Below are 71,765 nucleotides of genomic sequence, written 5' to 3' on the forward strand. Positions count from 1 at the left end.
TTGTCTGGAGATAAGCCAGACAAAATAATTAAAATAATAATCTGCATCCCTTATGTGTGCATGATGCCTCAAAGTCTTATTATCACATGTTAATATTACTCCAAATGGGTCAGTTATGGTTGAAGGTAGTGTTATGAAATTCATTACATCAGTCTGAAGATCATGGCTGCACACAACCCAGCAAGAAACTCAGATGAATGTTCACACAATTATTTTTCTCCAAATGCTTCTTTCAATATTGCCATCTCCATGGAGACAAAAACATCAACAAAATGGATTCTCTAAAAGTAATCCTCTCAAACTACAATAAAATGTTTTCCGATCACCACACCACTATTAATATTGCCGACTCTTTCTGAAAACGTAATCAGCGTGAAAATATATTACAGCTCCAAATATGCAAATGACCAACACAGCATTTCATAAACAACTAATTATTCAAAACTCCTCTTTCTTAGAAAAATAAAACTAAACAATAATAAGTTTAAACCTAAACTACTTAGAAATAGTTCAGGAGAAATATATATCTAAAAACTTTTCTAATATTCAAGTATTAAAGTTTTATTTCAAGCAACGTATCCAAGGAGACCAAATGTGTTTTTGAGGCCTTTTCTGAAACCTGGTCCAGGCACTGACTTCTTATTCCAAAGATCTGAATAAATCAAAACCGATCTTCTAAAACCAGAAGTAACTTTTTAAACCAGATTTGCAGTGTTAAACCCCTACATTCTCACCAAAAATGTTAAGTAACGAATTAATCACAACCGGATTCACTGAAACCGAGATCAATGTTTTTCTAATGAATTTTAACATTCACTGTTAACATTCAACTAACTTCTGAAAATGATACGTCACTAAAATGCAATGGAGCAAAACACTGGTTTTCCTGGTCTTAAGTAATTACAATAAACTAAATAATTTAGTTACTTTGTGAAATCAACAGGCACACATTGATTGTTCTTTAAAGACTTTTTCTAAGAATAAAGTTGTGTGTTATTGTTTAATCAATGTATCCGTGGAGACGACAAACATTTTTCAAAAAGCTGGTTCCAAACCTTCTTTCAAACCAAAACAACTCCAGTCAGCATTACTGACATTTTCCAGAATTTCAAATAACCAGCATATAAATCACAAAACAAATTCAATTAACTCACAAATACGTTGCGCCCCAAAAATGCTAATTATATTTTCCTAGACAGAGTTGTAGTTTCCAAAAATGAACATCAAAGCTGACTTTAACCAACTCAAATAATGTTTCTTTGTCTTTTAAAATCAGTTCACCATGTTATAAAACTAAACGCATATATTAAAGTCTATCATTAGATAGTAGGAGGCACAAGTTTGAAAAGTGTTTCTTAATTTTTTATTGAAGCCATTTTAAATAATGTCACCAATGTATCCATGGAAACTAAATATGTTTTTCTGGGCTTTTTTTAAAAAACTGAAAAAGAACCATCCAGTTTACCAAAAATTGGACACCAAAGTCATCAAAACTGATTTTTTACAAAGAAATCATTATTTTCTTTGTTAAAATCAAACACACACACACTTATAATGCTTATTACTGGGGCGACAGTGGTAGGAGTTTGCCCTGCAATGGTCCGCCTCTGTCGTTGTGTCCTTGAGCAAGACACTTCTCCCACCTTTAGCTGGAGTTTATTGTTGGCATGACATAACATCTGTGGGTACAATCCTTTAGCTTATTATCTTCAGTGTGTGAACGTGTGCATGAATGGAAATTTTATGCAAAGCGTCTTCGAGTGTCCTAATAAACCCTTTTCACATGACGTCACACAACTTCCGTTTTGGCTCGAAGCTGTGTATCCTTAGTTCCGGTGTACATAGTAAGTAATGATAAAGTTGTCTATTTCATATATATATATATATATATATATATATATATATATATATATATATATATATATAGAGAGAGAGAGAGAGAGAGAGAGAGATGTATAAATCTGACAGCATATGTTGATCAGACAGATCACCGGAGCATGGAGTTTACACAGTCTCTAAAACATTTGCCTAAAATAAGATTTGAAGATATATCACGATTTGCAAACCAGTTCTCTCTGACAAAAAAATCTAAATTAGACAAAGGCTACAAATTCTTCACCGAACAATACCTGTTTGACTATGAAGGTAGGTATTTTTGTTTTGCGTAACCGTTAGCTTAGCATTAGTGAATTTTGTTAGCTAGCTAACTACGTGACATAACTGTTCCTTAACCAGACCTTTTTACTGTTTTTGAACTATAACGTTTTAGGCTCTAATCTTGATCAGATTATTAAATTATAGACTGGAGTTGCCACTCATCCCATAAAATAGGGATTTGTTTGTTATAAGCAGAGATGTCCGGTGCCGCCGCTGCTTTGTAATGTCTTTAATCGGACCACTTTTTCGGTAACGAATAATCTAACGAGTTCGTATTTCAAATCCAGTAATCAGATTAAAGTTATTTATCCAAATCATTGCACATTAATATTTTCTTGTGTATTTATTTTTATTCCTTCTTTGCGTCTTTGGGAGAGACTCTGTGACAGTTAGCAGTGACAGAAACATGAACAGTGCATGGAGATGCGCATTTTGTTGCTGGAAAAACAGAAATATCGTCAAGCCCAACTGTTATTTGTGGCTTTTGTCTTGTTTTTATTTTCCATTAATACAGAAAACGAACCTCTAAACGTTACATCACTGACAGGCGGCGGTGTATATGTTTCCTAACTGTGGCTAAAGCTGCTGCTAGCTGGTTTACTCATGATCGGAAGCTGGTTCCTTTGAATACAGTTGGAGAATGGTAAATTGACAATGACTGATAACGGTTATCTAACACGTAAACACCGTTTTATAAAACACAGAAAGTGAACCTCTAAACGTTACAGCGCTGACAGAGAGTATATTTTTCCTAAATGTGGCTAAAGCTGCTGCTAGGTGGTTTACTCTCCGATCGGAGGCTGTTTATTTTATACACAGATAGAGAATGGTGAATTTACAATGATTAGTAACAGCTATCTAACACTTAAATGCTGTTATTATTAAACTTACCTTTTATTATATCCTTAAGATTATGAGAATGCGGGAAGTTTTCAGCTTGGTTCCCAAGGCAAAATCACACCGGAAGTAAAGATACCCAGTTTTGAGTTATGGCGGCCATTGTCTGACGTCACTGTGAAAAGGGTCTATAAGCCGCTAGTCTGATGTGATTACCATAGAAACCACGTGTGTTTGTCCGGGCATTTTTCAAAAAATTGGACAGAAATCTTACCATTTGTTGTTTTTTTTTCCCAAACAAGCATAACAGTTTTCTCAAACACCAGTGTTAATATCCCAGACATTTATCCACAAATGTCAATAAGCTATAATAATGCTTTTTCAAAAATAATATTAAATACTTAACATATTTCATTTATCGTATCCATGGAAACGGAGTGTTTATCATGGAATTTTTCAAAAAATAACGGTCAAAAACCAAGATCATTTTTCAGACATTTGACGTTAATTTAACTAATTTGACTATAATTAAGTAAAATACATATATTTATTGACTCACTACACCACAGTTTAACATTCCTGACATTTCCAGCGAAATTCAGTTCAGAAAAAGGCTCATTAGTTAAGAACGATCTATGCTAGCAAAGAATGCTACTTGTCTTTTTTTCTACAGCAGTCAGTTTTTCTTTAAAACACACACAAACACAAAATAAACTAAACAAGTCACTGATATCTTAGTAACAATTTGATTTAGTTTATTAAAAATAATAGATGAATAATTTTAACCTTCCAGCTGGTCACCCTGTTGGTCCTCCTCCTCCTTCTTCTTCTTCTGGTCAGGAACCGTCTGTCGCAGGTTTGTTATCCACGGGTTTCTTCAGCAAGTGCGTATTTCAGCAAGTGCTTCTTTAGCAAGTTTTGCACAGCAGACTTTTCAACAAGCTCAAACCTTCCGAGGCTGTAAAGGCTCCTTCAGGCGTCTCTCTCAAAAGTCCCGTCGCAAAGGGGAAAGAACTCAGAAGGTCAGCGTCATTTATAGGCTTGAGGACGCTAACGTCGTTTCCATGACATTCATTGACGAAGGCACGCACTGGCGCGTGAGAGAACTTGGACCACAAATAACGTAGATAATACAAGTATCGCGTTATCTTGTTTATCACTCCGTATGCTGCCACCTACTGGCCAACTAGTGTAATGTAGTGATGGGATTTTCGGCTCCTTTTCGAGATGCGGCTCTAATGGCTCTTCTTACTGTGGAGAGCCGGCTCTTTCGGCTCCCAAACGGCTACCCATACATATTTTTGACATTATTAATTAATTAATAGCTTAAACCTAATTTTATAATATTTTGTTTCATTATTGACATTGTTAAGCACTTAAGATGAGTAAAAATGCCGCATAACAATGCTATAGCAATACCGATGCGTGTGATGTCCGCATGTGCCTGTGCAGGTTGTTTGTCGAGCCAGCACGATAGGAAATGCTGACTTTGCACAGTCTGCACTCTGCCCTGGAGCTTGATGTAGCACTAAAATGAGTCCAAATCTTGCTCCGTTTTCTGTCACTAATTTATTTTCACCTATTCAGTTCTCACACTGACTCCCCTTCTTTCTGTGCTTCTTGACCGCTGAGTGAGTGTCTGTACATAAACACCTGCCGACGAACGCTATACAGCTTGGCCAATTGCCTGCCGTTTCCACAAAAAAAGTGGAGATAAACTTTTTTTTCAGTGTTTTCCCGCCACATTATTAATTGAAACTATGTGTGATTGGTCAGATGTGTGGGGCACACGCTTGACATGAGGGCAGTGGACCTGAGTGAAGTTGGCCCCCCCACCTTCTTCAAATTAGACAAAATTGGTGTCAATCAACTCGGCTACGTTTGTGCTGGTTTGTGCAGCAAAGATTTTTGTTTGTGCTGCTTCGGTTTTGAAGATATTAAGGAAAGGGTAAAGGTCAAAAGGTCAACCAGCCCCCCCACCTTCTTCAAATCAGACGAAATGGGTGTCAATCAACTCGGCTACATTTGTGCTGGTTTGTGCAGCAAAGATTTTCATTTGTGCAGCTATCATTTTAAAGATATTAAGAGGGCTGGTTGACCTTTGATGACCTCTAAAACATTTCTTAATATCTTTAAAATGATAGCAGCACAAATGAAAATCTTTGCTGCACAAACCAGCACAAATGTAGCCGAGTTGATTGACACCCATTTCGTCTGATTTGAAGAAGGTGGGGGGCTGGTTGACCTTTGATGACCTCTAAAAACATTTCTTTATATCTTTAAAATGATAGTGGCACAAATGAAAATTTTTGCTGCACAAACCAGCACAAACGTAGCCGAGTTGATTGACACCAATTTTGTCTAATTTGAAGAAGGTGGGGGGGCCAACTTGCAGTGGACCGACCGAGGGAAAAAAACTCTCCGCTCTAGCACTGGCAGAAGAGCAAAACGCGCAAGGAGAGGGAGAAGGGGGAGGAGAGACAGCGAGGCACCGCAGGACAAAAAAAAATGATGTGGGGGAAAACTATCGGCTCTGGCACTTGCAGAGCACAAGCACAACGACAGGGAGGTGGAGAGACAGCGATATACGGTAGAAATAAACCCGGCTCCCAAATAGGATCCTAAAACGGCTCCCATTGTGGAGCCGGTTCCAATCGTTCACTTCAAAGAGCCGGCTCTTAGAGCCGGATCGTTCACGACCGACACATCACTAGTGTAATGACTTTTTAAAAAAAAAAGATTTTATTGGCTCGGGGGCTTCCGGTTGGACCCAAGATGGAGTAGACGCTTTTTCCGAAGCTCCCACCTCGAACATTACTATATTAATTTTCACTTCGTGTCTGTTAATCCAATAGTAACTATAAGGTTACACTGGAACCCCGACCAGTTAGTCAAACGATGACCAGCAGAACAAAAAAAGAAGAGCAGAAAAAAGACGAGGGAAACATAATGGCGGTGCTAACGGCTACGCTAGCCGAGCACAAGAAATCCGTCTCAGCGGAGTTCAATGCGGCGTTTACTAAACTCGAAACAAAACTGGAGCGCTTTGAATCTACCATTGCCACCCACCACCAGCGTGTTTCATCACTGGAGAATGTGGCCACTACCATGAGCGATGACATACAGGCAATTCAAGCTGAACTAGCTACTGTGACCGGAGAGAACAACAGGCTGAAAGCTAAGCTAATTGACTTGGAAAGTAGGAGCCGCCGCAACAACGCCAGGTTGGTGGGACTCCCTGAAGGCATAGAAGGATCGCATTCGAAAACTTTTTTTCCCCCAACTACTTCTGGAGGTCTTCGGGGAAGATGTGTTGGAAAAAGGCTCCAGAGCTGGATCGAACACACCGGATGCTAACGGCGAAACCGGGCCCCAGTGAGAAACCCAGAGCCGTAATCGTGTGTTTCCACAACTATCTAATCAGGGAGCTCGTTACACGCAAAGCCAGAGAGTTACGAGGCAAGTTGAAATACAAAGGTACCCCGTTTCACATTTTTGAAGATTACTGCCCAGAGGTCTTACAGCAGCACTCAGCTTACTGCGGGATCATGAAAGAACTGTATGATCCAGGGCTCAAGCCTGCTTTGCGCTACCCAGCCAAACTATTCATCGTGACCGAGAATGGGAGTCGAAGGTTCCTGGCTTCACCTGAGGACGCCAAGCGCTATATTGGCTCTACTCATCCACGCAACTCTAGCCCGCCAGGGGAATAATTGTTAGCTGGATCCGAGCGTGTTTTTTTTTTTCTTTTTTTTCTCTGTGGTATTAATCTAGCCACTTGCAGAACTCAGACGATTCTTCATAGCTTGTTTGATGCAAAGCTGTCTCTAAAAATTCTATACTTTATTATTATTACTATTCCGAACAACCTATACAATTAAAACTAACCCTGGACCTGATTACTTTTATATACACTGGGCTGTAATGCCAGTCTGGCAGATGGAAGACTCCAGCTCTGAGACGGTACATTTGCCATGTTGGTTACCAAAGGTGCAGCAAGAGCAGGAAACTATCTCAGTGTATCAATAGCAAATACTTGAAAACATCTGCGGTGTTCCTTAGGTCAAAAGACAGGAAGATATACTGTGTTCCTTATGGGACAATTCAATTAGTTTTTCTCTTGTTGAGTGATTCCCTTATGTATGATCCCCAACTGGGCCCATGGAAAGTTTGACTTATTGGCATATACTCCTAATTAGTCACACACTCAAGAGATATTTTTACTTTTCTATAAAAGCAGGAGGACTGTGGTGATGTAGGGTATAATTTACACATATCATGCATGTTCATCATTAGTTTAGTATCATACCAAGTTCAAATGATTCTCATTTTCCAACAAAGACTCTTAGAGCCTGTTGGACACACACCTAGTGAATCTGAACCCGCTGTGTTAGTATGACTCTTTCTATATTTTCTGGGCCTTTTCATGATCAACCTTCGTATCCTGTTTTCCTTTGCTGCAGTATAACTTCTGTGCCTACTTCAGGGCATAAACATAGACATAGTTTAAGCAGGGCCGTGCAGAGACCTTTTGAGGGGCAGGGGCTCAAAGTTAAAAAAAGGGCACATTGAACAAGATCTTAAAACACTGTACAACAACATAGCAACAACCCATATTAATCAAGAATTTAATTTGAAATTATTTTTTCCATCATCCATTTATTATCTCAGGTGTGCACAAAGTCTTTTTATACTGTGGGAGGAAGCCGGAGCACCCGGAGAGAACCCATTAATGCACATGGAGAACATGCAAACCCCATGCATAAAGAACCAGGCCGGGATTCAAACCCAAGACTTTATTTGCTGCAAGGCAACAGTGCAATCACATTCATCTCTTGAGCACCAGAGAACAAAGGAGATGTTTGCTGATTTCAGGAGGAACAAGATTAAATCAAACCCAATTTCCATCAAATCTCCCAAGGTCCAAAGACCCATCTTGGTAAAGTCTGTTGTCCAGATGAACACTGAGGTGTTCATATTGTTCAACAACCATCTCTTCTTCTCCCATCTAAAAACTCAACCTCTGCTGAAGTTTGCTTCTTTTCATTGCAAACTTCCCCAGCCGGTGAAATTTCTTCTTTGGGATCAGAGAAATCGATCCCTGGGACAGATTTGTCTTCATGGGTCCAGTCCTCTAAAGCTGCTTTTGTTAAAGCAGAGGTTGAGTTTTTAGATGGGAGAAGAAGTGATGGTTGTTGAACAATATGAACACCTCAGTGTTCATCTGGACAACAGACTGGACCAAGACAAAATCAGGAGGAGCGTGCCAAATGTTACATGGTGTCGGTCAAAGTATGGTGCAACAAAACTTTTCTTTGCGACGTCTGCTCGAACGTTGTCGCATTTCTGCGAGACGTCTTTGCTCCTCGTTGCAAATGTTGCAACCGGATAGGATAGGTCTTTGCACCTTCTTAGATTTAAGGTAATTTTCTCTTAAAATATGGGTCATGTCTTTAAGTGGTGACTTCGTTGGATCAGAGGTTGAGTCCAAAGACTCAACCTCTGAGGTCTTTTTACCACTAACTTCCCCGGCCGGGGAAGTTTGTTCAAGAGTGTCCTCTTCTGAAAACTCAGTTTGATCTGAGTTTTCTTCATCCTGTGGATTTTGCTTTCCAGCCGGAGAAGCATTAAAAAGGTAAGCATCATACTCCATGTTCTCGTCTTCAGAGTTGCCCGTCTCAAATGTGACACCAGGAAAAAGTGTGGTGACCACTTTCCTCACTCCAGTTGTAATCAAGTATCCGGCTCCAAAAGACAGAGGAAAAAACACGGTGGCCATTAATAGCTTTTCCATGTTAAAAATTGCTGAAGAAGGCAGTGCTACGGTGAAAGTGCTGATAGTCCAGGAGATGCTTGTAGAATAGCTGATGCTTTGAGATGGAAGCATTCATAACCCCAGATGTTCTTTGACCTATGACATAGATTTATGTCATAGAAGTCGTCATAGCTACAATGAGCTCACTGTAGTTCTGGGGGAATGTCTTGCTTCTGATCGTTGCTATGGAAACGGTCAGGTCAGTTCTGCATGACTCAAACTATTAACCCTTTGCAACTGCGTCACTTAATCATTTGAGGCAAATCATTAATCATGACGGACGTCGGAAGTGTATATTTCAGGAGGCTGGGGATTAAAACATTGATTTTAATAGTTAAATATTACGTTTAGATTGACAATAGTATATTAAAACCATTAAGTAGTTTTTTTATCATTCTATCAAGTTTAAAATTTTGAATCATACTTGACTTAAAAATATCTTAGAAGTAAAATTAAATGTAACTTGCAGACATTTGCTGCTGCTGTTGTTGTAAAAAGTGACAAGAAATTTTGCCTGCTTGGAGAAGAGCTACAAAGAAATAATTTTGGTTTAATCATTTTACACGTTAGCATAAATATAGAATAAAGAATGATCCCAAAGAAATGATGCTGCCGCTCCATATTTGATGGGTTGTAAACAACCCACTCCAACACATTTGTTCTGTATGATGTGGAAATGTAAGTAATAGACAGAATGTAATGTCTTCCAGCTTTTTCTGTGTAATTGAGAGCTTGACACCAACAGCAGCCCACACTGCTGATAGCAGGGAAGGAGATAAATGAGTCCATTTCTACGCTCTCCTGTAAACTGGTTATGAGTCTGGTGGTTTTTCACTTTTCTTGTATTTTAACTATTAAACAAACTGGTAAACAAATGTTTATATCTGTTTTTAAAAGAATAGCAGCTTCTCTCTTATGTCTCCGTCAGATGACCAGCATTAGCAGCTTTTGGTGACATTATTATTAATAATAATTAGATTGTTTTTGAATACGATGCAGGATTTAAAATGAACTGATGAAGATGGTCTATGTGTCTAGTCTGGCCTGGGAGGGATGTCTGTGGTTCATTTCTGGCCCTGTTACCCCATCAACTCGATGTGGAAGACTAGCTGGGCAAATGCCTTTCCATGCAATTCAGCTTGATTCTCATCTCCCTTCAGTACACTGTCTAAGATTTCTCCCATTGACCTTGGTTTCTCCAGTAGGATTTCAACCAGGCCAATCGGCGAACAGAAGGTGAAGTTGTGAACGATGATATCAATTTTCTGGGCTCCTTTAGTGTTATAATCTGCCTGTAGCTTTGTTCGCTGACTCCGCAGTGAACAAGTCTTTCAGTCTGTGTTGGCCATTTCTCCTAGCATTGAGAAATTGAAGTCAGACCAAGAAAAATGTTCAAGACATTTTACTCCTGGCAAAGATGCCATTTGGCTTGGCATTTCTATTTTGGATGGTTTGCATTTTCCGGTAGGCTTCATGATTGAGCTGGCACATTTTATACGTCACGGCCAAACACTAGCAATCGGGTATCGTAATCTAATTCTTTGAAACTTGAATTTCGCACCTCCATTAGACAATAATTTCTCAGTAGCCGAGGGTCTAGACCCCGTGTATGAAGCAAAGCATAAATCAAGGAGCTGGTTTCTTTCAGGCTAGTGGGACACAACAGATAGAAATTGATCTTGTGCAAAAATGCGTGTCTTTGTCAGTGACCCTCGGGACAACCTGTGAACAACAAAAACCTTCAGCAGCCATGGTAACTGTGGCCATCAGACAGCAGAACCTAAAGCCAGAGAACGCTGGTGTGGTTTCTTTTGAGTTTTAGCTGAAATTGTGATTTGTGGAATTTCTAACCGTATCAGAAAAACATTTGTTCTTCTTCTGGTGCAACGTATAAAAGAAAAAAAGACAAGCAGCACAAAGCTTACTTCACGATATTTATTGTTGTATCACTGTCATCACTGACTTGCATCAAATGAAAATTAATAGAGAGATCAGCTCAAAGCTGAAAGGGGAACAGTATACAACACGTCCAACAGGTCCAGTACATAAACAAGGTAGCAGAAGTTTTCCTGACTACATGACTAAGAAAATTTAAAATTTTCTCACACATATATATATCTATATACTGTATGTTTATATATATATATTCATGCATTTGGTCTCATTAATCACAACTTCATGGAAAACACCAGTTATTAGCTAAAACTTGAATCTTGTAGCCCAATATCAGTTTTTGATGAAAAAAAAAAAAACAGTCAATAAATGATCAGCGTTTTGGAGATTTTGCATTTCAGTGGATTGTTGTGGTCCAATAATGAGCTCCTGAGATGTTTTAGTACACAGTAAAAAAATGCTGGTTATTTTCATAACCCAATTTCTGGGTGGAAGCTGTCGGGTCATAGGTTGGGTTAGTTTGACCAAATATTGGGTCAAAATTCATAACTCAAGAGTTGGGTCAGAAATGTACTGGAACTCTACAGCTTGAATACTTGTGTTGGGTCAGGGGTTGGGTAGATTTACCCAGTGGTTGGGTTAAAGACAAAACTTGGAAGAAGCCACGCCCCTCTTCACAAGCCTCCATTTGCAACAAGACTGTGAACGTTGCTTATCGGACTTCTCCTCTACTTTGAAATAAGACATGGTAAGTAAAAAGAAGATAAGGTTTCAATGTGAATATGATTTTATTAATAAATATAATTTATTTAGAACATGATTGATATTTATTTTTATGGTTACTTAAAATGTTTGAGGTTGCTCTGACAAAGTGCTTTGGTGTTGCTTGCTACAACACGGCTGTTGAAATTTTTTTTAAAAAGACAAAGGGGAAGGAGTAGAGCACAATTTGTTGGTTCTGTCTAAGGCCCCATATAACCTTGGGCCGGCTCTGCATGAACAGCCGCTGCAATTCGCATCTCTGGAATCTACCTGGAATCTACCTGGAATCTACCTGGAATCCACTGGTGGCCCCTGTCAGTCCGCCGATGCTTTGGGACATTTTGATTCATTTAATTGTGGCATGTTTGGCTTTATGCTGCGGTCCTAATTATTGCTACAGTTTTTTCTCTGATGTTTATTTTCTGAACTCTAAATGGGCCGAATCTTCCTTTAACACTTGAGGTTCTGCAATAACTTCTATCTATAGCCGCTCACCTCCAGCCCAGATCCAGTCAGCAGCGACTTTAACCCGCCTGGTAGAAACGTTAAGGAGAAGCAGAGCGAACAGTCAGCGGGTGGTACCGGGGCTTTGAGGTGCGTTGCGACTCGTGGTGACAGTGGCAGTACCGTGTCTTATATCAGGATGTCTGATATAAAGACAGACATTCTTTATATCTGTCAGACAGCCTGTAGCGAACCGGGCTTTTAGCAGAATGATGAAGTTACAGTCAGAAGTTTCTCTGCAGCTGAAGCATTTCTGAGCAGGTCTTTTGACATAGATTAAAAAAAAAAAATCAAAAAGGGCACTGAGGGCATCAAGGATAAAAGGGGCAGGGGCTCAAGCCCCCTTTGTACCCCCCCTCTGCACGTGCCTGAATTTAAGGAAGTCAGAACAAATCTTTAAAAATTCTCATTGAAAGATTAACTTAGTCAACGGCAATAAACGATGTATGTTATCAGCACATTGTCATCGATTGCGAATGTGTAAAGCATCTTATAAGTCAGTTGCAATTACAACAACCTATTTGAACTTTTACTGTTGATGGTGATGTTCAACCCAAACTCAAGCAAAACATTCAGAGCCTAGTGTCTCTTTGTAGTCTCCAAGATACCTCAAAAATACTCTTTGTTACACATTTGTTTCAGCAACTCCGGCAGAATCAAAAAGCTTCAACTGTCACACTCATTTCATCCCGCTAGATGTCACTGTTCTATTTGTCAGCATGATTGAATTGAGCAGATGCAGATGTCTGTAATTTAAACCCTGTCATTGTGTCTTGTGGAGTTATTTAACTTCGTTTAACCATTTAAGACCTGCCATAGAACGAATGTGCCAAAACTTGTGTTTAGATTTTTATATGCTGCATTTTCCTTTTTGGACAATTCAATTAGCTATACATCAATTCAACCTTCATTACCTTCATTTTATTAATATGCATGTTGTGAGTGGCTCCACAATAACTAAGTAATAAACAACTGACAAGTACAATACAATACAAAATAATTTAATAACAGTTTTTTTCCTTCATGATTGTACACAACAAAAAATACCAGATATATTATGTGAAATTTACAAAAGACAAAATATATTTCAAAATAAAGTTTCAAAGGGGACTTGTACAGAAATAAAAAAGAGTCATGCATTGTTTTTAAGTAGCGTCATGGAGCTGTGACAGTTCTTGTTGGCTCCCCGTGTGTGTTTTTTGGCCAAATGCTCCCTCAACAATGGCAGCAGAGATTTGATGACAGCACTTTGGGACTGATTGTGAGGACAACCCACCGTGTTCCTGGAAACCCTGGTATGTCATCAACTGCCACACAGCTCCTTCTTGAGTAACTACCTTTTTCATACAGCATGGACCATAAATTGATGCACGACAGTCATGTATTAGTTCCTGCTACTTGTCTTTAAAGAACAACAACCGATCATTGGGTCTGAGAGGTCACCTGACTGCCCCCTATGGAGATTGTTATTTGCCAGGATGTTACCATTTTTAGGATGTCAATTCTTGTGTCCAAAAATGCCTCACATGCTCCAAATCCCAGGTCCTTAAGCTGGTATACTAATCTCAACACTCAGCATCACAATAAAACTGGGGAAAAGCTAAGCTTGGGCTGTGTAGCTTCAGTCTAATCATTGTTAGTCAGTGTGGTATTTATGAAAAAAGACATTGACTTGATTGTCAAACGGCATAGAGCTGTTTGTAGAGGAACCTTTAGATTATTAAGTTTTTTACTAGGTTTAGCTATATAAAATCAAAGCTATTGTTCTGTCACTACAACTGGGGTCTTGCTCATTACAATGGCTTGGCTTCACTGCCCCTATCAGTCCTTAAGGACTTCAGCTCCCGCTGGGAGGTGCTTTGGGTTCCCGATGAGGACTCTGTGTTCTGGCCCTCATTCTTTCTACAGGGTACGAGTCCCAAGAGCGCCTTCCTAAACATAGAGCTGGAGAAGATATAGACGACAGGGTCCAGAGCCGAGTTCAGGAAGTTTAGGCCCAACGACACAATGGTGAGCTGAGTAAAGGTGTAGAAAGCGGCGCAGTCCCATGGCCGGTAGGAGCGGATGACCCACACACCGATCGTGGTCACCGTGGTGGGAAGGAAGCACACGATGAACACAGCCACGATGGCGGCACACATTCTCATGGCCTTGCGCACCTTGTCAGGTTTTCCCATCTGCCTCTGCTTCAGGAAGCTGGAGATTCGGACGGAACAGAACAGCAGCATGGCCATGGGGATGACGAACTCCACCACCGTCAAAATACGGTGCATGCTAACCAGGATGATGATGCCGCGGGATGCCTCTTTGTAGGATGTAAAGAAGAAGCACTGGGTCTTCTCGCCTTTACCCTTGATGTGGTTGTAGGCCAGCATGGGAACCCGAGGACTGATCACCAACAGCCAGACGAATGCTGAGACAAATGCAGCCTGCCGCTTGGTCATGCGGTTGAAGCGATGATGAGGGTGGACCACCTGGAACAAGAATCCAGAAATTAAGCGCTTTACTTTCAATGATTTGGTGTAGTTCTCTTTTTAGCTAATTTCATATCATTGTTTTGTTCAGCCTGGCAGCAGATGTGACGCTGCAGAGTGTTCAAAGTCATAAGAAAGAGTTTTTGAACGTGAGCTTTTGTACAGAAAACTAAATCTAACTCAACATAATACAGCTTTATCTGATGTAAAGGTGTGTAAGTGCCTCCAGTAGTCAAATTTGCTTTGTATATTTGAAGGAAGGTAGAAATTCAATAAAGGGGTCAGTGTTATGTGTTTTATGTGCCATTTTAAAGCACAATCAAGCAACTATGTTAGCTTCAGTTGTCATAAAAATGCTATATATACCTAAAATAACTTAAAAGAAATTTGACTTTGTAATTTAATGCCTTGAAATTGGGCCTCTGGCTCTTTAAGAGCAGTTTCGCCAGGTGTTTGCTAATTACTGCTGGATAGTCTGGCAAAAGAAAAAGGTAGAAAATAGTAGGTGGTGTTGGGGATAGAAGAAGGAGTCATTCTTGACAGAGACCCCAATTGGTAGACCCATACAGAAATAAACTTTGACCTCTCAAAATAAATCCATGGTTTTCCTCACCTTGAAGTATCGGTAAATTGCCACCACGGTCATGAGTGCGATGCTGGCCGACCGGTTGGAGAACATCAGGAAGAGGTTTATCCGGCACATGCCATCTCCAAACACCCAGTGGCCCCTGAGCAAGGCATCAATCCTCAGGGGCAGACTCACCAGGGCAAAAAAGTCAGCGATGACCAGGTTGAAGAGGAACAGGGTGTTGGGGTTCCAGGCCTTCAACTTAAACCAGAAGATCCATAGCGCCACCAAGTTTCCTATGAGCCCCAGTATGACGTCGATGATGAGGACCGGAGGCATGATGAGGCCCTCCAGCTGGATGCCGACAGGCGGGCATCCACCACCCCCAGGGACAGGAGTTGTGAGGTTTGAAACTGTGGTGAAGTTTGGTTGTGGGGCCATTTTTCAAAATAATACTAGACTGTAGAGAAGAGAATAAGAAGGGCGGGGGGGGAAATGATGACGCGTTACTGAAAAACACGCATGCGGCTTTAGTGATTACGTAATAACCCGAATGAACAAACAATAGAAAGTTTTGAAACTTGGAGTTTTCAACTTCCTCTGGTAAATTCCTTCCTTTTTTCTCTGACATTAAAAACCATACAGAAGGAACTTTGAGACATGACGAACATTTACTTGTATTACAGACTAAATCATTAATCATCGCTGGAGCATTTAACGGAAAAAAACTGTTTTAAATGTCTAAAGTGGAAATGTGATTCTCTTAATTATAATGTTATACAGCAATGATTGTAATATTACTTTATACATTAAAGGATTACGTAAAAAATCTTCAACCAAAAAACACATAACAGTCATAATAATAATAACAATAGCAAATGAGTGAAATATATACATTATATATGTATTAAGGAAATATATAACATTTGTATATTTGTTTTAAATAAATAAATATTATTTTTCTTATAAATCACTTTGAGCGCATGTTGCTTTCTACCTCATTTATGGTAAAAACACAAGTCGGCCCTCACACCCTGGCCAAATTAAACTGTGTGTGTTTCCACTCTGAATGCAGAGAATTAGAGGAGATTAGATTAATCCACTACTCACCAGTAGAACCGTTTCATTCATAAAGAGCTGCAGGAAGATATGGATGGATGAATGACCTTCACTGGTGTATTTATAGCTTCTACTGGGAGGGGTTGGGGGGGAGATGTTCCTGTTTGGCTGCCCGGTTACGTTTTGAGAAGTAAAAAGTGACAGACGCAGCCTGGGGGGGAAAATAAAACATTTTGTAATATATTTCACAAAAGAGTTTTTAAAAAAAAGAAAAGAAGAAAAAAACTCTTTTCTGGCACAGATTCCTGTTAGACATTACAACTTTTAAGCTGATCCTTCCGTACGATCGAAGACTTTTTGAGCTGATAAAATCTGTGGTTTCGACAAAAATAATTGATCAGCTATTTTTAAAAACGCAACAGTTTGATTTTGTGATTATTTTATTTCCGATTTGAATTTATACGGCAAAATTCTGTGGTTGTCAGAATTACTGTAGATTAGAGACATTTTTCTTCTTTTTTTTTCTCCACACTACTCCACAACTGCAGTTATATTTAATAAATTTGAATATTTTTATGAAATTGTTCTATTTCATTAGCTAGATTCAGCGAATGACAACCGCTGTAATCACACACAGACAGTTGTTGCCACGCCTTTGCTTTTGTTCGCCACAACAGATTTCCACTTCACATTAATGGAAACAAGACATTTAAGATGAAATGTTTCAAATGTTTTTAATTCACAAATGTGGGCTTAATGAAAAATATGTTTAATAGTTGCTTAAACATTACTTTTAATCTGACCAGCCTCATCAAAACACATGTTCTTCTGGCCATTGTTCTCTTTTTACTTGTTTTGTGGTAATCTGTGTCTATCAAAGTACCTAAAATAATAATGCCAATAATAACAACAGTAACCAAATCTGGAGGGGTTTTTTTTCCAGCTCACGTGTTTTTTGAATCACAGTTCCTGTCTTATTCCAAGTTGCTGAAATCTCTACGGTGTCATTGCTGACCTGTCAAACTTTGACACAGGATTAGGAAATCAGTTGAACTCTTGCTTGCGATTATGTCCTAAGATTTGAGGAAGTTTGACAACACAAAAATTGCCAATGTGTGAGTTGAGTCAGCTGGCAGGCGGATTTAAAAGAATCGACATATTCTGTTGGTGATTTAAAGCTGATTCTCAAATATTTAACCTAATAAAACCTGCTAAACGTGTAATATTGATGGTAATAATGCAGGCGACCTTCCGCCTGTCTGAGCAGCCATTAGTTCAGAAAGACTTGATGCAACCAGAGGGTTCATTTTTGCTCTGAAGCGTTTGAACACCAGCTATGAGGGAGTGGAGTTGCAACTATAACCTGCAGGACAGTACCTAAGTAGTTGGGGGTTTACCTGGAGACCCCCAAGTATAATAAATGGAGCCTTGGGGAGCACCACCAGCAACTTGGGAATTTTGCAATTTTTAACTGTGATTACAATCTGACTGCTGCTGAATGACCAGACTGGAAGAAATCAACCAGCAATTTCTTTTTTTTTTTGTAATTTTCTTTGCACCAGGTTCTATTTGTAACACCATGAATACACCTAGCAAGTATCGTATGATGCTATGGGAATCCTGGTTTACATTGTTTTGTTTAAACACTGTAAACTATGATATATCATGCCCATGATACATCTGCAAACTTTGAACTTCATTTTATTATTTTAAAATAAAGTGTTATTTGGAACACTTGTCAAATAAACCTAAATGTAGCTGAGCCCCTTTTGTTGTTTGTTTTGTTCGTACAACAAATCGGTTTTGTAACTACACAAAAAGAAAGAAAGAAAAAAGTACTTCCTTGTTAATGCATCTTATAGGCATGCCCTTTAATGGATTCAAATCCTATTGGAAATCCTCTTCGTTTCAGTCCAGCAACACCGAGTTCATGTACAGGAAGTCGCCGGTTTGCTCTGGATGTTTTTAAAAGCAGCCATAATCCAACAGTTAGACGACTCCTGACATTACGAGCCTAATTTCAGCTTCATCTTCTCCTCGTTAATCCCATCAGTGATGGTCAGCGGGGCTCACAGTCTGTATGTGTGGGAGACAAAAGAAACCCCGGGTTTTCCGACGAGGCCACACTTTATTATTTTTAAAAAAAAAACACACACATTTAAGCTCCTCGCGCTCCTGTTTTTTTTGTTGTTTTTTTTTCTGCTTTAAACTGAGTCCGCCGCACGCTATATACGCGCGTGCGCGGCCGTAAATGTGACGGACGGGTATCAGGGTGGATTAGAGGGAAAAGGTAAGCGCGTCTCTCGCTGTCGGGGCGGATTTCCATCCTTGCGCGCTCCGCTCAGCTCCTCTCGGCGCACCGACCCGGTTTGAACCACCGCCGCTGTCTCCTCTCATTCGTCTCCTCCTCTCAGCCTCCCGGCAGCCTCACGTGTGTGTGTCTGTGTGTGAAGCAGAGCGTGTGTGTTTGTGTGTGTGTGGTTTTTTTTTTTTTTTTTTATGTGCGCGGACATATTTTCGGTCTCTCACACTCCGGGGTGCGATGCCATTCCTCCCGCAGGAACCTGAGCGCCTCGATGGGTTGTCTCTACTTTACTGGTGAGTTTCTTCCTTCGTCATTTGCTTTCGTCTGTTCCTCTCCTCCTTCCTTCTCACCTTTATTTATTTTATTTTATTTTTATTTTTTTGACTGAAAGCAGAAATCGTGGGGGGTTGTCTGCTAGGTCTTGTTTTGTTCGCTCCTGCTCCATGTGGGTCACTCTGCGCAGAGGTGGGATCGAGTCGCAAGCTGTTTTGGCGACAGATGCCTCGCAGTTTTAAGTCCACATGCTTGAGCGCAGTTCTGGGTCACGCACGTTTTAAAGGACGGCCGCGTGTTACGACCTCCGTCGTCTCTTTCTGCAAGAGATTTTAGAGGAATACCAATTTCGTCTTTAGGGTGTTTATTATTTGTTGTTGTTGTTGTTGTTGTTTCTTAGTAAAAAGAAAAGAGAAAAACATGTAAACGCTGAAAAACAGCGACCGGACATAAAACACATCAGCTTTAATTTGCTGCTTCTTGAGATTAATACTGGCCTGCCTCTGTTATGCTATGCAGATGTGTGTGAGAACATTGCAGTGCAAACATATGAATATTTAAATGATGGTGTCTCAGGTAAGCACAAGTGAGGGAAGCAATAGAGCTTTTTCAATTTGGGTTTTGTTTTTGTTGACGTTGTGAGCTGCTGTCATTTTGGCCAAGGGGTTCTTGTACAGGGCCATCCTGGTTAATTAGCATACAAATTAAATAATAATGATACAAATAATATTGATAATTAAAAAAAACAAACAAAGGAACGTTTTATAACACAATGTATACAAGTCAAAACTAAGCAGGCTGTTAAACGGTATATTTTCCTCATTCTTACAAATTTCCTATTCAATTCGAGACTTGGTTGGAGGTCTGACCTCACTTTAACTGTTTGTCGTTTGACTTAATGACCCATTCAATAAGTTTCTTTCATATTCTTCAAATGTATGACTTATTATTTAACTGTTTTTTCACTTTTACTAATAAAAGTGCTAATGGCAGCTTTATATTATTTTGAAAATTGCCGAAATATAACGTGCGCCCTACTAAAAATATATATAGGCACTTTTGCTCTAAAAGGAATACTAGAAAGTAAATCAAAAAAACGTTTAATGTTGAATTTCTGAATGAATCAAAATGAATGAAGCTTACATCTGTTTTCATATTGTACGTTCCTGCGCTACATATTGCACTGACTAAATTTCAGAGGGTTTTTCCTAACCCTCACGCACTCTGAGATGGACAAATTTTAATAATAAAGCATTTTCTCACCTCTGTCATTAGTCCTCGAGAGTCACTGTTCTGCAGTTTTTAGATACCTTCCTGTTGCACCTGCTGCTGTGTCCAGGCTTATCGTCTCACTTCTGTTTATTTGATCCATTTCAATTATGTGAGCTACAAAAGCGTTAAAACCAAAAGAGCTTCTCAGAAAACCACTGCTCAGATATTCCACAGAGCATAAAACATGCAGGGATGCAATAGTTGTTTGGTGTTTTTTTTTTTCACTATAAACTATTAAAAAGATGTCAGAGAAAATTCACTGCACAAAGCTAAAACCAAATTAGCCAAAATTACTATTTAATTTGGCCACTGCTGAGTTTGTGTAGCGGTGACTGGAGAACGGCACAGGCCTTCTGCAATCACAACAGCTGGAAAGGTACGATTTGCTGTTTTTCCGTGTAACAAAAGCACAAAGTTGAACAAAATATCATCTATGCTTGATGCAAGAAGGAACTCATGAACAGAAATCTTTGTCCATTCATAAACAGGCGCTCTTTAGCTGGAGTAGAACATAGATCTAAAGTGTTCATATCTGTAGTTGCATATATAATAATAAAAATTTGACTTTAGAAACAACAAATGTTCAAGTTGTCATCACATAAAATATCGCATATTAGAAAACTATGAAACCACTTTTTTGACAATACAATGAACCCACCACTCTCCTGGAACGTTATCTTGATCACTAAGCTCTATATCAGATGTGATCAATCTATGACATGTAGTCAGTTAAGATATTTGTTAACAGTTTGTGTCCACAAGCATTTAGTTTACTACCAAACATTGCATCCAAGCAGTCCTGTGCTGATATATTGGATATCTAAATCTGTCCCAAGCTTCAGTCCGTTGAGATCCTATTTAAATGAGTTGGAGAATCTTTCCAGATTTGTTTAGTTGACAAATGTTCAAAATATGAACATGGGTTCCAAAAGAAATGCTCAACCAGGAATCTAAATTTCCTGGTTTTTCAAAACATTATAACCAAACATGTTCTGTTGGTCATTAATTGTAACTGAAAGCAGTGGGAAAAAAAACCCCCAGAAAGACTCAGGACTTTCTCAGGAGGACAGAGTTAATGCAACGTGGTGGAGGAATGGTCTGAGGTAATGCAAGGAGCAGAGATTAGCTCCCAGCTTCCTGTGTGACCTCTGATGGCCCCTCTGGGTCAGTCTGCAGACAGACTCATCTGTTTTTATTCTCCTCGCCTCCTGTTTTTATTCAACACTTCAACATACGGCAGAAGCAGACAGGAGGAGATTAAATATGCAAACAGCAAAGAGTAATCCTCAGACGGTGCATCTCTGTACAAAACAAAAAAAACAAAAAACAAAACAGCAGACAGTGCCGGATATGAACTGGATGTTTTTAGTTGGTCTTTATTCTTTAGGTAGGAACCAAAAAAAAAAAAAGAAATATATATTTTTGAAGTTTTGGGTAAATTTTATCAGGGTATCTTGTGGTGTCAGACACAGAGTCTAGTGTCCTTATATTTGACTTATAATTCACAACATTTGGCATTTGGTGGAGGGCCAGTTAAGTATAAAGCTAAAGTCCACAATTCAAAAACATTAGAAAGTTTTGTCATAATTGTCCTCTGAGTTATGAGGATGCTGCTCCGGTTTGCGGTTTGTTTGTGCAAACGTTGACCGCTCATATTCTCAGGTTTTCTTCTGGAAAGTTGTGAAATTCTCCGCCTGGTTTGGCGAAAGCAGTTCCATTAGGTCAGATGGGGTGAGGCTCTGGGTTTACCGCTCCATCTACATTTGTGCATGTGAGTGTGTGCATGAAGGGGTGAGTGATTGGATGCAGTGTGAAGCACTATATACAAGTACAGACAGTTTTGTTTTGTCTTGTATCACATTTGAAAGAAGGAGATCCTGAATATTAGGACATCAGAGATAAACAGAAAATCCAAGGTCAAAATTACTATCGAGCAAAAAAGGAAAAAATGTAGCAAACCGCCCCCAAAAAAACTCTTATATCCACAAGACCTTTCAAAAATACTTTGTCCATTGATGAGACAAACATGGAATATTTTCATAAAACTAACAGTATTTCAAAGACAAGTAGTTGCACCTACAGTAAAGTATAATGGTGCTGTTACGATGGTTTGTGGCTGATTCGGGACTCGGATGACCTGCTATAACTGATGGAACCATCAATTCTGCTCTAAGAAAATCCTGAAGTTCCTGCTGTCAATTTATGGCCTTAAACTAAAGCTCAGTTGAGTTATGTGTCAATAAAATAATCCAATGAGTCAACAAATAAAATCAGTACTATTGTTTAGTGCAGAACAAGAGGATAAATGTTAAATTGCAAAGTCAGTTTGTTTAGGTTGTTTAAATATGTTCTAATGTCTTTGTCTATAAACGCATTTCAAAAATTATATTGCTATGTGACGTCAAATGCTCATATGTTTTTAATCTAAACTCCAGTGTAATCTGTGCCTGTCTTCCGTTCACCCTGTGTGACTCTGCTGCCGTGCTGCAAAGTGTCGCCCTGGCAGCCAGCCGGCGTGTGACGGTAATGATGCTCGACAGGTAATGCAGATCATCAGGTATTAAGTGATCAGTTTAATTGCTGTTTTGTGTCCTAGCGGCTGGCTTCGCTGCGCGTCGGAAACTGTCGTAGATTGGTTTCGATCCACAGGGAACTGCTGTTGCCTGGGACTTTTTCCGCGCTGGAAGACTTGTTTAATTTACGTGCTGGCAGAAACCCATATCGGTGTCACGATCCATGTGGAGGTGGAGGGAGAAGAAAATGAAATGACAGATTTTTATTCATTGTTTCATGGGGATCAAAAGAATCTGTCAGGCACAGGTTCACAAAATCCAAGACTGGGTCTTATCCTTTTAATCAAGTCTGGTAGCCGGTGGCGCTAATGAGCCTCTAAACTATTTAAATCCAGGTCTTCTGTCTTCTGATTGTCTTTATTCGTGCAGTTAATTGACTTATGGCCTTTCAGGAGGAAAAAAAAAACAGGTGACATTGTTCTCTAATTTGTCTGACCAACATAGGGAGAAGTTTAAGAAGTCACACACACTAATTGAAAAAGGTGAGGAATTGCATACAAACTTATTTACTACATTAATTGTATAAACAAAATTCTGTGTAAATATTTTCATCATTGATACGTGATAGAGATGGGTTCAGTGTGCAATCATAAAGCAGTAGATAGTGCTCTGGTGTTTTGTAAAAGTATTCCTACATCTTTTTTTTTTTTTTTTCCACATTTTTGCCATATTCCAACCCCTCATTTTTTAAACTAATATAAATGAAACGTTTGGATATGGAAGTTAAAGACCGATGGAAATGAACACAACATAACAACAGGATGAGGGGAACTCTGTCACTAATGATGAAACGATGATAACTTACTAGTAAAAAAAATACGAAAACAAGACATGATTTGCAAGTTTAAAGGAGCAAAAGTGTGGTTTAATGGATGGACAGAACTGAACACTTTTCGTTTTGTATGAACATCTCCAGCCTTCGTCCTGACGTTAGCATTTGTTTCTTCAGACGCGTGCAGAACTGCAGCCTCAGTTGTGACTCATATTGTTGACACTCTGATCTGCAGCAACATTACTGAAGAAGCTCAAGCAGATTAGTTTGTTATTATCAGTCTGTTAGAACGGCTGCAGGCTCTCCGCGCTCAAATTTCCAGACTGTTTTGCTCTGTGCATTCAAGCAAGTCTGTCCAAGGATACCGACGTAGTAATAGTTGATGTTGCGGGACTATTTTGCGTGGGACCCACTGTACTGGTGGGTTCGGAAGTTGGGTGCAGCAAACTCAAAGTAGAGCTTTTTGATTATCAGTTGTGACAGAAAGATTGATGAGACGTTTCTCAGCGGTGAAAACCAATCTTTATGCTCTGAGTGTAAGAATATTCCTGCAGTAAATATGGCTGCCGGCTGCTCGTTGAGATGGATCATGTTATTATTCCTAATTAAGCCTCTTCAAACAGATCAAAGTGACCCTGACTTCAGTTCCCATAATCCCTTTCATAACATTCAGTACATGCACGCCGGTCCTGATAGCTGCGCTGCTTCCCTTTCAAAGCAGCAAATAAAGCAAGTATTGACAGCGAGTCGGAGCAGAGGAACTCTAAGGAGCCCCCTCGGCTCCGTGTTGACAGTATTTAAGGAGAGGGATCATCCCAAACATTCTTTCAAAACATTGTCCCGCTCAGGGAAAAACAAAAACTCAGTTAAAAACCTTACAGCAGGAGAAATAGTCGTGTAACTAGCCTCAGGTAAACGCGAAAGTTATGTAGAACCGCAATGAAGTGGTTGATGGTTTTATGACTCAGAGAGTGAATGAACTTAAGTCACGACTGTTTTTGTGCAGCTTGAATTTTTTTTAACAGTAAAAATGTATATTGTACTTGCTTCTTCTGCCCATGTGTTCACTGTTATTATCTTGGAGTCCAAATCATCTGCAGGATGAATTGCGTTTATAGCAATCAATCTGATCTTAAAAATAGCTCAAAGAATGCTAGCAGAATGCTAGAATGCTAGATTTTTCTGTTACTTGGTTTGTTTTTTCTCTAAAAGCAAAACTTGGGGTCTTTTGTGGCGTATGCATTCATAAGAAGTCCGGTTGCTACTGGATTAACATGATAAATCATGTATTTTGTGTGGTGAAACTGTCTTCCTGCATTGTGATACCAACAAAAACTCTATATAAAACTAGGGGTGGGCATTTATTGTATCGTTTTATCATTTATTGTGATAAATTTATCATGACACAAATATTGATATATTGTTGTCATGATAAATTCCAATTAATGACCTTTAAACCTCCCCATAGCTGTCCTTGTTGTCAGTGTTGAAAGTGTTTCCCCCACTGTTTGTTTAACAGAAGCATCACTGAACACCGATAAAGCGATAAATACAGATACCATGTGCAGTTTAGTGATACACTTCTTAATGAAATTGTTGTTCTAAAGAAGATCAGATAAGGATAAGAAAAAGAGATCATTTCTGGGTTTTTTTCAGTCTACATAGTAACCTAAAAAAGATGTAATAAATAGTTCTTATTGTCGTTATGACGACAGTACCGCAAAATGTCATAATAAAACTTAAAGTCTACATCGACTACTCCTATATAAAACAGGGCCAAACATTTTCTGTATTTAAAGTGACATAATGCCAGCTTTGACGTAGCTTTCAAGTTGTAGAAAACCAAATGTGTTCTTTTATTGTACCAGACAGGATCTGAATAGTAAAAACCATGGTCAACCACTAGAGACACTTTGGTGAAAAAGTCCTCACTGTGAGAAGTTTCTTTTACCGTTATAGTTAGGAAGTTGTAACTAAGAGCTGGGTTTGACGTCAGACCCAGGCGTTCCAGTTGAGAATGTCAGCATGGCGGCGCCCTTGGACATTGTTTGCATTCCTCTTACAAACATCATTTTAAGCTTTAATTTTCAAAAGCAAACTCCATTTTTAGTTTGTTCAATGTAGAGTTGCAGGCACTATATAACGTCGACTTTAAACATGCTTTTACATGTGTATCCTGTAAAGTAAGCATGTTTCCACTATGTCTTACTACCGTTGATACGAGTTACAAGTTGTAACTGGGGGTAGTCAAAGCGGCTCCCCCTTTTCCACTGGGAAATCCGACTTCAGAGGTTGTTCCAGTTGATTTCCCAGTTGGAATTTCCCAGTTCCGACTACAACTGGAACACATTTTTCTCGCCTCAGCGCCCCCTACTTGCGTCTCTTTTGTGTTGCATTAATAATGAACAGGTGAGCCACTTCAGGACAAGATCAACCTGACGTAGCCCCTGCTCTCACAGGCTCATGCGGAACATCCCTGAATCAGAGCTGTAACTGAGCTTAAAGCCTCAAAAAGTCTGATGAATCCCCGCTTGGTGCATTAGCTTTGGTTTCTGCAGGCGTCACAGAACCAGCTGAAAACCTCTGAATGACGCTCGGGCTGACACCGTACTGCGGCGCTGAGCTTGAGCCTGAGCAAGGAGGACAGAACCAACAGACAGCTGCACCACGAGGAGCCTCTGCTGCCTAAGCCTTAAACCTCCTCACCCTCGGATGTCTTCGTGAAGACCGTCTGGGATCTAACAATTGATATCTCATGTTCCTCCGATTATCCCGAGCCATTGTTGTCGACCGCTGGAGCCTTTGAACATCCAGGTCACTTGTGGTTCAGCTGCTGTGTCGTTTGGGAGGAGACAGATATTATTGGTTGCGCATGGCGGGCAGGAAGAGGGAGGTGGGGAGGGAGGTAAGAGGAGAGCGAGGGAGACAATAACAAAATCCTGTGATGATTTGATTATTTTGTGCAGCAGGGCTCTGAGGACACGCAGAGGCTTTGCCCGAGGCACCATGTTGAGATGTTTTTGAGCCCATCAGCTTTCTGTTTGCCTCCAGGACGATCATGGGCCCCCATGGCATCAACCGAGCTGTCCAGAGGCTGGAGTTCTCCGACTGCAAGAAAGGACTCGGTGAGCACCCGCACCCCTGCTTTCTCCGCCTCCCACTGACCAGCCGATGACCAGTGTGTGACATTCGTGCAGTTTTGCTTCTGCTGAGCTTTTCCTTTTGCTCCTTCACAGGGGTGAAAATAATCGGAGGCTACAGGGAGCTGACAGGTGAAGACTTCGGGATCTACATCAAGCGTGTGATCGCTGGCGGCCTGGCTGCTCTGGACGGTAACGTCCTCTCTGAGTGTTTATCTCATTTCAGAAAAGTTATCATTACCCCCCTCCCTTCCTTGCGCCCCTCCACACACACACTCACCTGTCTCTCTGTGTGCTCTAGGTCGGCTTAAGTCAGGTGACCTGATTCTTGATGTCAATAACATCAGCCTGATTGGAGTGACCAATGAGAGGTGAGATTGGCTGAGTGTGCAAATTCTGTGTGTGTGACTGAAGCATAAAACCACTTTGCTTTGTTGAATCAGGTCACTTTGACTGATTCACAGCAACACCGTTAATCCAATCTGGATGATTTCACCTTCTCACCCCTTTCGTGGCGTTTCTGACAGTGAAGCAATGGCGCAAAGTGGGAACGGTGCACCCAACAGTTTAAACAGAAGCTGTCTGAATAACACCTCAGGCAATCAAGGGCCGACTAAGCCGTTGCAGATGCTGATCATTGATCCGAAGTTTAAAAAAACTGCTCCCCGAGTTTGAGTGGCGCGAGCCGATTGCCGCGGTTCAAACCGGGATAGTCGTCTTTAAGTGATTTTTAGCTCAGAGTAAGCAACGGCATTTCTGGATTATTTCATGCTTCTACTTTATCGTAGACGCACTGAGTGTTCCTGAGCCGATGCCAGTGATTTAAATTCCAGAGTTGTGTCTGGATTTAATTTACTGCTGCCCGAGCAGCTTAGCATTACCAAGCCTTCTAGACAGGGAGGTTTGGTCTTCTTTTCAAAGGAACCTCTGTCTTGAATCCCTCATTGGTCCGTGGCTGTTGCTGTCTGACTCTCCTCTTGATTTGCCTGACGGTTCCGCCACACGACGGTTCTTGACTGAGCTTGAATTCTATATGTTTCTAGGAAGCTGTGCTTCTGGAAGTTGTGCAAAATTCGATCTAACCTACACTAAACACTGGATGACAAAAAGGCTTCTGTCTGGTGCATTGGTCTCAACAAGCCTCATTTTGGAAGGGCAGTTTTGTTCACAGAGACTTCAGTATCCACTTTATTTGTTGTTCCCAATGTTTTGTTTATTAAAATGACTTAGAAATTACAATTTAGTTTTTGTTGAGAGGGTGTACTTGCAGTATTATGCCATTACCATGAGAGTACTTCAAAATGGAAAATGAAGATTCAGAGCTGCAGTAAAATTTCAAAGATTTAGTACGTGAGTTTGAATTTAATCCATGAAAGGTCAAAATTAATCATACATGGTTAAACGCATGGTGTGGTTAAATGTCTCTTATATCCATCCAGAAGGCATGATTCTAGATATTTGATCACTCTCCCTGTCACAGTTCGTACAGGTCATTTAAATTAGTTTGTTGCACCCATACCTCCCCCTTTCTCCAATACAATTCACAAATCTTGAATATATTTGAGATTAGAGCTTTAGTTAGGCCATTCCAGAAGCTGTTTGTTGATTTTTAGGGAAGTGGAAGAACTTGGAGATAGTCGTCAGAGTGCATAGATAGCACTTCAGCATTCCATCTACTGTTTGAACTGTCAGTCCCACAGCATGAGGCAGCCACTGCCATGTTTGACGGTTGGTACCGTGTTCTGAGGTTTACAAACCTCAACTTTTGTCTGTATTTGTCTCATAAAGCCATCAAAATTTTTCCAAAGCCAGAGATTTCAGCTGTCGATTTGGAGCTGATCTTTTTTTTTTTTTTTTTGGCCCAGGACGCTCCCAGTCTAGTATTGTGTTAAACCAGATTCGGTATGGAGAGTAACACAGATGTTCAGATGCCTTCCAGGCAGTGCCAGGCTTGAGTCTTGGTGTTTCCTGGTTGCTACTGAGCATCCAAAACAACTTAATGTCACCTGTGGAGCACAGCCTGGCCAAGAGGGTTGAAACGTGGTATTTTAATGGGACAATGATCCCAAACTGGTTTTGGATTATAGAAAGCAGGCTAACATTAAGCCCTGACCTAAATCCCATTGAAAATTTATGGACTACCCTTAAAATGGACTCCATTTCTACTTCTATTTCTGACCAGTAGAGTGATGCAGAGTTATGCAAGAACGTTGTTAATGGCTTCAAAAACTAGGAGGTTTATCTATAAACTGCTAAAAGACATTTAAATAAATATTTAGTAAATTGTCTCAGTTCCAGGTTGCTCTTTAAGCTTTATATAAGCACTGGAGGAAAGGAATGGTTGAAACAAATTATAAGAAGCTCAAAATATTATGGTATTCATGCAGATTTAAAGTTCTGGATGAAGCAGTCGACAGAGTTTGATGGTAGTATTGTCCAAGTTTCTGCTGATCTCTTTATGCAAACTGATTAGAGTCGTCATTCATTCTCTTTTGACCACTTGGGCCTCCAAATGAGAAAATAGATCACCAAATTCAAGACTCAAGTGTTAAAACGTCTTAAAGTTCTACACTGTCTGATATTTGAGCGTGTCGCAGCTGGACGTTTACACCTCATGCTGTTTGTGTGTCAGGGCGGTGGAGATTCTGAGGAGCGCCTCGCTCTCCAATCACATGTCGCTGCTTGTCGCTAGAGATGACGAATCCAGGTAAGCAATCGGATCCTCTAGAAAACAGTGATTGCCCATTATTTTACTTAAAAGATGTTTTCAGTCACTTAACCAGTATATAAATGAATAAATATAGTTTTTTTTCTTAAAGAACATGTGCAGTTTGTATTATGGTTCATGTTAGTATTAATCTAAACTAATAGCGTTATTGAAATGTATTGCAGTTTGTTTATATTGACTCTAGTTTTTTTTTGTTTTACAAGTTTTTCTAGTTTTTTATTTATTCACTTTTGATTATTTTTTAGTTTGGAGGAGTTCCTTTTGCTGTGCATGTTCATCCTGTTTAATGAATTGTCAATAAAACAGTTTGACTGTATCTTAAGATTAGGGTTAGGGTCGGAGTTTTCTGGCCGATTCCGATTTTGGCCGATGCCATTTTTTTTTTTTTGTCTGAAATGTCGCTAAATATAGCAAGAAAGTTGTTGAGTTGGTAACAGTGAGGTGACAATTGTTAACTACAAACGTGCAGACATGACTTGGTGGACCGGTCTATCAGTCAAACATCTGTCACTGGAGAGCAGAAGAGAATAGTGGTCGATCTTCAGACCTTTGCTGAGGTAGATAAGATCGGTGGACAAGATTGGCTTCACATGTTTAAGCATCTCGTTAAAGTTTGAACAATAACTATTTGTAGGTGTGTATTAAAGATCAGATAAATTAGCGTCATTGTTGAACATTCATCTCTTTGACGTGGCTACGACAGCAGGTGTTTTAGATGGAAACCAAAGCAGCCCCAGAACGAGTGAGTAAGGGGCACCAGTCATGTCAGATGATTGCACAACACAAACCCTCAGGTTAAACCTCGCCTTAGTTTATGACGTCTTTTTCAAAGTCGGCTGAACTTCACTCAATGTTCTGATCTATTGTTAGACACTTAAGCAACTTCTTGACATCGCCATCGCTCTACTTCTGATACCTGAATTAATGTCCCCTGGTGGCCCTTCCTGACATGTCAGCTCGTTGAAAATCAGTTAATCACTGCTTTCTTTGCATGTGGAACAAGCTAAAGGCACATTGAGTATAAAACAAAAATGAAAAGATTGTGCTGGAATGTTGGCAGGTTTGGTTTCAGCTTCTTTATTAGATGTTTGTTAATTTGAAAATTCTAAAAAAATAAAAATTAAAAAAAAGAGCTAATTATTCTCCTTCATCCAGTCTGGAGAAAAAAAAAAAGAGTTAATTTCCTTCCCGGTGGGATGTTTACTCGACACCAGCTGATGTTTCGCGGCACGGACAGCTCCTATTTCCTCCAGCTCCGTCTACTCATGAATAAAAATGCGTGGTGTTCTCTCCGATCTGACCCCCTGATGGCACAAGTGCTTTTCCACGTCAGCCCTCAGCCTCAAATCAAACTCAGCCTGACACAATAAGGACACCCTGCTGTCTGACCACGGGGTTCCTGCACAGCTACTCGCTGCTATCAGCAAAAAAAAGAAAAGAAAAAAAAATGGTACAGGCACTAGTCATGCAGTTTGCACTCCAGACTGCTGGAGGTTCTCCTTTAATTGACTGAAATCTGCAGCATCTGGACAGAAACATCTTAATACAAAGCTAAAAATCTTGTTTTTCTCCCCTCTGCTGTTTGGGAGTTTTTTGATGTGAGTAAAGTCTCAGCGCTGCACTCAGCTGTAAAACACGGAGAGATAATCCTTTTATTGATCCCAAACAACAGCAGCATTCCCAAATTAAGCAGAAACAGTCTGTGTCCTTAGTGAGGGTCATGCTCTGCAGGCGAACAGATGGAGCTGGGGAAAAAAAAAAGAGTTTAGTAGCTTAGAGCGTGTTGTGAGTGCACAGAGAAGGTCGTCTCACCTCTATTTGTTCGCTCCCATCCTCTCCGTTACGAAAGCGGCAGAGTGTTGCTGCGGAAGCAGCTTTGCGACGACGCGTCACGCAGTCGCCCCACGGCCCGACCTCCATTGTTACAGCGATTTGTTTCACACTTTAAAAAACCAAATTATGATGATTATCTGCAGGCTGCCGTGAGGACGCCCCGAGGCAATCACACGCTGTGAGGATTAGACTGCGTGTCCTCACCGCACCGAGGGGAAAACGATGCTTAAGACCGTCAGGTCGACAAAAGATCTCAGAGCGGATAAAATGGAAATATTGCCAACATTTCAGAGAGAAATTGACAATCTTTTGGGAAATTGCTCACTATAGTTACTGTAATTTATTTTTGCATTTAAGTAATTTTATCCACTATGATGAGCCTCTCCACATTATTTTATGAAAATGCATTAGAGGAAAGGTGGCGACATCCAGGAGCTGGAGATATACCGTATTATAACTCATCTTCAGAAACGGGAAAACACTACAGAACTTAAGCAGACGAGGTAATCTCAGTTTTGTGTGTTGCCCTCTTTCCTTTTCTTCAGGGAGAGTTGCGGAAACGCAGATTAGCCGCAACTTGGAACGTTTTGGAAAATGTCTGCAACAATGGCTGAACCCGAACCAACCAAACCAAACCAAATGTCAGCAGCTTTCAGAAGAAAACAAAATGTTCAGACAAGAACCAAAACTAAAGCATACAGGAAATTGAGAATTCAACAAAATGTACTAGAGTTTTCACCCACTATAGAGTTTTTTAAACATTTTTTTTAATCTATCTAAGCATCTCAGGTTAAGTTTGAGGAATGACGCTTACTGAAACTAAAGATAAGGAAGTGTTTGGAACAAAGGAAAACTGGCAGGAATTCAGAGGTTTGAAGGGATCAGCGTGTAATTCCTGATCTCTGAGTGTTTTTTATCTGCAGCCATGCAGATCCACTTTAAAAGGCATTAACAGCCAATCGGATCAGACGGTGATGGCTGGTGCTGTGAGACCGGCTGACCTCCATGTGAGGGAGACAAACACTCACAGATCAGATAGGCAATAAAACCTTAGAAATAGAGACATTTCTGCAGCTGAAGCTTTATACACTCATGCTTTCAGACGAATCCAAAAAAACATTTTTGAAAGCAATAGAGAGAGAAAGAGACATAAATGTTGTTTGTTTCAACCGATTTTGAAATCTCCTGCTGCATTTCCGGAAAGATTTTATCTGGAGTTGCTTAAATTTATCTGTAACTTAGTAAAAATCCTAAGCAAACTTTAGAAAGTGCAAAGTATCAGAAGCGCATGTTTGTAAAAAAGCGGATTGCGCGTCCTGCTTATCCACATCATTCTCTGCTGAAATCCCATCAGCTTGATGCATCTGTGTGTCCTTCAGGAGGGAGTTTGCTGAGCTGATGGAGAAGTACGGCTCCAATAACGTCACGGCGTCGGGAAGAATCTCTCCAACGCAGCTGTCCACGGGTAAAACGCATCAAACAGCTTCGCTTCTCTGACGATCGCTCACTGACTCGCCTTGCGGTCAATGTTCAAATTGTTCCTTGAAGAACCGACGGCTGGAGGAAACATCCTGAGGAAACGTTTAAAAAATATTTTCCTCTCCCAAAAAGAATGTCCCACGTCTCAGAGAATCTGCACTGAAGACAGATCTCCTCTTTCGCCAAATGTTTCCCAATTTTTTAGAAATGCAAAAGTATTCCTTTTCAACTTCTTTCTCTGTCAGAGCATTTTCACCCTCCAAATCTTTCCAACGTTACCAGTGTTTCTACAGTCTGATGGAAATCAGTTCTTTGGAAAAGTTTCCCACGCCACTGGAAAAATCTTATTTAGTATTTTTGGTTTAGTTTCTAGTGCAAATAGTCTTCGTATGCTTGAAATAAGACAAAACTAATTCACAAGTAACTTTTCAGCAAGAGATAGGAGCTTGTTTTAAGTAAATAATACCCTAATATTGATTAATATTGATTATGTCTTGCTATAAGTGAAATAATTTACAAATGGAACTAGTACTTTTTCATCAGCAATAAACTTACAAGTTTTTTCCTTTTTCAAAATTATTTTCACAAAAATATTTCCTCATTTGTGTCCTGGGAGCTTTTAAAGCCCACATTGATTTTTTAGAAACTTTTCATTCATCCTACATGTTTCTTTTACGAAACATTTTTTTCTAATAACTCTTTAAAAATGCTTTTAGAGGTCTTTCTCCTATTTTGCAAGTTTTTTTTTTATCCTAACAAAGAGTTTGATTCTTAAAATATTGTTTTGCTCCTGTGTTCATGCCAGCTTCTTCTGTGTCCGTTCAGGGAAGCTGACGGACACGGCGTCCTCCTCCTCTTCCTCCCGGTCGGAGAGCCCACAGCTGCTCAGTCCTAAAGAAGGAATCACCGCCTACAGCCACGCTCCGCAGTACACCACCACCCCGGCCTACACCGTGCACACTGCGGCACACGCCTTCAGGTAGGACGCAGCAGATTCAGGGCGTCTGGGCGTTCTTACAATTCATGTGTCTAAAATTAAGATCTTAAAACGTCTTGTGTTCACTCAGGAAATAAGTTGGCCGTGAACACGTTCATGACACGTCTTAAATTTTTGTTGCGGTAGGACTACAACTACGCGTTTTCTGTTTTCTCGCGGGACTTTACTGTTTCGCGAACGTTTGCGTCACACGCAGACATAATCGCTGCATTCTGTGACTGGAGGCGTTTGCAGCTACTGGTAGCTGGCTGCTAATATTCCCATTGCTAGCTAGTTCTTTATTTTATTTTATTTTTTACGTCCATCATGGCTTTGTAATATAAATCCGTTATCTGGACGATAGTTGTCTTCGCCATTGGCTCATTTCTGTTGCCAGCCCATACAGTTTATTATTTTTTTTCCTTTTTCTGTACATTTATGTCGTGTTATAGGTCTTAAAAAGTTTGTAACCTGAATTGGTGAAACCTGCAGACTGAGACTTCAGAAATAACTCAGAAATGACAGATGCAGATGTGTTCTTTCAACCCTCTACCTTAATCTATCAGTACTGTAATGCTGTCTGATGATGCATTCCTTGTGTTTGCTAACCTTAACTCATTGTTCTGACCTGTTGGATGCTTCAGGAACTGCCTGATAAACCATTATGCCACCACTTCCGCCCTCTGGTGGCGGATGTGGATGTAATTTATTTCCATCCCCATTATGTCCAGGTTGCACTATATGTGGTAGCTGAAAATTGAGAAAAACGACAGAGACTGAGCAGAAATGTTAGTTTGTTCCTTAATTTACAGAAATTTTAAGATGAATGCTGATATTTAGAAGCAAATTCAGTCTTCATTAATATGCGTGTCAGTTCTGAGCATCATATTTTCTCAAGAGAAATGTTTCAGCTGGGCTGTAAACCTTTGAAAAACGTTGAGTTTCTTCCATAAGGGAAGCAGATGAACAAATCCCTGGAGTTCTTAGTTTATTCATTCTGCTGTCTGTTCAGTGACATTCACGTTCATTCAGCACTTCCAGAAAGTTTGTCTCCGGTTACATAAACTGTCCAACTGTGACTGAGCTGCACGGAAACACCAGCAGAAACTAAAAATAGCGAAGAGCATCTTCAGCAGTTCTCAAGCGGAGGATGGATGAAGATTAGGCGGCGCTCCGGCTGACTCCGAGCTCCGAGTTTAATCTCTGTCATCCCGTCGTCTCTTCTCTTTCCCGCAGTGACAGCGTCATTCAGTTGATATGTGTCGCCAAGGGAACAGGCCTGGGACTCGTCGTCAAGGGAGGGGCCAACCGAGCTGAGGGACCAATGGTGTTCATTCAAGACATAGTGCCTGGAGGAGACTGCCAGAAGGTCAGAGTCCCTGTCACTTTGTTATAATCAAAGCAAAATCGCCAGAGATGGAAACATAGATTGGGAGGAAGAGACTCTGTTCGACTAAAGCTGGCACATAAATATTGATACAGTGACTTGCAAAGGTTTCCAGACCTATTAACCTTCTTTACACGTGGTGCATAATTATGAAATGAAAGGGGATGATACCTTGTTTTTGAACAATTTGCTAGACGATAAATTGCCCCAGAACTTATTGCGATAAATGATAATATCGTTGTAATATAATAGGAAGAATGGAAGAATAATATAAGAACACATTCCTGAAGATCGATAAACATGAAGTTCTGATGAACACTTAAACATTGAAACTGGAAGACATTTTCAGTATCCAAAATAAATAAACAAAACTACAGAAGCAACAAATAAAATTAATTTTGAAGTCTCTGTAGACAAAATTGTCTTTCAGAAAAGGGATAGTTCAGACCAAAGCACCAGACTGAAGACCAGTTTTGGTAGAGACAGACAAAAGAACAACATTTCTGTGGTTATTATACCAACTGGACAGCCGGTTGCTCTACAGACTCGCGCTTGTAAAGTGTTACATACATGTTGTTGTTGCAGGTGTAAGATTGATTTAATTATTGAACTAGTTAAAATAAAGTAGCACATCCAGTTATTTAAAAAAAATCAGCACGATCTAATTTTGGACAGTTTTGCACAGAGTATGAGTTGATAATTCCTGTGGTTCTGCTGCAGGACGGCCGGTTGCAGGTGGGAGACCAGCTGGTGTCCATCAACAAGGAGTCTCTGATCGGAGTGACGAACGAGGAAGCCCGCAGCATCCTGACGCGCACCAAACTCAGGTCCAGCACGAGCGAAACCAGACAGACCGAAGGCAGATTAAAGCAGAACAACAGAAAACTTTTGAGCATCTCTATGACTATGAGGCTTAACGGGGGGCAAAGAACAGTGTTTGAACACATCATTATGTTTGCGTTGCAGACCGGACCCCACGGTAGAGATTGCTTTCATCAGGCGGAGGTCGTCGTCCAGCTCCAGCAGCGGCTCCCACAGCCCCGTCTGTCTGCAGGGGTGTGGCGTCGGAGCCGGACCCCAGACGAAGGCCCTCGGGTCGGGCTCCACGGCCCCGCAGCAAACCATGGTGACCAAGATCACTTCCAGCAGGAACCCTGCCTGTGAGACGCTGCCGCCGGTCAACGTCACGCAGGTCTGAGCTTCATGAGACGGATGGGCCACAGCGTCTGTATTATCTAACTTGCTGTGTCTGATTAGATGTTTCTGTCTGATACGAGGAAGAACTGTTCGACCTTTGACCTGTTTTTTTTTTTTAGGTGCAAGTCTCTCCAGGCAGAACGGAGCAGACGGGAATCTCCTCAGCGCCGCGGAGTGACAGCAGCAACCACACAAACCCTGGTGAGTTTCCGTCTAGCTCTGATGAAGATTCGAACCAGTTAAATGAGGAGAGGTTTGGAGAATACTATCTTCTATAATCTTCTATATAGTATTCAATTTTCTAGACTACAATACTAGAAGATTTCAACAGCCTACGAGTCTGATAAAAAATCTCAAAGAACTCTGCGTCTGATGTAATTTAGAAATTAGCTGCCAACATGATCAGGTCTTTTTGTCTAACCAAATTCAACCCTGTAAGAAGACTGTAGGGTTTTACATGAAATCTACAAAGACCATAAAATAAAATCACAGGATCTACTGCATTCCCTTGCTACTGTGGAATTGAAAGTGCATTTTGTTTGTTTATGATTGTTTTATGTGGTAAAGATTTTTATTCCCGTTTTTGTTCAGTGAAATTAAATAATTGTATTGAAAAAACTATGATTAGGCATAAATATATGACGTTCCCTTTGAAAGATCAAGTCAAGACATCTTTAATTATCAAAATGTTCCAATTATTTTCTTACACACCTTCCTGTGTAAGTCTGGAAGCCTGTCTGAATAGATTGAAATTATTTTGAATGTTGGAAAAGAGCTCATTATTTTTGAATACTTTCTAAATCATAAAACATTAAGAATAAAAAAGGGTGTGCTTTTTTTTCCCACCATGACTGTAGCTAAAGCATCATTCCAGTTGAACCTTCATTTATTTATTTTTTGTTTTGTTGGCCTCCTGTCTGATCAACAAACCACCTGCCCACGAACTAACACCCTGTGGACGTAAACAGACATGAAGACATCGCAGTTCCAGACCCAACCGGCTCGTACATCCTTCCATCCTTCCTTTCATCTGAACGCTGAGCTGCTTGTGAGGTGACGGCGTGTCGCCTCATCAAAACCTCCTGACTGTAAACGCAGACAGATTGGGAACAGCTGCGCGCCTCCAAACTGTGGCCTTACAGTCGCAGCGAAGCAGATGGTTCGAGGAGGAAGGAGGAAGTGATGCGAGCAGGAGGTCTGGGCTGCGATTGGCTTCAGAGGTGTGAAGTTCCACCACATCTCTGTGTGCGAGGAATCCTGAGGTCTCCCTCCATATGTTAATTCATCCCGATTTTCGTCTTTGACGTCATGATGTGAATTCACTCGAGTAAAACAAACTCACGGTTTTACACGCAGAAAATGTCATAATTAAGTTTTAGTTCATTTTTCTTTTTCTTTTCTTTTATAATTTTCTGGCTCTTTTTCCCTTCCTCCAGGTCAGTCTACTACAGTTCATTTAGTATACAGGATGAAAATCAATATTTTGTTTGCAAAAGTAGCCCATTTATATCAAGATTTTATTAAATGTAGTTTTTGTGAAAAATGTAAGACAACAATTAACAAAAACTTGATTTCTGAGGGATATTTTGAGGTTTGTCTAAAATTTGAACTCTCTGTAAAAGTGTGAAACACTGATTTAACTTTAACAGTGACAGGAACCCTTGTGAAAAATAAATATACTAAGTACATGACAATATGCTTATGAAAATTAGCACAATAAAAAAGCAGCTACACTTTAAAGGAAATGCGAATACTATATCTCATTATAATGAGATAAATCAAGTCGGCTCCCTGGCGTTCTAAACATCATTAGTCATCATTACATTTAGTACATTACATTTAAAAAAAAAAAAAGAGTATTAGAAGCATGTGTTTAAAAATTTTCTTACTTTTTTTTAATATAATCTTAACCAGTATATCCACTTGACAACATACTAAAAAAATGTAATGCAGCATATTTAAAATATACTTAAATATATTATTTTTTCCACCAGGGAACATAAATCTGTGTTTCTGTGTTTCAGATTCTGGGAGCAGTCAGCCACCTCAGAGGAAATGTTCGCTCAGTTCCAGCTGTCGATTCAAACTGGAACGACTGGAGCAGGTCGGTCTCTCGCCTGATTCAAATGTAAACAAAGAAAAGTTTTATGATTTTTTTTTTCACCGCATAATTATCAGCAGGACATCCCAATCCTGTGATCACAGTAGAACCTATAAAAACATGTGAAGAGAACGAGAGTGAAGCACATCAGTGTAGCTCCCGATCGATGTTTCCACCACCTCCAGCTGTGTGTATTGATCCGTGTGTGTGTGTGTGTGTGTGTTTCAGGCGCTGGATCTAATTGGTCTGAAGCCCACAGATGCTCAGCGGCAGGTTCTTAGGTCCAGACTACGAGCCGATCCGACTGGAACAGTGGCCTTCACAGGTACGACAACAACTCCCATCATCCTTCACTTCACACTCACATGGCGGAGATTCAAATAACAACAAGTTTTTGTTTGTTAGCCCTTGTTTTACTAGCAGGTTTTTTTTCTCTACCCTGATTCAGTTATCTGATTTAATTTAATTCTGATTTAATGTTTCACGTAAAGAATCTCACGGCAGCAACAGGAAAAAAAAATGCATCAGACCGATATTTTTTAACAGGTTATCTTTAATAGCATTATGGTTTGTTCCATACTGAATAATAGCTCCAAACATTTGTTGTAGCATGTTGAAGCAGGCACTCGCGTTGTGTTAGAAGTTAATCTGTACTTTTTCGCAATTTATATATTTTTTTAAATTTGTAACTGACTATTTAATGCTGCATTTAGTGACAGTGGGAATTCTTAAAAATCAAATCCAACTCCAGTACAATGTTTGTTTTACTACGAAGGATTAGAGGTGAAACGTGTGACCTCTGAAGTGAAGTTACTGCAGCTGAAGTTCAGAGGACAAGCACTCTGGTAAAGAGTGCTGATAAATGCTTGTTTGTTTTTAACACAGAAGGTAGAAAAATGTACGTTAAATGTAATGTAATGTTAAAGTAACAGATAGTCAACCACAATTTTACAGTGACCTAAGGAAACCAAAGACACTGCGACATATGGAGAAAATTAACGAGAATATTTAGGGGGAAAAAAAATCTTAATTAAGGTATGTGAAATATCTTAATGAGCCTTACCAGTCCCTTTTGGCAGAAAATATGTGTGAAATATATTTCAACAGAACTGATCCTCATGTACCTAAAACACAGACAGATGGAGAAAACTATGTCCATGGAAAAGTTCTACATCTAATATGGTAACCTTGTGACTGTCCTGCGTTTATGAGCGCAGATAGTATTCTCCAAACCTCTCCACATTTCTGGAAAAAAAAAAAAAAGAGCTTGCATGTTTACAATAGCTCCCCCTGCTGGACTGAACGGTTTTTATTTTTGTTGATCATTCACTGCGGAGGGATATTGTTGCTCAGAGGAACAGATTTCTTAGGAACTAGTTAAGGCAGATGTGTCAAAGAAAACCTGTTCTGTAGGATTGGGCCCAGAAAAATGCACAAAAAAAAAAAACAACCCTGGTTTTATTTGAGACCTACTCTTAAATGAGCTTCATGCTACTATTTAAACCTATTCAACTGGCACCATAAAAACTTATTAAAAACAGATTAATGCAGTCATTAGGAAACCAGGTGAGATTTTCCACAGGACACGTTCTGTTGAACTCTTCCTTCCTATTTGCGCTTGCAGACTTCGAGGGCCTGATTCGGGAACTGTTCAAGCCTCAGCTGGAGGAACTGTTCGGCACCCAGTCCAGCTCCAGGTTCACGTCAGACGACTTCTCCAGCCTGCTGGAGTCTCCCACCAACCCACCGGTAACAGCTCAGGCTGTGAAACGCCTGGGGAATCTGGGATCTGCGGGCTAAAATTCACACATAAAACATCTGCAAGTTTTATTTTACGTTTAAAATACTAAACCTATTTTAAATAAAACATCCACTGACATCTTCAAAACAAAAGAGACATCTTCCAAAGTAAAATTATCTATGTTTTTGTCACTTTAAAAAGTAAAATGAAATCTACTTTTTTCACTATTTAAGTTAATAATGAGACTGCTAATAACTTCTGGGATTTATCTAAAACGTCACACACTGGCCTTTTAACAGAAACATCTAGTGGCTTGTGTTAATCTTCAGAGAAAATAGTTACTTTAACGAATTCATCCTGAAGTTGAAATTGAGATTTTAAATTGGAAAAGACAAAAATCATGAATATGTGCCAGAACTTTAACCCATCTGACAGTGGGTATCCCATAATAACCACATGTATATTTTTACACCAGACATTCCTGGTTTCCTCTGTTTCTTCCTGCAGCCGTCGCTGTCAGACTCGGACGACCTGGAGGAGATGGAGAAGTTGAGGAAGGAGCACATTGAGGCGCTGAAGGAGATCAAGACACTGCAGGTGACCTGACTAAAGTCTGATGAAATGTTAGAGGATTATGGTGAAACCTTCCAGGTTTGATTCTGGAGCGGGGGGAAAAAAAAAACACATTCTGTTTAATTCCAATAGGAGCAGCTTGTCGAGTCTCAGAGAGTTCACCATGAGCTGGAGGACGAGCTCAACAAGGCCAAGCAGGTCAGTCTAATATTTAATTTCCCCCTCATCTGTTGGACTTTAAAGAAATATTTGCTTTTAAATAGAATCACCTAGTTTTTAGTTTTCCTAAGCTAAAACTACCTTAGTTTAGTGGGGACACAAATCATCTCGTTTTACATTTGAGGATGTAGAAGTGAGATTTCTGCATTCTGTTGTTTTTTTCCCCCCTTCTGGCAAAACAAACTCAGTATGAAACGAAATCACATCATTTTTGTGTTTTGAAGGCGGTACAGGAGAGCTGTCTGACAAATTTAGATTTTTCATGACTCTGAGTGTTTCTGTAAAAATAGATCAGCAGGTGGAGCCTTCCACACACACACACACACACACACGCACACACACACGCACGCACCCGAACATGAGTGTGGGAGGTTGAGTTGAACCCACTCAGCGGCTGGAGGAGGGCGAGGCCTCCATTCGCTCGTCTTTCGGGCTCTAAAATAGTTCCTCCTCCCGTTTGTTTGTTCTGATTCACAGCTGAAGGGTCTCGCCCTCGTTCGCTCCCACTTCGCCGCCTCTCGGCTCCTGTATCGTTGCGTAAATGGATCGATATCTAGATTTAGATGCAGCTGACAGATGTAGTGAGCCAGCGAAGGTTCTGGCGGGATGTTTCCGATCTGTAGGTTGGACAGTCGCAGGAAAGACGAGGAGATTTAAACTCTGAGTGCATCATTGTAATGTTTTCCCAACATTACTCTCATTATAATTGCATGTTATTTTATTTTTTGTTTTATTATTGATTTTTTTTTAAATAAATATTTTTTAAATTATTTTTAAATAAATATATTCTGAATGGATGCTCTGCACAACAAACCCAGCTGAAAGAGTCTAATTTTAACAACAGAGTCGGTGTGTTCCAGCAGACGGCTTATTTTGAAACCGAATATTTAGCACAAACGAGCTGAAGCAAATTCATAGAAAGACCACAGAGTTTGTCATTTATTTTCAAAGAGATCAAGGGCAAATTGATGAGAAAATAAATAAATAATGAAAGTTAATATCTCGTGAGAATGGGAGAGTTTAACAGAATTGATGGCTCCAGATTTTTGAAAGAACAATCTCCGTATGGTCGGCCTTGAAGTGATTGTTGAATTAAACCGTCATTGAAACTTTCCTCTCTGACTCAGCTGTGATTTTTAGAAAACCTTGCTGACTCATAGTAAAAGCCCCTGTGTTCTGCGGTTAAAAAGTCTAAATATCTTCCATGCAGTCATTTTTTCGCTAAGAAATATGACGTCTTGTTTCATACTGTTGTACAGAGGAATCAGTAAACAGCATTCTGGCAAACATGGTTGCGGTATTATGCCTTAGCGGTCTAAAGGACATTTTCTTGAACCGCTCGAAAGCAACATTAAATCATTTATCATGCAAGTTAATGGACACAATGCTCCACAGCGACATCTGGTGGGAGCAGCTCCTAATTGGATCTAAATTCAAAACATGCGTTGGATAACACCAAGCAGTCATCACACTGTTTTTTTCTTATCTTAGTCTCCCTGAGAATCGTTTTCAGGCCTGAGTCGTGGTCCAGATTAAAATTCTTTAAAAATCTTTTGGGACTCAGAAACTCCCCAGACCCGAGATGTCCTCACAGGGACAGATGGGTGCTACACGGAGCGTCTTTTTTTTTTTTTTTTTTGAACAGCAATTTGTAGAGGTTTAGAAACATAAGCAGCCATGCTGAGAGCGATAACAGTAACAGATGGCCTTCCTGTTCCCATGTGTTTCCATGTCTTATTATTAAGAAAATCACTTTTTTTTGTTTTTTTACCTTCTTGTGTCCTGCTAGTCTTACGTGTGTACGACATCTCTGCAGGAGGGCTTAAGTCGCCAAATTCATGTGCTGTGTGTTGTTTCCTTTCAGTCATAAAAAGGAAGTCACACACAGCACACAAACTAAGCTTTACACATTTTCCAAATGAGTTACACACCTCCAGATAGCTTTGGTTCATTGGACAGTGCTTACTGAAATAGAAAAACTTAAAAAAAAAAAAAAATCTATATTGTGATATGGATTTATCTCCGTATGAAGGTATGTAACGTTTTCTTTGATTTAGAAGGATAAACATCATTAATATGTCAATGGTGGACAGCAAAAAAGTACATTTACTTGTGTACTGTACTTAAAAAGTGTCCCTTTTTATTTCCTTTTCTTGGTGTTGAGACATTTTAAATAAAAAAATAACAATAGTGAACATAGCTGTCATTTATTTTCTTTACAGCTTGATTGGATCAACACACACCAGGTACTGACACCAGTTTTAGCAACAATTTGACTAGGCCGTTACAAAGCCTTCATTCTTTTCTTTTTCAGCCATTCTTTTGTAGGTTTGCGTCTGCGTTCAGGTGTATAGACATGTTAAAGGTTCAGTTTTTCAGAGTCCCACATTTCATTCTAGAATAGTTTGCCACACAGAGGAGTTCATGAACTCTTTAGCAAAAACAAACCCCTCACACTTTCTGTGCTTATTCTTAAACCACAAATCAAGCCAGCTGTTTTTCTGCATACACAAGTTTTCAAAAACTCGGGTCGGCGTTGTAAGGTCAAAGAAACTTCCCATAGCTCCTGATTCACTACAGTGTAAGTGTGCAAGCAGTCTCGATCTGGCAATCCAGCTCAGTCAGTCAGCTGATGCAGGGCTTTGATTTCCTCGCCGGGCAACTTGGAGGCACAACAACACAAGGTTGTCATAAAATTTGTCTGCATCATAGCTTTAATTATTTGTTAAAGAAGCTGGTGACTACAAGATGCTCAAATGTTGCTAGCCTGACCAACATTTGAAATTTAGGCAGATTTATGAGCTGAGGTGGACCTGCGAACCCTGATGAGCTTTCACTGGGTAATCTGTTTGCCGAAAGACTTGATGTTCCACCTTCGTCACGTACGCTCTCCAGGAAGCGAAAGTCGGAGCAGAGGAGAGTCGGACTCTGAGGACCCGGATCCAGCTGGTCGAGGAGGCCCAGAAGCAGGCCAGAGGGATGGAGATGGACTATGAGGAGGTCATCCACCTGCTGGAGGCTGAAATCGCCGAGCTGAAGACTCAAAGGGTGGAGCATCCAGCAATGACCAAGAAGGTAGCCAATCACAGAGTCATCATGTTGCTAAAAAAAATATTCTTTGTGTTAAAATGGATCTACTGGAGAAAATATCAACCTACTAACAAATTACATAGTGCTCTGTGCAATATTGACAATTAATTTAGTTTTGTTGAGAGAAGTGAATTTTTACTTTCTAACCTAGGAGGAAGTAGACGAACTGAAGAAGAAGGTGGCTATTCTGGAGTGTCAACTAAGGAAGAGTGAAACGGCCAAAAAGGGTTTTGAGATGTCAACGGGAAAGCTACTAAGTTTTGTGGAGGTGAGAGGGTAAACCAAAAACCTGAATCCAAACTTTGATCATCTCCGTGAAGTTTACGTTTGTTTTTCTTTTTGCCTTTCACTGCAGAGCGTTCAGGACTTTTTGCTGGAAAGTCACGGACCCACAAAGAGCTACAGGTACACGCTTCAAAGCTGTCTGGGTGTGTGTGTGTGTCTCAGAGTGACAAAAGGTTGATTGGCTGCCTGCTATTCGTTAGAGTCTGCACTAACGAGTCCGGTTCCTTGGGGGAAATGGTTGCCATAGCAACCAGGAGCCTTCATCTCTACATGTTAGTTTTGCTTGTCCTTTGTGTGCGTGTGTGTATCTTTACCACAGTGTTCTGCTGTGTTGCTGCTGATATACACATGTAGTGTGTGTTAAGAACTACAAGAAATATAAATAAAACTCATGTACAGATGGGGAAATATGTAAAGAAATGTTTGAACAGGAAAAAATCCCATCAATTTGTTTAGTGTTTTTTTTTTACACTTGTTGCTTTTGTTTTTTTTATTTATTCGATTCTAATTTTGTTTTTCTCCATAATATAAAAAATAAAGTATTTAAATATATTTATTTTCTAAGCAGCAACACGTGTAAACATGTAAAAACTGTAACTAAATACTTTTATCCTCATCTAGTCACTCGAAGCTAATTTATTTAGTTTTGTTTAAAGTGTCAATATTACCATTTTTTCATTTAAATTTGGATATTTGAATTTTTCAAAACAAATAGAAATCAAAGGAAATTATCATGAAATTAATAAATGTGTTCTTGTTTTTCAAATTCTTAAAAAGGTAAAGAAACAAAGTTTTTCTTATGTCTTCATATTTCGTTCTCTGTGTTTGTCATTACTTCAAAGTTTTGCTTTGCTTTTCTAATAACGGACGCTAGGTGGGTAAATTGTTTCCTGTACATCAACGCAGGGTGTCAGTTTCTCTGTGCATCCATGAAATAACAAATTAACAACTCTATTCAACATCTTTGTGACTTTCGACAAGTCTAAACGAGGTTCAGGAAAGTTCCCTTTGCACGTTCGGTACACAGGAAATAAGTTAGAAGTGAAGGCAACTGAGACGTGTGTTACTCAGTCATGTAATGATGTCTCCAGCAGAGAGCCCACTAGTCCGGGCTTCGCACACACTCAGTGGTCCGGCTTGGCCCACTTCAGCTCAGGCAGAGCGCCGGTTGGCTCCCGGTAATGGGCTCCCGCTGCGAGCGGCGGCATTACGAAATGTCTCCACCGAGTAAGAGGTCACCAATTACTCTTTCCTATCCAGTTGTTGATCTTGATTTATTAACCACCAACACTGATCACCATGAGGAGTGTTTACACAAAGCATGCTAACGGGTTCACTTCATAATCCGAAACTGCAGACCATTTCTTAAGTCAGGGATGGATGGATGGATGGATGGATGGGTGGATGGATGGATGGATGGATGGATGGTCTGCTGTAGGCCAATGTCTGATTATCTTTTTGTTCTGCGTCTGAAGTCGTCCTCTGTGGATGAATGAGTAACCTTATTGCCATCAAATGGTTTGCGTACATCTAGATTAGTTTTTCCACTCATAACATCTCTGATTAATTCCTTTGTCTCTTACAACCTTTTAAGATTATAAATGATCTTTCATCTCATTTACTTCTCTCCTTTCACTTCCTCCTTCCATCATTCTCTCCCACAGATGTTTCATTGTAGATCTGTTTGTGCAAGTTTCTTATCCTGCTATTTATCTTTTCTATTTACGTTTCTGATGCTGGTGTCCCTTTCGATCTGCGTGAATTTTCCTTTTCTTATGTATACTGTATATATTTTTTTTCATCTATGCTCTTATTCACCCGTTTTCCATCTGCTTAGTTTCATAATCTCTTCTGTTATTCCTCCCTTTTCTCTTCTTATTTCATCTGTTTATCTTTCATGTTTCCCTCCATCTGCCTTTATCCTTTTGTTCCTCCGCCGTGTCTTGATCCCAGTTTATCAGCTCTCCCTGGGAGCTTGTGTAAGGTGGACTCGGTAAATCCGGTCACTTGGTCATGCTATTAAGTTATCTACCTATGAATCCTCCTGCCAGCTTCTTTTATTTCATTGCAGGTCAGTGGGACACCTGAGGTTTCATAACTGCTGGACACTCTACCCCCCATAGCAGACCCCCGGTCCTATTTCTGTTATTTTTACTCTCTCGTTTGTTCATTTCTAGGCCACTTGTTGTCTGATCCATAGATTCAATAAAGGAAGCATTGTTGATTTTTTTCCCTTCCTTTTTTCTAGCTTCCTCAATGTTTTTTTTTTTGTATTCTGACACAGATTACAGCCATCATTTCCTCAGAGCTCAGCTCAGAAGCAAAATTAGTTTATAGAAAGAAAGAAAGAATTCAACCTCAGAGAATTTATCTGTATTGTATTAACTTGTGCCTGACTTCATCAGGTTAGATGTTTGCTGCACAGATGCAACAAACGACAACAAACTCAAAGGCGTCATTGACAGGCAGCTGAAGGTTCTGATTTCAATGCAGGATGGACACAAGAACAAGACGTATGCTTGGAAGAGCAAAGATGAGGCTTTTAGACTGAAAAGCGTCTTAAGTGTCCTTTTTAATCAAGAAAGGAGGTGTGAGCGACATGTTTTACTACACTGTAAAAAAACCCCAAACAAACAAACAAAAAAAACACCTGTAGAATTTACCCCCAAAAGCTGAAGGAACAATTTGCACTCAATCTGGTTGGGTGCATTCAAACTGATACTTTTAATAAAGCATAAGAACTCTGAAACACCAAAAGTAGATGAAATCTACCTCGCCTTTTTTGGTTACATTTTCATTCCCAATTACCTTAAAAATTGGAGTAAAACTAAATTAAATTTTTGCTCCTCGTGTTATACTATCCTGTGTTACATTATGAAGCCCACCCAGCGTGTGCATTCAGTGTGCTGCCTTTGTTTACAGTCCGATTTACTTTTGCCACCCTACCTTTTTTTATTTCCTCAACAGGTTAACTATTTATGCCTCTATTTGCACTATGACACCAGGATCCAACCATCAAGCACATCATTCTGGCCCGATCCGGCTAGAATTTTGGGTCTTGTTTTGGTCGGGATCCGGCCATAAATCTAAATAATCCAGAGTACCCACAGAAAATCCAGGCTTGCTCTGCAAGAACATGCCAACTCCACACAGGAAAACTTAACCCAGCCCCCGCTGTTACCAAAAACAAAAACCCTTATTAGTTTAAGGCCTCAGCTCTGTGCCTCACAATGATTAATGCTGCCTGCCGTCTGTTTTTAAAAGGGATAATCTTAATCGACCTGGGGAGAAAAAGAGAAGCCAATGGCGTCCTATGTAAAGGAATCCTTTGCTACAACCATCAGTCACTGTCATCACTTTTTACTGTTTTGTGGTCAGTTTAACAGAATCCTCTGGGAGTATTTCCGGGGTTCTCCTTGTGTTGCACTTTTTCCCTCCGCTGACCCCACCTCGCCTGTGTTCGCAGCTCCGGGGACGTCAAAGCCGGCTCGTCGTCCCACGGCGTCCCCCCTCGCTACAGGAAAAGCCCGTGGACCGCCGCCACGCTCGCCCAGGAGGCGAAAGAGCTCACGCGGTCCGTCAGAGCCGTCCTGGAGGTGGACTGTAAGTGAGAGGTCTTCCTCTCCACCTTTTCCTCCTCCTCCCCCTCCCCGACTTCCGTGCCGCCCCGCATGCCGCTCCCACCGGACGAAGCTGAAGGCTGCCGCCGTGAGTGACTGTCCCCCCCCCCCCCCCTTCCCCACCCCATTTCAGTGCTGACCTTCTAGAGGAGCACCTCCTGCAGGACACCAGACGTCGGGAGCCTCGTTCTCTCCTCGCTGCCACTCCTCACCTCCTCACCTTCTGCTACTGGAATTCCATGCAGCAAACCTGCATGGCACATGCTAGTCTGCAGCTGCGTTTCTGCATATCAACATTTTAACCAACAAACAAAACAGAACAGAACAAAAAAAGCTGCGCAAGAACATTCTTGCAGAAACCCCCCCCCCCAAAAAACCTGATGGACAACATGAATGTTTCAAAGTTTGACCCGCTGATCTGATTTCGCAGCGATCAGTCGGTGGAACTCCCGCGACGTTGGTGTGGTTTTCTAACTCTGTCCCATCTTCTCTTATCGGTAAGCACCTTCACCAACCCGTAGAGATCAGAAACCTCATCATCACAGTTAAAAACAAAAAAAACAAAAAAAAAACATTTGCCATACTCCATCCAGAACCCACGCGTAGAATCCGAGTCTCTGTAACTCTCTGTCACTGTTAATCTGCTCAGTTGTTTAGCTTTGTATCATAGAGGCTGAACGCTCGTGTTAGTGCAGTAGACTAGCCGAAGAAGACGAAGCAATACAGTGAAGCGGCACATGAGGAGAAACCCCAGCTCGCCTGATATACCCACGGACGCCAGGGAGGGAGGGAAGCCGTGACGGCGCGAACGCTTCCATCCCGTCTGGAGTTATCAGCTGTTTGTTCCTTTTCGGAGTAAACCTTCAGATACAAGGTCAATGGACCATGAGTTGCTCTTTGTAACCAGGATCAGCTTTGTGAAGCTGCTTGCTCTGTTTGACCAGCTGGGCTGTGATTGATACAATCAGATGAAATAAATATTTTGATTTGAAAACAAACCAACTTTTCCTGGTTCTTCAAGTCATTAATAAACCGTATATCTGGGCTTCTTCTGAGTCGAAACGGTCAAAAGTGTAGAAAGATGAGTTGAAATTAGAATGTTTGCCACAGAGGTCTGTGGATACATTGAATCAGAACGAGTGTGGATCTTTTTACTTACTTTTCTAAGACTATTATCAGCTATTCCTTTTTTCTTTTTTTTCTCCCAACTGACGCACTTTCAGTTCTGGTTGTTTAGAAGCAACGTTCTCCAAAGACCTGTGTCTCCAAATCAGCTCTAAATGTTAACTTGTTTAGAGTTATTGTGACCAATCAACTCAGATAGCCATTACTTGTCAATGTGACATACTGATGGTGATCATACTTGATTAAAACACATCCTGAACCCAGCAGGAAATTGTGGTACTTCTCAAAATGTTAATGTCTTGTCAATTCTGACTCTACAAAATAGATAATGTCCAACATTTTCACTGCCTCAGTTTTTCAGAACTCATAGAAGTACATTAAAATAACTCCAAAATTGTTCAACATCTTCATCAAATGTCACTAAAATTTAACTCAGCACTTCTTGATCAACACCTCTGACTTCGTGTCAACGTCGTGACTTGACGTTTTCAGCTGGTACCTATCGGTTGTTTATTTTATCTCTCTGGCTCATCTAGATTCTCTCATCTCAAACACAAAGAAGAGGGAATAAATTAGGCCGGGCATCTTATGTTGAGCACAATATGAGTTTTCTACAAACGCGATCTCAAAGTTTGTTGAAATGGTGAAGGAGACGCAGCGTGCCCGAGCATCGGCGGCCTTCGAGCCTCATTTGAACCAGAGCTGCAGGTTGTTGCTGTCCATGGTGCTGATCCTGCTGTAGAACGGTCGCGTGCGCTTCTACAATGAAATGTTGCCGACAACTGTTTATATTTATGGAGATGCGAGTGTTTAGAAGTGAGCTTAAGAAGATGCACTGCCTTGCATGAGCTGAAAAGAAAAAGCATACTTGTCAGGAACAGAGCTTGGACTAATAAGTTTCCTCGGCAGATGCTTCGCCGGTGCACTGATGGAAAGAGATGGATGACAACAGCTAGCATGTTAGCCTTGGCGTCACAGAGAGAGAGTCACTTCCTGGTCGAGTAAGTCCGACCAATTAAAAGACCATGATCCCCTTTTGTCCTGTGGTGTAATGTTCTGTTCTTTACAATTAGAAATAACGCCCTTTTATATGCGAAGGCAAAGTTGAGATTAACTTCAAATCAACCAAATTGAACAAAATTTTGCACTGGAAGGAAACCAAACAGCTTGAGTCGTTTCAGAAATCGGATCCCCATTCTAAACTCGATCCAACGGGATAATCAGACCTATCAGACAGATCTGAAGCTTATGACATGGGAAAGCTTACAGGTAACTAGTTGGTCTGAGTTGGGTAATATTGGAAAGAGTGTTATTTAAGCTACTGAGCAGAAGCTGGGATGTTGTTTTTTTTCTTTTTAACTATCTGCATTAAGAAGTCTCGAGTGAACGAGTTTGCCGCACCTGAAATGTGTTCCGAGGACAGAGCTGCAGATGGACGACAGGTTGTCATGGCAATATTTTCCCCGTCTCGTTCGTCTGTGGAAGCTGCTGAATATTTTACTTCCTGCTAATTGCCAGTTGTGAAAATGTGACTTCCTGCTGCGACCAAGAAAACTAACAAGTTGATGATCTGAATTGGGCAATGGCCACAGTGGGGAAAAAGCACGGTTAGCGGTTAGTGCCTCTTTCTCACAATCCCAGCTGGAGAACTCAGTCTTCATTTAGAACAAAAATAAAAAGGTGGAAATTGTGTTAATTGGAGACTAAACTACCTTTTAGTCGCTGAACAGTGTGTAAATCACTGCTAGAAGCAGGCATAAGTGAAAACACCTCAATAGCTCTACAACAATTAAACTGTTAGAAACTGCTGAAGGATAAAGAAGTCCTGCCAGCAGCCTTAGGATTCTAAAGCCCAACCTGTTTCCAGGCAACGAGGGGAATTTAATCTGCAGCACAGACCATGCTGAGTATTGTAGCACAGATACTTTCCACTATGGGGGAAAATTCACAATGACTGACTGCTTATTTCTCTTTATCATCAATGAAACAAACAAAAGTAGCCACTCTTTTCTCTTAGGTTCTCCTTATGATGTCAGGATCAGTTGCAGTGTATCTCTCTTAATGCTCATCTCCTCAGTCTGATGGCTTTGTTGTGGTTTTACTTGCCTATTTTTCTATGTTTTTAAAGTCATAAACAGATTTCAAAGTCGTCATGTAACGACCGATGGGAGGCTTAGGCTTGACTTCCCACCTGTTGCTGAAGCGTCCTGCTTTCCGAATGTGCACCTCCGTCTAAAACCATCGTAGACGAAATGTGTCGGTGTCTGAATGTGCGCTGCAGAGGCTGACCTACTTCCTGCGCGAGTCGTGCTCGGTCTCACAGTTCTTCCTCCCGATTTATCAGTGAACGCTGAAGGACGTCTGTGGGACTGAGACAACGGCAGGACGCCCACGTCTTCCCCGGCGACGCTCAAAAATAAAGTTTAGGTGAAGGCCGACCGATCCGGGCGAAATCCACGAGATGGAATCTATGTATAGCTTTAAAAAAAAAACAAAAAAACATCAGCATTCTGCTCCAGACAAAATATCGGGCATCATTTTAAGCACATCTGGAATAATTTAACGACTCCCAGCTGCTTTTGCTCATTTATTTTAAACTTACAATTAGCTTTTAAAGCAGAGAATAGCTCTTGTCTGCATTTAGAGCTTCACTAAAAAGGGGTGAGGGAGTGAAATTGGTCAGTATTTCAAAGCAGGAAAAAAAATGGAGTAAAAACTGAAAAGAAGACAGAGCTGGAGCAGGAGTGTGGTCACTGACAGCTTTTAAAATCAGCAGACTTGCCTGATACTCAATAGAAGGTGTAACACATGAAGTCACTGTATGCAAACTAGACGAACCTGCTGAACTCTTCTGCCTGCCGCATTAATAATAAATGATCATCTCTAAGTGAAGTCATTCCTGCGGAAACGGGTAAAGGAGTGTTGTTCCCTAAAATGTTCGGAGCAGAAATCCACATTTAAACCTGCAGTGAAACCATTATTCAGTCACCAAAAAAAAATGAATCAAAATAAATAAGTCCTTCACTGCACATCCCTCCCAACCCCTTTAGTTTTTTTTTTTTACAACTGTTCTGAGCAACACCATAAATCCAGAGATTTTTTCTGCATCGTTTATTATTGGCTTTTCATTATTTCTGAAGGGATTCTCGAGTCTTTTTTTTAGACACCGGCCCTCTTTTCACTCAGTTTCAGTCAACCTGACATATGAAACTGAATGACTAAGAAAAGCAGCTTAAGGGAGGAACCGGCGCTGGGTCAACAAACGCAGCAAGCCTCAGACAAAACGTCTGGAGTTATTTTTCTTACATCGCTGCTTTTCTTGCAATCAAAAACAAACACGTGTGAAAGCAACAATTTTAGAGCTGAACATTCTGCTTCATTAAACACATCTCATTGTTGTATTAATCCCACGTCTTTGTTTTCAGACCAAATACAGCATCAAGTGTCAAACCAAAGCGATTTCTCTGGCTCTCCAAACTCTGAGGGGCCACAGAACGAGACCTTCAAGAGATGTTTGCTTAAATATTGTTCCACAGTCAAATTAGTATTTATTTGTATACTGCCAAACTACATCGATGTAAAAAGAATATGTTAAATGCTGACTTTTAAGAAATGAATGTAGAGAAGGCTACAATATTTTAACAGTTAATATATAGTTTTATTGTTATATTCTGTCACAATTGGCCCCTTGAGGACAGAATTATCTTAATTTAGGCCGAAATTAAAATAACTTTGACACACCCCTAAAGTAGTGGATAAAAATAAATATGGCGGATCCATTCGAGGATGATTGTTGGGAACGGATTTAAAAAGGTGTTAGCATGCTAGCTAACACCGTTAGCTGTTTGCGTGAGCCGCCATTACCAACCGCCTCAGGTCCGTCCGCCTCGCCACTGAAACGTACCACGGTTAGCATTCAAAGCAAAGCTAGCTGCACCGCCATCTTTGTTTTTTCTTCTTCTGGTGTTGAGAACTTCATTGTTGCTTCTGTGTACTTGCATGTCAGCTGCTGTTCGGAGCCGCAGGGAGGCGATGGAGTTCGTGGAAAATGAGAATGAGAAAAAAATAAAATAAAAAACTTAACTCGGAATGATAAAAAAAAAAAATGGCATGAATTCTCGTTCGGCTCGCTCACGTTCTCACATGCAGCATGAAGAAATGATGAGTGCGACACCACAGTCCGCATGCATGCGTTCATTCATGTATCTCAGCGGCTGCAATCTCACAGTCATTTGAGATTTCCGGTAAGGAGGAACTTAAATTCAGCAATATTATAAAGCCGAGAGACTGAAAAATCAAACCGGAGCTCTTTATTGTTTTTTTTTTTCTTATTATTATTTCTGTAGCTTGTTTTCTGAAGCTGTGTGCACGTGTCATGTGTCACATTATGATAAAAAGGACATTGAAACTTAAGATTTCAAGAAAATTTTTTTTTTTTTGTTAATGATTATATTCATGCTGAAAATTACATTGTTTGCAATCTTGATGTCATTTGTTTGAGGTTACCCTCACGAAGTAAAAAGTTGAGTTTCTATGTAATGATTTTGCTGCAAAAACCATTTATTTCCATTGTGATTCGTTCCATCCAATCAGCACGCCCGTTGCTCATCCAGCAATCACACCCTCAATGTCCACACTCCTGTCTCTTCTTCCTGTTTGTGTCATTTATTACCTACCCTAGTTCTTTATATAGCCTATATATATATTTTTTTTTAGTTTTCTTTCGGTTTCCTGCATGCTTTTCATATTCTTGCCCTTACATTGGTTTTACTTTGTTCTTTGAGATTTTCTTTAAAGTATTTTATCTAGGACTATTTTACAAGCATTGTTGTTCTGCGTCCTCTGAGCATTTCGTTTTCATCCATTGAACATATTAACATAGAAGAAGTTGGAACACAGCAAAATGTGGAAACGCCCTAAAGGTGAAAGTACTTTGAAACAAAAATAATCATCAAGATGTTTTATTGTCTCCCTGCCAGGTCCACCTTATGGCTGGGAGCAGGCCTACACCACAGAAGGAGTCGTGTACTTTGTCAAGTAAGGTCCTAACATCGGGTTCCTAAAAAGAAAGAAGAAGAAGAAAAAAATCAGTGACCCAAAACACAGTAATTCTCCTTCATTTAAGTTAAAAACACTTCCTGTCCATTTATGGCAGGCATTGTCCAACAACTTTCCTTAATTTCCTGCTGGTTCTTGTATAATCAGACCTTGACAGAGCAGGATCTGATTTAAAAAAAAAACTCTGTTCGGATTGGAGCGGATTAAGAGCGGAGCTGTAGGATGAAGCACGCTCTGTGCATTTAACTCCAGATGGGATTCCACAGTTCTCAGAAAAAGGGAAGATGATCTGTAACTGAGAACATTACAACACTGAATCTTTGTAAATTTGCTTGAAGCCAGAAAATGAAACCATTAATACTCCTAAGAAACATCACATTAATGCCGCCACCACTGATGCAGATCTGCTTTTGGATTTTCGATTGAGTGTCATAATGCTCAGGAAGTAGAACCGGATAAAATCCCCTTCCCACCCGTAACTTCAACTTGTCTGGAGTAACGAAAATGGTATTTATTAACCTAGAAACCATCTGCTTTATTAATTGGGGCAGTCACATGACCCAGACGACATCATGGAGCCTACCTGAAGCCACCGAGCCGCCTCCAAAGGAGGAGGCCTCGGCGCCGGCGGCCGAATCCAACGGAGAGGAGACGGAGACGGAGACGCAGCAGAGTTCAGCTCTTGAGACCAACATGTAGGAGCTCAGTCATCCAACCTGTCATCTCCATCATTACTGAACTCTTCTAGTTGTTCTCCCGGCAGAATGCAGCTGCTCGGAATCCTTTTGTGTTTTTTTAAACATAAGGTGATTTTTTTTAAAGCCAAATTTGATCCAAACGTAGACGCATTGTCCAAGAAACCTGTACAATAGCTATTTCGGGAACCAAAAGAAGATCAAGGACCTGCTTGATTACACTGGGGTCAACGGGCAAAAAATAGTCTGAGGTTTTCCGACTGTTTTAGAGTCATTTTCATGTGCTGAATCCAAAAATCACCAAAAACGGATGCAATATGAGCGTCAAAAATGAATTATCTGTTCTCATGTATGGACCGGTTTCCTGAGTATCTGGGATCAATGACGTAATGTTCAATTCACATGTACTTACCCTTACCAGTGTTTATTATTCAATTTACAAAAATCCATGGTTGTAACATTTAATTAATACACTCTGTTAGAAAACCATTTTTTTTTCTCCTCAAATTTATTTATTTATTTTTTTGGAAAAGGAATATTAAAGGAAATTAACTCATTATGTCACAAAAGCGTAAACAATTTAGTCAGACGATCGTATTTCTCCAAATCAAATTAGAATAAAAACCTGACCTGGTTGAGAAAAATGGACGTCATTTTTTTTAATTCGGCAGTGCAAAATAGTCCAAATTCAGTTTTTTTTTAAAAACCATCGACAGCTTCCGAAAGATACTTCTTCAGTGTTATCAACCAGTGAAATCCATTCATTTATTGAGAAAGTGTTTCTTTCTGACAGGCGGCTCTGAATCGGGGTGAGACTTGAGATTTGACTCCTATTTTGGGGGAAAAAAAACAAACTTTCCAGCATCTCTGGTGTGGAGTGAGCATCTGCAAAGCAAAGCGTGAGATTACACCGTGATGTGAAATGTGAAATAGACTTGCTACAAAACAAAAATGTTAGACTCGTCACAAGTAAAAATAACCAATCTGGCATAGGATGTCCAGATTCTTTCATCCTTGTTTTCCGTTTCACTTTTTGTCTTTCTTCCTCTGATTTGAGTTGCAGCGCTCACCGTCCTCGTCAGGGAAGTTTTGCACTTCCTGATTTATTTTGAAAGCTGCCTTCCTATGTTAGGTTCCCTTTAACATATAATACATGCTTTCGACTAGTGTATTTATCACCTTTTTGGTACATGTTCCGCTCAATAACAATAGATTTCTTGTGTTTATGCTAATTTATTCATTCCATTCAGCCAATTCCTCTTTTTCATATTTCCTCGGTCGATCCTGTTTGACTGCAACATTTTTTTCAGAAAGTTTGGACTTTCGTTTCATTGACGTTTACGTATTGCGTTTTCTCCACTCCTTCCTCTCTGCACTTTACAGCCACGACATAGCGAAATATTATTTTCAATAAAGACAAAAAATATTACTGTCATATTTTGTTTTTGTATTTAGTGCAAAACCGAATAATTACTAGAAAAGAAGGAGGCCAAACGGCAACAGAGGAGACACCTGCTGGAATTACTTCAGACTTTATTGTGCTTCCACGCTCGAGCGAACTGTTTTTGTCGAGGACATGGGTGAGTTTGAGCTCCGCTTTTATTCCAAGCAATTACTGCCAAAGTGTGTGTGTGTGTGTGTAGGGGGGGTTGGTTGATTTTAAGGACACTTCAGAAGGATTTCATCTGTGCTGCTTTTAGCTTTCTTTTTCCCCTCTACTCTTGATTTTAGTTTACATTTGTTGGCTGCTCTCTCTAATTAGTCCCCACATTAAAAAACCAACACTGTTTCCCTGCTTCACTACTGCAGCGTCTTCTTGATTCGTAACGTTTTGTAAAAACCTGAAACCAACGCCCCGCTTTGCTCTAGAAACCTTGTGAAGCCTTATAGAAAGCGATAATGGAACCCTGTCAGGATTCTGGGATCCTTCTATTCAGCAGTGGGACTGGAAGGCTCTGTGGTTATAATGAAACTACAGCAAGTATTATGTCATGAAGATGGATCAATAAAAGAAAAAAAAAGATGTTCCCATTTCATGAGATGCGTTTGCTGTTTTGTGTTGCTGACGTCGGATCTGGAAGCAACAAAATGAATGTCACATAATCCGATTATTTTGGCGGTTAGCTTTGGGCGAAGAGGTTGCATTTGTTTCTGTGCGAGAGCACCGGTGTGTGTGATGTGAACGGCTGTATTTATTACATGTGTGTGTCGGCTTGCGAGTGTGTGTGTGTGTGTGTGTGTGGGCTGGAGGTGGAGCTGAGCCAATAGTCTTCCTGCCAGCGGCTCCAAATATTGATTTTCCTTCGTGTTCACAAGTGTGGCTATAAATATGTGACGCTATCAGAGGCGCAGATAACAGAAATCACACACACACACCCCCACACATCCACACAGCCCTCACTGGACTCCTTCCTCATTTTAAGATACAGATCACTGACTGTTGAGGAAGAGGGGAGATGAGCGGAAGCGAAAGTGTTTCGATGAATTCATGATTGAATGAAATCTTTATTTTGAGCGTATTCAGTTTTGTGGACTAGATGATGGTGCAAAATCCTGAAAACGATGGACAACCCTGAGCGTCTTCTTCATGAGACTGTCATAGAAAAACGTCTTCAGTCAGAGGCTTCTTCGAACTCGCCTTAACACAGACCGCTACAGGACTTCCTTAAACCCCGCAGCCGTCACCATCTACAATAACTCTTTGAAGAATCTTGAATTAATTAACAAGGTTTAATTGTTCATCGAGATCAATAAAATTATAATTTTTTTAATTAAACTGACTTAAAAAAATTGTCATGACCTTGGCTACTTTTATCGACTCCTTAGTAATCTATGATTTTTGTGTAGAGAGACCTATGCTTGACATCTGTGAACACGCACACGTCCGCTGCTGCTCTTTTTAGCAGTGTGTAAACAGTCTCCAAAGCCAACTTCGCCGTGATGTTACACAACATTCAAAGCCTCTTTTCCTCGATTCCATTTGGAGAATCTGAGGGTCATCGGCTCCATGAGCAGCTTGGATTAAAAGGACCTGCGCAAAGTGATCCATAACTGGCCTGATGGATACTGGGAGAAAGTTCACATCCTTTTTATGCAAACAGGTCTGATTACAGCCCAGATTTAAGAATAAGTCAGAGTATTAAGAGGCAACGCAAGGTCCACGCGCTCTGACTGGGCTTATTTAGGCCAGCTTTGGTTGCGTAACTCGGTACTTCGACTGTTTTGTGGTAAAACATACGACGATTACGTGATTATGTTGTTTGTCATTATGTCTAAATGGCACTGACCCATAAAACCGTGTAACTGAGCTCTTTTGCTAGATATTCACTTCAAACGTTCATCACTAGGAATCAATAAATCCCCTTTTTTTTCCATTTTGAAAATTTTCCTCTTAAAGAAACTGGATAAATTATGAGCATTATAATCCTTTAGGATATTTCAGATTGTAAATCTGTCTCGCTGACCAGCTGAGACAAACTTCGCCAGCACCCCGTTACTATGGAAGAAAACATAGAAACAAAGACGGAAGGCAATGGAAAAAAAAAAAAAAACAGAGAAATTGGACAAATAAAACAGCATAACGCCTTTGGAGACTATAAGCAGCAAACATTTTTGTAGAGCCTCTCCAGAGGTATCACAAAATCCGAAATGATGGCATATGAAACAACCAAAACGCTAAATGGGTCAGTGATGGGAGTAGGGGAAGAAACACTCATTTGTACTGAATGCCTCTGTGAATAACTGTTATTGTAAGATGCATTCTACAAAGGGTTGAACATTGTAGATGTAAACACGGAGAACAGAAGGGAGTGGTTAGAGCTTGGTGAGTTTTGGGTGCACACCCAAGAGTTTGCGTGAATGTTAGTTGGAAGAGCCGACGGTAGTTGAGAAAGAGGGCGAATCAAAACACTCGTGGGCTGGGTCTGGAGATGTTTCTCCAATGAGGCAAGATTTACTCACAGATTCCATTCAAAAGTCAAACAATAGGTAGTAATTATTTCAATCTGAACAGGAACAAGAGAAGCGTCTGTGTATCCGCAGCCAGGATTTCAGTTTCACTAACGTACAATTGTTCACAAAAGATCAAGTGGGATTGTGTAAATGTACAAAGAGCAGTGGTCCGTGCACACCGTCCTGAGGCGCTCCTGTGTTAATCGGAGCTGCTGGGAAGCCAGATTTGAGTAATACTATTAGACGACGATGCAACGACAACCCATCAGAAAAATTATAGGACTTTAACCAACATTTTTACATGCTGCAAAGATGGCAGAACATGGAGCAAATCTGTACAGATTAAACTGACTTTGCTTGAGGGAAAAAAATATAGAAAACAGTAGTTTTCCAGTTGTTTCTAAAGAAGACTTAAGATGTTTAAAATGTAAAAGGCTTCTGTTTTCTCTACGCTTTTGAAGATGATTATTTCATGGCCAACCAATCTGTGATTCATTTCGATACAAAATAAGCCCCATTGCTTTGCCCAGGGATTAATTTGCCTCCTTGCCCAGGGAGTAATTTAATTCTGTTGTCGATTGTGTCAAATAAAAGTCACACGATTACTGTAATTTGCAATCCTTGTGACAGCTGAGTGCAACTAAAGGAAGAGAAAGGCGCATGCGTGCATACATTATGTCTTGTTTTTAAATAAAATCTCGTCTTAAACAAACTCTCGGTGTTCGGCCTTCTTCATGCAGACGCCTTTGTCACGCAACAAACTCCATCTGTCTGGATTAGCTGACGGGAAATACGAGCTGCTTTAACATGCCGGCAGCTGAAAAGGTTTCTGTGCAGTGACAGAAAAGCCTCTTCAGGTGGCAGTGAGGCGCGTTAAAGCAATGAGTCAGAGCTGCAACAGGTCCAGTCGCCGCTGCCCTACTTTCCTCTCGACAAAACGGTTGCCACAACACTGCAGGCCCTCGGTTGCTGCTGTTGCTAAGGAGTGTTTAATGACGGCTTTGTCGGACTCTTCGCTGCACGCAGAATCACACGCACCGTTTTTAGGGTGCTTTGTGTTTCAGGGAGCTTCTTCGTCTGCCGGATCGAGTTCACGCAGAAGCAACATGATTTACATGGTTTTAAAGAAAAACAAAACACAAACAAACACCACAACACTTTTGGCTCTTATTTGGCTCCTATAAGTACCACAAAAAAAATTGTTTTGACTGGAACCCAGAGACGAAAAAGGAAAAAAAGGATTAAATATTATTATCGTACAATGACTCTTCTATGATAACAACAATTAAGGAGAGAGTCACAAGATGGATGCAATGCCCACTGAACAAGAAAAGCAAGTAGCACAGAAAGGCAATGAAAATGCTGGATCACCTCGCCTGTTGTTTACAACCCGACTTTTATTTAGTCGAGCCAACTTTTCGGAAGCGTTGCCTGGCGTTTTGAGTCACTTAACTGAGCTGAAGTCTGATAAACAGAGAAATGCCGGAAAGTGTCCGATCTGGCAATGTGAAAGATTTTATTTTTTTTTTCTTCTCACAACTGGAGGTAACAGAAGTTAGAAAACAATCTCTGGACTCTGCAGAGGGCGTGATGAGGTGACAGTAGCTGGGATTGTCGACTGGTTTGAACCGGGTTGCAGAAAGAAAAAAGAAAAAGCAAAGAGGGACAAGAAATAATCAGAGGAACGAAGGAAGGAGAGAAAGAGGAATAGAGCCAAATTTATCACTTAAATAAAAGAGCTCCAGCATTATGATGGGCAAATCTCTGATGTGCTCTCCTCTTCTCATCTTTATTCTTTTACATTTTCACTTTATTTTTTAAACTTTTTCCTTTCTCATGGTTTCTCACATTTTCCTTTCATTTTTTTTACCAACCCTTCATTCATTTTCCTTCCCCATCATCTCCCTTTGTATTTATTTATCTTCTTTGCATTCGCTTTTTCAAATTATCGTCCTCTATCGAGTCTTTTTCTATATTTGTAGTTTTCTGTTCATTTTTGCTTCCCCTTCCTTCTAAATCGTTCCCACTCTCTGTTGCTTGCTGGTCTCCTCTCTCCTCCTCCCTGCTGCTGGATTTGTTTTGCTCCTACTCCGGAGCACATGAGATTCAATGTGACTGGGCTGCATGGGGGAGATGGGGAGGAGAGCAGGAGACGGCGGCCTCTGATTGGATGAAAATAGGTCAGTCCGGCCCACTCATGTGACCCAGCATTCCTCTGAGCAGGCCCAGAGTGCGTGAGGGGGAATGAGCAGAAATCAAGAAAACTGTTGGGCATCCTGAATGAAGCTGCGGGAAAAGAATCAAAAGTCACCTTACTGTATTAACCAGCAGATAAATATAGAGCATCATGTAACGTTGCCAAACATCCACCTCACCTTTCAGTGCAGAGGGATTTCAGGTGGGCTTCCTGTGATGGAAGCGGAAGGAAAAACATAAAAAAATAAAATAATAATAAGGTCAACTTGTGGTTTAGCCAGAACCAAACAGTGACAGTCGATTGGTATTGCTTTGGAGGGTCTGATACTGGTCCAAGAAATAAAATCAAGGGAACCTGAGATGGGAGAATGATGGATGGTGTCACTACCAGGTTCTACTGAGAAGCAGAAGTGTCATATATGGAAAATGGCTGCTCTGATGGATCTGGTTTTCCTAGCAGAAAGAAAAAGAGCTCTCTCATGGAAGACAACAACCAATTTGAGGTGTTGGCCTCCAGATTTCAGTCCAGCTGGGTGTTTATTTGATTTTGTACGAAGCATAAAGGTCCCAAATTAAAACGTCAGTATTATTAGGAGCTACTGCAAACAGCCTGGAGCCAAGGACTGTAGCAGACCTTCATAATAAACTGGTTGGACGGTGCTAACTTTGTTATATTTCGGTTTATTGCTAATATGCGGTGATTTTTCTGGTTAATTAAGAGTTAATGCTTCTGCTGGCTGAACTGGAAGTGTGTGTGTGTGTGTGTGTGTGTGTGTGTGTGTGTGTGTGTGTGTGTGTGTGTGTGTGTGTGGGGGGTGTGTGTGTGTGTGTGTGTGGGTGTGTGTGTGTGCGTGTGTGTGTGGGCGTGTGTGTGTGTGAGCTGGGGGAGTGGAGAGGAGAAGAGAGGCGGGTGCCTGGCTCTCTGTTTGACGTCAGCACTAAGTCGTCACGCACGCGGTCGGGACTAGCTCAGTGCGCTTTCTCCCCGCAGCAGCCGCACGCGCTCCTCAGCTCGAGCGTGTCGTTAATACTAACTTTTACTCCGAGGAGCTTTCGTGATTCCTGCTCTCCTCCGGCCGCTGTTCATGTAAATCTGTCTGCCTCTCGAAACACCGACACTCTGCTCTCCGCTGCTGCCCGCTGCCGCCTCTCCTCTTCCCGGAGGTTGTTTATCCGGTTGGTCCGACGCACGGAGGCGTGATGGAGAAGATGTCCCGACACGCTCTCCCGTTGCATCCCGCCTTTCTGCCGCCGAACCCGCACGGAGTTCTGAAGTCCCTGCTGGAGAACCCGATGAAGCTACCGCTGCATCATGAAGGTGAAGCTGGAGGAAACTCCTCATTTATCCCGACCCTCTCGCCTTCCTGTTTCCTTCTGATAATCTTCCGCACTCAGGGGAATGCAAAAGCGTGCCTTTGTTTTACTGTAAATCTTTTTTTGTTCCTGAACTTTCTGAGGCGCGCTTCTCGTGCAGAGCGGCGCAGTTGTGCGTCAAGCGCACAAAGTTTTCATCCAGAGAGCATTAATGTGCAGTCTGTGCACAGTTTAGTTCCTGCACATATGAGCAGAAACAGAAACAGTTCCTCAGAATGATAAAACAACAACAACAAAAAAACAAAACAACAACAACAAAAATTAGACATTTACCGCCTCTGTCAGCAGCTAGCGGGCAGGAACAATCTTTCAATAGTGCTGGTGTAAATTACTTTGGAATTTTATTTCTTGAAAATCACTTCATGAAGTTACTTTTTATTTATCAGTCATTTATAATAGATGATCTGCTAAGTCATTAAACCATCCAAAGAAAGATTTTTTTTCTGAGTGGAAATGACTTTTATTGTCCTTCCTGTTTAAATCTGTTTATTTTAGTCATTTTATTTGTTCTGCAAATTCTCAACATTTATTTTAAACCATCTGAATAAAATGTGACATAAAGCATGCTGAATCCCCTTAGACATGAGTTACAATCAGATCGTTTGTTGCCTTAAGAAATGAGGCAATATATTAATATATCAACTCTGCACATTATTTGTTTGGATATTTTTCAGATTTGACTGGATTGAATTTACATATATATATATATATATATATATATATATATATATATATATATATATATATATATATATATAAAAAATTTAAGCAATTGATTAAAAATCAAACCATTGCAGCTTATAATTCTATCAAAGTGCAATTTCAGAAACCTTACCAACTCAGACCGAGTTTGATTTTCAGAGGTGTTGCTGATACCTGAGCCCTCTGTGAATGTTTGGATAGGTACACGGGGTTGTAGTAACAGAGTCACCTGTTTATTGGACTGACCCTGCGGTTTGCTGATTAAAAGTTAGCACACCGTTTGCTCAAAAGAACATTTTGTCTGCAGCAATAGCTGTCTGTATCTCTTATTTTCTGACTCAGCAGATCAACTTTTCCAGAGTCACAGTCCAGAGCTGTCTTTATTTATCTTGGGTGGCCTCTGAAAGGAGCCATAAACTCTCTCAGCGAATGGAAAAATGTGTGTCTTCCGGATCTTATTCACCGTTTCATCCATCCATCCTAATTCATAGTGCTTGTCTGGTTTTATACAGCCACCCATTTTTAAAATGGATAGTAAAAACACTCAGAGAAAATCTGAGTGAGGAAGTGTTTGGAATTTCGATATAAAAATCATATAGCCCCTGTCCTCTTCCAAAATTTCTGCCATCTACCAGAAGCCTGATGGGGGCAGCACTGAATGGGCTGCTCAAATGAAGTGATGATGATCAGTGAAGGGGGTGTTCTCTTTTTTTTTCTGGTGGGAGTAAGGGTAACCTTAAACCAGGGGTCTCTACCTGCAGTCCTGTGTTAGAGGGGCTATTGTCTTTAAATCTCTTATCCAGCATGAATCCAATGACCGAATGATATTTTCAAAAATAATTCAGGGGTCTTTAAAAGGTGCCTGACAGTGGCTCTTCAGGAGCAAAGTTGAAGACTCCTACCTTAAGCCACGGACAGCTTTTATGATTGTAAAAGTGCAAAGTAAAAACATGAAAACAAATCAGATCACATTTCATATTAGCAGCAAAGCAACCCTGTTATTTTGACATCGGCTCCACAATGAAGATGAACACCCATCGCTCTTCTCATTGGGTCCAACTTGGGCTGCAGATGATAATTCAAATGGAGTGCCAACCTCTCCTACCAGATGCATCGCTTGACTCACTTGATGACGTATTGCGCGTGAGCTGCACTATTTCCATGTTTGACCTTAAATGGAATTTTGTGACTCAGTGATGTCACCTTGCAGCGAAGGTAGAAACAAACCTGAGTTTAACTTGAACATCATTGTGGTAAACGTAGAAACACACCAACAAGCTTTGGAATTAAACTGATTGAAGTCATTTTGTGAAGAGAAGAAAGATTCACTTAGCAGCAACAGTCTAATTTATCTGTCCGTCCGCCTGTAAATTTATTGGATAATTAAAAACTGTCTTTGTAAATTCTGTTTGTAGTCTTACAAAGTTGCTATCTAGTGTGTAACTAATGATATTTTCGGTCATCTGCTGATTTAAAAATGGAGCTGGTAGTGAGGTACTGAATCCTGGTTTAAAAATTGAAGGGAAACATGGAGGTTCTGGTGGATGGATGAGCATAAAGAAGTTCCTTTCCTTTTCCTTTAGACTCGAGTCTAAAAATCCTAAATAGAATATAAACAACACAATAAAGTCTTTATGGTGCTGATGCAAACATCCAGTGAGTGATATTCAATGACGGGACTGATCCTACTGATCCAAATATTCAACTGGAAGAATTTATGTCCAACAGAAACCCATTTCCCTAAGGCTGGAATGACAAACATTCTCTGATCTTGTCCTGCAGCTTTTAGTAAAGACCAGGAGAAGGAGAAGAACCTGGAGGAGGAGCGCAGTGTCCCCCAGTCAGCTTTCCTCGGACCAACTTTGTGGGACAAAACCCTCTCCTATGATGGAGACACCTTCCAGCTGGAGTACATGGATCTGGAAGAGTTTCTGTCAGAGAACGGCATCCCGTCCAGTCCCTCTCACCATCAGCGGGAGCAGCACCAGGCCCACCACATCCCACCGCGCCAGCCGCCCATCATGACCCCGGTGCCGTCCGCTCCGGCGCGCTTGGTGATGGACCTCAGCAGCCACCCCTCCACCTCTGTCGTCTCCCCTAACTGCCTGCACAGCAGCCCGGCAAGATCAGGTGAGTCACTCCGGCTTTTGGTCTTGTCTGTGTGGCAATTTTAAATATTTGCAGCAGTTTTGCTAATTTCGTAGCTTATATTGTTTTTGCTGTTTTCTCTGATTGTGTTTTGCCAAGCAAAACCTTGTTTCAATTTTGTTCAGAGTCACTTTCCTCTGAACTTCAACCATTCAAGACATTCCATCAGAATCCATGCAAAGATCTTAGATTTTGGTGCAAGAACAGTATCATCAGCAAAGAAGTGATTCAGGATTTTTGGCTCCATCATCTTTTAAAATAACTCATCATTTCAGCATATATATCTCATATGCTGCCATGAGGTACTTTCTATCACTTCAACTTTTGATTATTAAATTGTTATGTAAATTGGAAACTTTTAAGCTGAAGACTTTAATTATCACATTAATTAGCTACAAAATGAGAATTATTTACCTTTGGTTATATTCATAGTTATATACTCAGAACTTGATTTTTATCTTTGATTACATAGCAATTCCAGCTCCTCAAATGCAAATACTGCTCTTGAGAAACACAGCCGTTTGTGATACACTTCTCTAGGACACCAGTCACATAAAGGAGTGTGATTTGCATCAATAAATCGCACACATTAACTGCTTTTAATCATACTTTTCAAATGTATCTATATGTAGTGATAATCTCGTTAAATAAACAGTGAAGAAAATATTGAAACTAACAATCCTGACAAGATGGGTCATTTTTACTGGAATTTATCGTGACAAGAATAAATCAACATTTTTTATTATAATAAATGATAAACAGTATGATAATTGCTCACCCCTACCAGACCACATTTAGCTGTTTAATTATGTGAAGAATTTAAATATTAAGGACATTTTTATTATTAAATACCACCTTTCACCTGCAGTATTTGTTTACTGAGGTTTTGTTGATGAGCCCGGACGAGCCCCCAATTTGTTATGACCAACTCAGGATAATTTGTAGCCCGCATAAACCCAACTTTCCACAATCTTTTAACAGTTTTTGTGCTACTGTTGGCACATGACTCCATCAAGCGTATCACCTGTATGTTAATCAGACCGAGAAAATACTGTCTGCTTTGATCAACCTGGAGCACAAAGTTCAGATCATCCTCATGAAAAGGTCCGCCTGCTGCATTGCTGGGGTCATGTGATGGGGAACGGTGCAACGTGACGTGAGCTTAGGTGGGTTTCTTAAAGATGAGATCTCGCAGATAAGAACCTGTTGTTGTTGGAAGCAGAGGCTGAGCAGATGTAGCTCCATAGATTGTGTTACCGGCACCAGATCTGGGGGAATCTGAGCCAGTATCAAGTGGCGCACAGGCAGAGGAATCCTGTGCAACCAAGATCTGTGGATCACAGAGGAAACAAATTGCTACAATGTTACTCTGGCAAGAGCTTGTTTATTCTGACACACATTTTCAATTAAAGAGAAACAAACAAATAAATAGATAATAGATAGGTCTGACATGAATTTGTTATAAAAGTATTACTGATTCAACTTTAGCTTTAATAGCATAAAGCTACATAATTTTTAAAGTTTAATCAGTAATACTTTTATAACAAATTTGTCAGATCATGATGTCTTGGTTAATGTCAAGTTGTCATAACGAAAAAGTTTTGAATAATCTCAACTTTGTATTAAAAGTGTCATGATTTACTGAGTGACACTTTATGACAACAGTCATAAATATTTATAAAGACTTACTCATGTTCATGACAGGTGTTATGTCATGTTTATGACAGTGTCATGACAGTCTTATTCACAACCCGTCAAATAAAGTGCTAACAATAAAAATACTACAAATACTAATATGGCAACAGGGCCCAAATACAAACACAACATTTACTTATTATTCAATTTAAATAAATGAATAAATCCCAAAGGCTCCAACAACAAAAAGCAAGCCATCAATCGACACGGACCAAAGCTTAGTACAAAACTATCCAAATTACACCTGCAAGTTACACGAAACACCACAAAACTAATCTTTATATATCTACAAAACATTTAAAAGTAGCTCTCTCTATGGGTTTATAAAAGTTGCCTTTTATCCTACCAGTGGATCACAGAGGAAACAAATTACTACGCTGTTACTCTGGTAAGAGCTTGTTTGTTCTGAGCCGCGCATGCCCAGAGCCAGAAAAGCCATTCTGCCCGTTAGATCCACAGCGGCTCAAGGGCACCCCCACTGGCAAGAAGGCACAACATATGTCTATATACAGTATATATACTGTATATGTACCGGTATATATATGAGAAAAAAGAAGAAGAAAAAAAACGAAGGCAGAAGCCAAGAGTAATTCTAATTTAAAAAATAGGGAGTGTGTTACATTTTTTAAAAACTATTTCTTAACCTACTACATGTGTGTACGCTCCTGTGCCTCGGCCGTTGGTGCACGTTCATGCTCACGCGCTCTCCGGCGTTCGTTTTCTTAAAGGGAACATCCTCTTTTCAAAGCCCTTCTGCTCTGAGTGATCCTCAGAAAACAAACCATCCTAACAGCATGAAGAGACATGTGACCTGCTGAACGTGTGTGTGTGTGTGTGTGTGTGTGTGTGTGTGTGTGTGTGTGTGTGTGTGTGTGTGTGTGTGTGTGTGTGTGTGTGTGTGTGTGTGTGTGTGTGTGTGTGTGTGTGTGTGCGTGTGTGTGTGTGTGTGTGTGAGAGTGTGGGGGTGAGTTGGTGTGTGTGTATGACTGCCCTCCCTGCATGAGATCAGTGTTTTAAGAACATAGTGTTCTCTGCAGAAGTAGGCCAGGGGGCGGCAGCTCTCACATCCACACGTTTCCCACTGAATGCTTACATTCCCATCCACTAATAAGTCACACGCGCACCCCTGCTGCAACAGGGTGGAGGATACAGATCTTGGCATATTTTTTCCTCTGGTCCTGGATCTGATTTGTTGAAGGCGTCCTGGACGAATATTTGGAAAAGTTCCTTTTCCTCTCTCTCCTTTTTTTCTTTTGAGAAGACAGAAACTTCCATTGACTCTAAAAAAGAAACTTTTCAAACTCTAATAAGAGAGTGATTTCAGAAGTAAACAACTTACAACAATCAGGATGCTCGAAGATTATATTTTCTCTAGCTTAATTTTTAGATCTCTCCCTATAAATCAAATAAGTAAATAATTTGTCTGAGTTAGCTGTTTTGTCTTGGTAAATTTGTTTACTGGTGACGCTTCATGACAGCAGTGAATTTGGTTCAGCCTTTCTTCTAGTTTAGGCTTGTTATAAAATGAATGATAAATGCATGCAAAACAATGTCGCAAGTTATACAGTGCGGTGAATTTAAGCAATAATTACAAACAAGCAAAAAAGAAACAACTCTCACATGTAATACTATTTAGTGAATTATTAAAAAAAAAGAACTGCTACAAAAACATGACTAAATAAAATAATTGCACATTATACTAATCAAATAATGAATAAAAAATTCATTTGTGGCTACATAATTTGTCAAAAAATTAAATGACAAACTTTTATGCATATATCAGAATAAAAAAAATTCAAATAATTCTGTCTGATTGGTTAGTTTTCCTTATTCTTTTGTTCCACATTGAGATTAAATAACTATGACACCAAATAAAGCGCATTAAGCAAGACATTTTGTTGAGGTTTGTGATAGAAACATCTTTTTTATTGAGAAAAAGAATATCTTTTATATTTTGCAATTGTTTGACAATAATGGACTAACACAGCTCATTAAACTAAAGTGGACTACAATATTTATCAAGGTTCGATCCAGTGGGTGCTGCCAGTGTTTTCCCACTGACCAGCTCCAATCATTTTTCCATCACGAGCCTGAGAACGGCAGATCCAGACTCTGTATGTGTCAAGCTCAGGCCACAGATAATGTGCTGCTCTGTCGGCCAAATATAGCAGCGTAATCTACTGCATAATCTGGCATATTTGTATTCCCACACGGCCACAAGGATGGCACAAGCGATAAGGAAGCAGGAACAGGTCAGATCCACAAACATCCTGCAGGAGAGGAAGAAGGTTTTCCTCCACCTTTACGGCCGTCTCGTGTTTTAGCTCCTTCCTAAATGATTTCTGCTCCCCTCACAGGTTTTGGCCTCAGGTTTCAGATTATATTCCAAAAACAACATCAGAGGAGAGGCAGGTGGAGATCAGAGACAAAAGCAGACAGGGTGGCGTGAGGGGACAGCTTCGGTTCCAGCAGCTCAAACCGAATGAAATTGTCACTGTTTATAACATTTATTCCTCTCAGATTGAGGTGCAAAATCACTTTACTCATGTTTCTATTGTGGATACAAAAAACAACACAGAGGAATTGTGACTAAATCTACATCTGCAAAGCACTTTATCACTTTTTTTTTGGACAACGAAACATTCTTCACAATTTCACTAAAAAGTAAATAAATGTATTAGAGAAAAAAGTAAAAAGCTGGAGGAATAAATACACAAATAAACCAATAATCCTTAAAGCACCTTTTGGCGTAGTCTTCTTGAGATTTTTTTTTTTTTTTACCAAAGCCACCACCTATAGTGAACCTTCAGATTGACTGCCTCAGCTGGATTTTCTTGATGTTTGCATAATTTATATAGAGCCAAAATGTACAGAGTGGTTACAAAGGGTCGGAGGGATCTCAGTGTACAAAGTCAGAAGAAGGGAACAAGCAGTCCCAGAGCATTATTTATATACCATGGCAAAGTGCAGAGGGCCATCGATAATTAGAAAATATGGGACAAGTGACCTTACAAAAACTGGACTTTTCTCCAACTTAATTGAAAGAACTAGATGTAATTTGAAAGAATTTTACGGCAGTACTGAACGAGCTGCAGGAATTTTGCTTGCTGTGCAGATTAGTTTTCTTCAAAAAGTGAGGTTACGTTAGGCACATTTTTGAGCAATTTCAAACACCAGTGGGTTTCAACCCACAACCTTAAGTGTCTGTTGGAAAATTGAAGATGAAGTAGGATTTGGATATTTTGTATTAATGAGAGTCCACACACATACGGAACATTCCAATTATCAACCGAATGATGTCATGAAGGGGAAATGAAACCAAAACATACGAGAGTCTGACAAAACCGTGGAGCTGCTGAAAATGTACTGTAGACAAAAGACTCACACAATCAGAGACATGGAGAACTTTTCCAAATGGACAGAGATTACATCTTGAATATTCATAGCTGGATAAATAGATTTTTAGTTTTTTTAAGATTTGTTGGTTATTTGTTTTTTAGTCAAGAAAAGCATGTGGTTTTCTCCTTATGTTATCCTCATGACCTGACCTAGAATAAAGACAGCTGGATGGAAGGATGGATAAAAATGCTTAAGAAATACAGAATCAGAAATATCAGAAGTATCTCGATAGGTAATATCCTGTGTAAAGTAAATTTAAGGAACAGAGTCACATAAACCTGACAGGTTTTTGATCAACTTTTTTGAACATTTATTTGAGCCTGTGGACACGTTTTACCTCTGAGAAGGGCACAGCCTCGCTCTCTGCTCTCTTTGGGGAAACATCAGGTAGTGTCCGCCGCGTGACTCACGTTTTGCACTAAAACTCGCACGTGTCGGGGGCGTCTGTCCGCATCACGTTTTAACAGCAGCGACTGTCATGCATCCACCTGCTTCTCCGCATGTAACCTCAAGCCTCCGGCTCCCCATCACTCACTCACACCTGATTGATTCAGCGGGGCCTTGCCGCGCTGCCAGCTGCTTATAATTCACTTATTTTGATAAGACCTGGGCATCCTGCAGACGCAAAAACAGCAGATCGAACAATGTGGGCACGGAGCGGAGCAGGCACAGCAGAGTGTCTTCCCAGAATGTCGACTTTTTAAAACGATGACAGATAGGCAGAGAGCGCACAACTTCCACTGGGCGCAGACACACTGTGATAAGCTGGAGACGGAAACAGAAAGTAGCCTGTAAGTTTTCTGTACGAGCTGTAAACTCCAGAAAATAAGATGTAAATCTGATCAAACAGCGCTATAATGCAGAAAACACAGTAAACCTTAAGATCTAGTAACCTTTAGGTTTCAGAAGACAATTTGTTAAAGTAACCTCTAACGTATGATAACTAACTTTTTAATTTCTGTTACACAAAGTAATCTGTAAGCACGATAAACTGACATAGCAACATATTATAAAGTACCCAGTACATTAGAGAAAATAATAAATACTCCATGTATATGTTGAGTACATTTTACACCACAAAAACACAACATCAAAAAGTGTCTTTTTGTCTAGTTTCTACTCCAAATACCTTTGTATCCTTGAAATAAGACAAAAGTAACTTAGAAGTAGCTGTTAGTAGCTTTTAAGTAAGATAAAGGTGCTTGTTTTAAACTGATACTTCTTTAATATTGATGTCATCCATGAGATAAACTAACCACGGCTTTGCACTGATCTTCAGATCATTTGCATCATTTCTTTATAGTTTTGTTTACACTTCCTATCATATTTAGGTTGGTCTGCTGCAATAGGTGTCTTCAATAATATAACAACATAAGAATGAAAAGCTCTTAAAGATTCTGTTTTACTTTTACATCTAATAGGGAAAAAAAGCATTTTGAGGTTCTCAGAGCTCATGATTGACACAAACAGCACTTTGTCACCACCTAGTGGTTGAAACCAAACACTAGAGAAAATCTTGCAGAGCTGAAACCTTAACTTGGAAATGATTACATAAAACTGTTACTCCCTCAGAATGGTTATATGGTAAATAAAGAACAGCTCAATGAGCTGAAAGTCACAGATAAAGACTTAAATTAAACTAAGCAATGAAAATTAGTAGAACTCAAAATAGGGAAGAAACCAGACTGGAAAAGTCAAAATAGGAATGAAAAAAAATTACATTTTTACAGACTGATGAGCTAAGCAAAAAGTGTACTGAAAACTAAATGGTAAAGGAATCAAAAAAACC

General features: G+C 40.3%; 3 protein-coding genes across 6 annotated transcripts in view; 2 read left to right on the top strand and 1 right to left on the bottom strand.

Moving 5' to 3' along the window:
* Window positions 1-12,943: 12,943 nt before the first annotated feature.
* LOC102230295 (hydroxycarboxylic acid receptor 2-like) lies at window positions 12,944-16,292 on the bottom strand. The gene is made up of 3 exons (XM_005806734.2): window positions 16,121-16,292; window positions 15,056-15,470; window positions 12,944-14,442 (listed from the first exon to the last, which is right to left on the bottom strand). The coding sequence occupies exons 2-3, from the start codon at window positions 15,449-15,451 to the stop codon at window positions 13,762-13,764; spliced, it is 1,077 nt and encodes a 358-aa protein (XP_005806791.1). The 5' UTR covers window positions 15,452-15,470; window positions 16,121-16,292; the 3' UTR covers window positions 12,944-13,761.
* Window positions 16,293-18,522: 2,230 nt separating this feature from the next.
* On the top strand, window positions 18,523-48,012 carry stxbp4 (syntaxin binding protein 4). Of its 2 annotated transcripts, none has more exons than XM_023341357.1 (21): window positions 18,523-18,667; window positions 26,316-26,389; window positions 26,501-26,596; window positions 26,706-26,775; window positions 29,037-29,111; window positions 32,345-32,430; window positions 33,270-33,423; window positions 34,657-34,789; window positions 35,528-35,634; window positions 35,774-35,999; window positions 36,124-36,205; window positions 38,029-38,108; window positions 38,334-38,430; window positions 39,730-39,854; window positions 40,354-40,443; window positions 40,552-40,617; window positions 43,534-43,713; window positions 43,880-43,996; window positions 44,084-44,133; window positions 47,480-47,616; window positions 47,767-48,012. In XM_023341357.1, the coding sequence occupies exons 1-21, from the start codon at window positions 18,612-18,614 to the stop codon at window positions 47,778-47,780; spliced, it is 2,115 nt and encodes a 704-aa protein (XP_023197125.1). In that variant the 5' UTR covers window positions 18,523-18,611; the 3' UTR covers window positions 47,781-48,012. The 2 variants fall into 2 exon arrangements, with proteins under 2 accessions (XP_023197125.1, XP_023197126.1); XM_023341358.1 differs by having other exon boundaries at window positions 18,588-18,667; window positions 26,231-26,389.
* Window positions 48,013-61,529: 13,517 nt separating this feature from the next.
* Window positions 61,530-71,765, top strand: part of LOC102226672 (hepatic leukemia factor-like) — a 15,441-nt gene continuing 5,205 nt past the window's right edge. The window contains exons 1-2 of one of the 3 annotated variants that reach the window (XM_023341021.1): window positions 61,530-61,976; window positions 64,517-64,864. In XM_023341021.1, coding sequence (XP_023196789.1) covers window positions 61,859-61,976; window positions 64,517-64,864 — 466 coding nt within the window. In that variant the 5' untranslated portion in view covers window positions 61,530-61,858. The remainder of the gene's footprint in view (window positions 61,977-64,516; window positions 64,865-71,765) is intronic. The other 2 variants (XM_023341022.1, XM_005806721.2) reach the window with 2 other exon arrangements.

The sequence above is a fragment of the Xiphophorus maculatus genome, chromosome 10 (genome assembly GCF_002775205.1).
Source record: "Xiphophorus maculatus strain JP 163 A chromosome 10, X_maculatus-5.0-male, whole genome shotgun sequence".
Lineage (NCBI taxonomy): Eukaryota > Metazoa > Chordata > Actinopteri > Cyprinodontiformes > Poeciliidae > Xiphophorus > Xiphophorus maculatus.

Coding starts and splice junctions, on each gene's coding strand:
- LOC102230295 (XM_005806734.2), bottom strand. CDS start 15,451: ATGGCCCCACAACCAAACTTCACCACAGTTTCAAACCTCACAACTCCT. Junction 14,443..15,055: donor CAATTTACCGATACTTCAAG/GTGAGGAAAACC, acceptor TTCTTGTTCCAG/GTGGTCCACCCTCATCATCG.
- stxbp4 (XM_023341357.1), top strand. CDS start 18,612: ATGCCATTCCTCCCGCAGGAACCTGAGCGCCTCGATGGGTTGTCTCTA. Junction 18,668..26,315: donor GGGTTGTCTCTACTTTACTG/GTGAGTTTCTTC, acceptor GTTTGCCTCCAG/GACGATCATGGGCCCCCATG. Junction 43,714..43,879: donor ATCCAGCAATGACCAAGAAG/GTAGCCAATCAC, acceptor TTTCTAACCTAG/GAGGAAGTAGACGAACTGAA.